The following is a 72089-nucleotide window of genomic DNA, read 5'->3' on the forward strand; positions in this document are numbered from 1 at the left end:
CTAGTAAAATTGAAAACAAAATAAAAGGTGTGTTTAATTTGTTTTTAAGAGCTGAATAAAATAAAGAGGACTCAGAATAATCTCTTAAATGGAAATGATAAATAGTTACTCTATTGTAATTCATTTCAAGTACCTAATTTTCAACCACAAATTCTCCTGAGTTTTGGATATGACTGATTTGATATAAAGATTTACACCAAACTTGAAACTCGTGGGTAGGGAATGCTTGATCTAAGTCTAGGTAATTGATGGATATGATATGAGAAGGTCTGAGCTGCTGTTTATCTTGTTCCAAGTGACACTAAAGTTCTGGAGATTTATCTTTTGAAAAACATAAAAATGCTACATGATGAGTTCCTGTATGACAAAGCTTGAATTCCTACCAGAGTCATACATGTTATTTAGGCTAGAAAAACCTCCACATATATGTTGCTTGCTTTTGCATTGAGTTTTGTCAAGCTTTGTTGACCCTTATGAGACGGTTTGTCATGCTCTTAAAATCAAGATCATGTACACACCATATATATGTGCTGCTCCTACACTAGGAGTACGCAAAACATGCCTTCTATCTAGATTCAACAAAAAAATATTTTACTCCTACACTGGGAGTGAACACAAAACATGCTTGATAGGTTTTTCATCCACCAAATAAATGCTCTAAGTTCTTGTTGCTATCTGTCAAGGTTTTGTTGTAGAAAAGAGATATGAGGCTATGCAAAAGTTATTCATAAAAAAGAGAAGAAAAAAAGAGATGAGAAAAAATGGACAAGTGTCTGAGATATTTAAAACAATGGATACTCAGGTGCCCGCCTGAAAAATAAGAAAAGATGAATAAGATAGCCCCTGTTCTCTAGTAAATGTTTTCAAGTTTCAAAGGAGAGATATGTTTTCAAGGAGCAAAGTAGAATTAGGTTAGCCACCATATATATCCACCAAATATTCCACACACATGCACATCTTGATTTGATTGTATGATTCAACTCACTTTGGATCCGTTGTTTGACTTTACAATATATGCATTGCAAGTATGCTCTACCTTTCTCCCTACCTATGAACTCCACATAAGCCTTAGTGGTAGGAAGAAAAAGGCATAACATCTTTATTGCCATAGTGAGGATCCACAAATACCACATATATTGAGAGACTTGAGAGGAGTATCATACAATGGAATCTCTGAGTTTTATTTTGAAAACTTATAAAAACTCCGTAACAATGGTGAAACAAAGAACTTGAGACATAGTGTTTGACTTGATCATTCTGTCTTTCAATTGCTCAAACCCAAGTGAAGGTTAAGAAGCCCCATGGTTGAAGGTAATATGGGTAAGTTTGAAAGTCAGATCAGTTTATTCTAATCTAGATGAGAATTTTTTATTAAACGCATGTGTACTTTTAAGGCGTGAAAACATTGTAGCAACTCCTGATCCATTGCTAAGTTTAGCTTTGGTCAGTGACTGGCAAAGGTTAAGCTCGGGGAAAATTGTTGACGGTCACTAACATCAATTATAAGCCATCAACATAACCTGTATTTATAATTAATTCCTTCACCAAACATAGGTATAGGGGTTTAAACTAATAAATTCTATGAGTTTTGTTGAATCTATGTTTTCAGCAGGGTTTATCCAGAAAATCGTCAAGGGGGGACCTATTCATCAAAGGAAATTACAGAATTCTGCCATGAAATCACCGAAGCAGAGCCCGTGTCTCTGACATGTGGGTCCGGCCGGCCCCACATAGAGGCCGCCCGACCTATGGGCCCCCATGTCACCTCCCATTTCTATATTGGTTCCCCATGGCCACCTAGGTTGCATCTATGGCATCCTTTAAGTCAGTTTGATCCAAGTGCTCACGTTGGACGCTCTGGCCTATATATACTAGCCCCTGCCACCCTCTCTGGAGCCATCCTAAAACCCTAATTCATATTCTCCTCCTCAGGATCAGAGCTAGCTATCAAGAGAAGATTAGTCCTCTATAGGATCGTGTCTTATGAATAGAAATAGTGAGATAGAGAGTGAGAGAAGAGTTTGGAGGAGGTGACGGCCTATCGGTGCTCTCTCTATGGCTTGTACCTTGTCAGATTCAAGTTCTACTTGAGCTTGCCTTTGAGATATCTTTGGTAATCAACTTCTAATTTAAGTAAGCATCTTGTTTATATTGTTCTTTCAGTTCATGACTCTCTTGAGTGCTTTATTCCTGTTTTAGAGGGAGTAGAGTATTAATTGTAAGTGTAAGCATGGTGCTTAGACTTGGGTTAATCATGGATGCACCCTACATTCCAGAAGGTGGTAGATCGCGTGAGTGACATAAGTTCTATATAGCCTGTACTATATAGCTCCGTTGATACTTTGTAGTCCACCTCCTGTTTGTAGGCGCACATAGGACGTGGTTGCAAAGAAAAGCATCCTATGCAAGTGTCTTTCCCTAGTAATGTCCCCAGTTGAACAGTAGAAGACATAGCTTACCCAAGTTAGAATTAGAGAACCTTAGTTATACTCTCTACACTCCTGTTTATCCTAACCTTTTTGCTAACCCTTGTTAAGTTAGACCGTAGTTAGTCTCACACGTTTTCCTATGTATACGATACTTGGAATATTTCTAGGTGAAAGCTACAGCACTATCCGTGTGCTTGTAGATCTTTTTTGTGTGCATTAATATATACCAACAGTCAGTCAGGTAGAATGACCCGAGTCATCCGATGGCCTTCGCCATGTATGGGCCTTCCCATTTTGGTTGAAGCTTTCCAGCATTTTCAGCATTAAGTTTCCTTCTCAGGACTAGGTCTCCATCTTGTATGAGTTTTCTAATCACTTGGCTGTCTCTCCATGTTTTGGTTTGGTCTTGGTATTTTGTAATGTTTTCTACTATTCCCAATCTTGTGCTTTCGATTGTTTCCTTGGAGTAGCCTTCATCTTTTTGCAGTGCTTGTTTTATGACGCGAAGGCTCTGTTGCCGGGCTTCTTCGGGCAGCATTGCTTCTTTGCCGTACAAGAGTTTGAACGGTGTAAAGCCTGTTGTTCTGGAGGCTGTAGTGTTATGGGACCACACTACCCTCAGTAGTTCCTCAACCCCCTTGCTCTTGCGAAGGTTGAATCGAGTCTTTGCTATTGTGGAGAATATAACTCTACTAGCTCTTTCCACCGCTCTACCTTGGTACCTATACTCTTGCAAAATTCTTTGAAGTCGTCCGAGTTGAATTGCTTTCCATTGTCAACTGTTAGGGTTCTTAGCACTCCGAATCTGCAAATTATGTTCTGCCAGAAGAACTTTTTTTACTATCTCTGATGTGATTGTTGCAAGTGGTTTGGCCTCAATCCATCTTGTGAAATATTCAATGGCTACTACTGCGAACTTGTTCCCCCTTGTGATGGTGGTAGCGGCCCAACCATGTCCATGCCCCATCTTTGTAGGGCCAAGTGGGTGGGATCAGTTGTATAATAGCCAAAGGTTTTGATTGGTGTGGGGAGGTGCTCTGGCATGCTTGGCATGTCTTGACAATCTCTTCTACATCTTTGATGTGAGTAGGCCAATAGAATCCTTGCCTGATGGCCTTCGTAGATAGTGCCGTTGGACCAATGTGTGAGCCGCATAAACCTGAGTGGATTTTCTGTAGAAGATTTTTGCCTTCGCTCTAAGGTATGCACTTGAGCAGCGGTTGGACAACCCATTTCTTGTATAGTATTACATCTATCAGTGTATAGCTTCTTGCTCTTGCTATTATTCTTGCTGGGCTCGCTTCATTCTCTATGTGATGCACATTGTTCAAGCAATCTAAGATCAGCTGCCTCCAGTCCTCAGAATCGGTAACTAAGACTGTTTTGAATGCCTTCGAGTGACCTGCGTTGCCGGTGCTTGCAGCACTTGGTAAAAGGCTCCATTTGGTATGGGCAAGTTGTTTGCTGCTGCCTTTGCCAGCTCGTCCGCTTCTGCATTTTCTGCTCTTGGTATGTACTATAGGGTGAATCCCTAGAACCTTCGCTCAAGAGCCCTTACTGTGGCCAGGTATTTGACCAGTTCTGGTTCTTGTGCCATATATTTTTTTGTCTACTCCTGCTATGACTTGGGAGTTTGTTTTTGCAAGTAATGTTTTTGCTCTGAGTGCCTTTGCCTTGTTAAGACCTAGTATGAGGCCTTCGTTTTCTGCTCTATTGTTTGTTTCCTTGAATTCTATCCTTGCTGCATACTTTGTGTGGGGGCCAGATGGTGCTATCAAGACGGTAGAGGCCCTAGTGCCTAAATGTCCCCAAGCCCCATCTATGTAGAGTGTCTAGATTTGGGGCTAAGGCTGTGGGGCTTGGTGTACCGAAGTTGTCCAATCTGCCATAAAATATGCTAGCACTTGTGATTTGATTGTTGTTCTTGATACATAGTTGAGTTCGAACTGGAATATCTTTGTTGCCCATTTCCCTATTCTTTCGGAGGCTTCTTTGTTGCTAAGTATGTCCCCGAGTGGTTGCAAAGAGGGTACTATGATTTCATGAGCCTAGAAATAGTGCTTCAATTTCCTGGAAGAGATCAACATTGTATAGTTCAACTTTGCTCTTGACAGGGCTTCTGAAATGTAGTAGACTGACTGTTGAACAACCTTTGGCTCTTCTTTTTTCTCTTGGACAAGCACCCCACGGACTGCATGGTCGGAGGCTACAACATATAATAGCAATGGATCCTCCGGATCCGACAATGTCACCACGAGTCTGGTAGCCAAATAATTTTTGAGTTGTTGGAAGGCCTTCGACTGTTCTAACCCCCATTCCACCTTATCTCCGCCTCTCAAAGCTTTGAAGAATGGGAGGCTACGTTCTGCTAACTTTGAGATGAATCTATTCAATGCTACTATTCCTCCAGTGAGTTTTTGGACTTCCTTTTTGGTTGATGGTTCCACCATTGAGATTATGGCCTTTGCTTTGTCTGGGTTGGCTCTTATGCCTTCAGGTCCTATGATGTACCCGAGCATTTTACCTCTACTCACGCCGAATACACACTTTTCTGGATTGAGTTTTAGCCCGGCTTCTCTTAGATTGGAGAAGGTTTCCTTTAAATCTTCTTTGTTGAGCCAGATCTGGTGGTATCCTAAAAAGCAATATAAGAGAGAGAAGCATTTTCATCCTGCTGCCTTGTCGACAGAGGTGTCTATTGTTGGCAGTGGGAATGAGTCTTTCTTGCATGCTTTGTTCAGATCTATGAAGTCTATGCATATTCTTATCTTTCCATTTTTCTTCGGCACTAGTACTACATTTGCCTGCCATTCTGAGTACTTGACTTCTCTGAGGACGTTTGCGTTTAACAACCTCTGAACTTTGGCTTTTGCTACTAAGATGCTCTCCTCTGACATTTTCCTTTGGCTTTATTCTAGGGTTGATGTCAAGGGAGTGTTGTATGATATCCTAGCTGACCCCTTTCAGGTCGAAGGCTGACCAAGCGATAACATCTTTGTTCTTGGCTAAGGTTTCCTGAGTTCTGCTTCTTCTTCTTTCGACAAGTTGCCTCCAATCGTGACCTTTCTGTCTAGGACTGCATCTTCCAATAGGACTGTCTTTGTTTCTTTTTTATTCTTGAGATCTGTTTTTCCCTTCGGCATGTCCAAAGGCTCCAGTGAGTTGGTTTTGGCTGCTTCGACAGAGTTGATATTGCGCTGTGATTTATAGATGGCTCTTTCTATGTTTCTTGCCTCCTTCTGACTACCATGGACTGTAATGGTTCCGTGCAAGGCTGGCATTTTCATACATAGGTAGACCATATGGATGGCTGCATTGAACTTGTTTACGAACCCTCTTTCGAAGATGCCATTGTAGGGGTAGTAGAGATCTACTACGTTGAAGGTCACATATTTTGTTCTTGCATTTTCTTGACCTCTGAAGGAGACTGGCAGGGACATTTTTCCAAATGCATTGATCCTCTTTCCTCCAAAACCAATTAATAGTGAGTCTAAAGGCTACAACTGACTCTTGCTTAGCTTCATCTGGTCGAAGGCATTGACAAAGATAATATCTACAGAGCTTTCGGAGTCTATGAGAACCCTATTGATTTCCCATCCTACAATGTTAGCCTTGATTACCATGGCGTCGATATGAGGGTAGCTTTCTAGCTGCATATCTTGTTATGAGAAGGTGATTGGCGTCTTCGACCAATCTGTGTAGCGCACTAGGCCTTGAACTGCTATGTTCTTGATCAACCTAAGGTGATCTTTTTTCTATTTCTTTATCTAGAACTCCATCGAAGAGCCTCTGGCTATAGGCAGTATCATGCCGATGGTGGGTAGGGGTGTGTGAGGGTTGAGTTGGTTGTTTGGTTGGGTTCGTTTTTGGCTGTTGCTAGCTGTGTTGGTGGAGGCGGAGGCAATGCCTCTAGATGCTATTGTTTACTTGGGATGGCTGGTTGGCCTCAATGAAAGTTATGTGCGGAGGCCTCGGGTTTATGTAGGTGATGTTGGCTTCTGCCCATTGGTTGCTAGTCATGCCCTACTGCTGAGTACTTGGTCTCCATGTGGGTAGGAAGTTTGGGTAGTAGGCAACGGCTAAAGTGGATGGGTGAATTTGGGTGGGTTTAGGCTTGGGTAAATTGGGCAGTATTGCTGCTGAGATGTTGCGAAGGTATGGTTCACCTCTCTTGTGAGTTGTTGTGGTGGAGGTGGTAGACTTGCTCTACTTTTGATCCTTTCTTGGGTCTCCTTGGCATTTGGGCAATGCCTGGTGATGTGCCCTTTGTTTTCTCCATGGAAGAAACAATACAGCCTTTACTGCCTTTGATTTTGGTTTCTATTCTAGTCTCTGCCTTAGCTATTTTCCTTGCCTTTGGATTGTTTCTGAGGCGCATTGTTTGGGCCTGCCTTTGCCGGTTACTGCCCCTTCTGTCTATTTCCTTGATATTCTATGTTGAAGACTTGCTAGCTTTGCCCTTGCTATTGCTGCGGCTGGCCTTGGCTTTTGTTGCCCTTCTGGGTGTTTCTGCTACTGCCCTAGAACTGCTTGCTCTGGTTTTGTTCTTCTAGCCTTCTGTGGAGGTCATTGTCAGATCTACAATACTTCTCAAATTTGTTGTAAAGGTCTTCGATGGATCTTGGCTTTTCCCTAGCTAGATGAGTTGCGAAGGGTCCTATGCGAAGGCCTTTGATTGATGCTTCGATAGCATCGTCCTCCAGGACATTGGGTGCTTTTGCTTTCATTTGCATGAATTTCTAGAAGTAGTCTTTTAAGGCTTCTGCTTGGATTGAAATAGATCCATGGAAGTCAAGGATTCACTTGTGAATCCTTCGAAATTTGCTAAGATCTTGTCGCGAAGGTCTTTCCATGAATAGATAGGACTTGGCTTCAGCATCAAATACTAGGCTAGCACATCACCTTTAGCTGCGATGACGAAAGATTTGGCTAGCACCGCTTCATTTCCACCAGCAGAAGCTACTGCTGCCTCAAAGCTCATGATGAATCATCATGGGTCTGATCTTCCAATGAATTTGGGCATGGTGATGGGTTTGTAGGATGGAGGCCAGGGTGAGCTCTAGATGCCTTTGGATAGTGGTGATTTGGAATAGATGGTTCAAGTTTGTTTGCAGTGAAGTGTAGTGTGTGCCGAAGGTTGGTTGGGCTATGGTACGTGGTGGGGGGTTGGGTTGGCATTGATTTGCTGTGTGGAGCTGGTTGGACATGTTGAAGTTAGATTGAGAATGCTGCATACTATGTTATCTTGGCCTGTAGGATGGCTAGCTGCTGCCTGATCTCCACTGCCTAAGCTGATGTTTGGGGCTGCCCATTGATTTGCGGCGAAGGCTGCTAGCAACCCTATCTCTTTCTTGCTGCATGCTCTGCAACTGAGCCTGTAGTTGTAGAAGCTCTTGTTTCAGGAGTGGGATTTGGGGCTTGCTGCTCCTCGGATGTCCGGAGGCTAGTCTTCGACCGTGGGCTCTTCTTCAACTTGATCTTCAGGGGCGCTATGCCTAGGTTGTCCTCTCATTGAGGGCTCTGCTAGAATCCTAGAGGAGGGCTGCTCTCTTTCTTGCCATCGTGGGTCTTGCTTGGCCAACACGCGGTGGGTGCCAATGTTGGAAAGTTCAGGTTTCCAGCGATTGAGACGAAGAAGGACAACAAAGGCCTTCGCCCAACCTTGTTGCCTCGGGTGAAGGTATGAGTAATGAAAGGTGGGCCCTAGCCAGATTTGGGTTTCATAAATGTATATCCCCCACTTTTTGTATAGAGTTTGAGTCCCCCTTGTATAGGGCACTGTTTGCTAGAGCTACTCTTTACATTTCCTACCCCTTGTCGGTTACAATACATTCCTAAAATATTACTATGCTAATACAAGCCCCCTGGGGGCAGTTCGAACATCTTCTTCCTCTACCTCCTTTGTCCTGTTGGGCCATCGTCGACGACCCATCAGTCAGCCCACGGCCTAGTAATACCGCCGAGCGGGGACTTTCCCTGGTTCTAGGACCTCCGCCCATGGAAGCCTTCGCCAGGAGCTTCCCGACCTTCGCTTCTAATGCCCGAGCCATGGCCTTCGCTCGTACCACGAGAGCCTCCACCCCCAACCACGTACTGGTACCTTTGCCGTAGCTTCCCGGCCTTCGCCTCACACGATCGCCCGAGCGGTAGTCCTCTGCTTCCTTTCCCTGCGGACTATTCATAAACTCGTTAGCCGTTAGTTATTATTGCTATTGCGAACTTTGTTCTTTGTGACTCATAACCATGTCCCAACAGTTGTCCATTGATAAAAAACAATCAATAAATAACAACTCTTAAGAACTTTGAAGTACAAATCTATTCAAACAAGTTTCATGCCATAAAGTTGATATAATTTGACTATTGTGTATCAAAATTTATGACTTTTTCCATGTTAAAATGCACTTACCATTGTTGGACCAGCGGGAGCATATTTTTTTCCTTATGTATCTGTTGTTCTCTCCCTCTCTATAGCACTCGTGTAGGAACGTTTCATCTATTTCGAATCTTAGATTAAATTATATTAGTTTTGTTGCTTCCTACATCATACTTGTTGTCAATGTGCTTGAACCAGTCAAGATGCATGGGTGGCATATGTGAATGTTGTTAAGTGGAGGTGCATCTCAATGTCTAACAAGACCTCGGCAGACGTTGGGGGGGACAACCCTCGACACACCACCCCATCATAGTCTTGGCCTGGGCTGGGACCCTCGACCACTCCTTCCCCTCAGTCCCAAGGAAACAACCATTATGCTTTATCAGATGTGGTCGTTTGTTTACCCTCGTTAGGACCTTTGCTACTGTCCTCACCGCCTCCCTTGGTGAAGGGTGCTTCGTCTCCTTGCCTTTGCAGGTTGAATTATGCCCCGCAGATCGACGAGCCTGATGGGTCCCGATCAACCTTCCTAGAAGCCCGGTCTCCGGAGGATGGAGGATGATGGTCCCCCCTGTAGAGCACCGATGGCATTAGCTGGGTGGTTGGGAGCCTAGGGAGCATGACGGCAGTGCCCCCGTACTGTTGTAAAAGGGCCCTGAGCTGGCCTAGGGCCAGATGTAATTGTACCGGCCCCTGAGTAAGGATGAAAACGGACGGACTCGAACGGAGAACTCCTCAACCGTTTTCTACTTTTACATTTGAATACGAAAACGAAAACGAAAGCGAATAAACCGAACACGAAAACGAACACGAACTTACGGAATATCGAGAATTTCGAAAACGAAACAATTCGAGCGGAATTATATCGAACACGGTCCGGTATACGAAAACTCAATACGAAATACCGACCCGTAGACCAAGTGCATGACTAAGTGCATACATGATCAAGTCAAGTGCATATAATAATTAACAGTGCATATTATAGAAACATGAACTCGAACTGAGTCAGAATAATTTTATTAATCTTTTTAGAATAGATGTAGTATTTTATTTTAAAGATTTATTCAGATTTTCTTTTGAGTAACAAGATTTATTCGGCTGATGCAAAAACTATCAAATGATTGACTTTGCAGGTGGGGGTTAAACCGATGAGCTTGATGGCTATGGGCCCAGGTGGGCTTTCATGTAGATGCTGCCGGTTTCCTGACATTTAGCACCATCTCATGAGGTGAAGAGAGACGAGGCTGAGCGCCATCTATAAGAGAGGGCAGCTGGCCACCAGTAGAAAGAACATAGCTGCGTGGTGAACAACCTGTAATTGGGCTGTATGACCTGTGCAGTTGGCCAAATTCGGTTTAAAAATTTTCAATTCGGAATATTTCAAATTAAATAGAAAAGTAGAAAACGGTCGGAAAAATGTCTAAACCGTTTTCTACTTTTACATTTGAAATACGAAACATCTGAAATGCGAAAGCGAAAACGGTAAAGTCGGACAAGAAAATGCGGATTCGATCGGATTAAATATAAAAAAACGATGCGGTTCGGTTCGGGATATTTCCGTTCCGTTTTCATCCTTACCCCTGAGTATAAGCTATAAATACCTGCCGGGCACTACATCGATATAAATGATGAATGAATGGCCATTCACTCCTAAATTAATTCCAGATCTATTTCTGTTCTATTTTGAGTGAAATTTCTCGCATTTCTCTCACATGTGGGACACCCTTGGCCTCCTTCGCGCTATATCGTAGCGAGGGTAGGAGGCAGAGCGGAGCCACCATAGTTGAGTACAAGGGCCACTTTCTAACCCTTCTGCAAGCATTTCACTGAGAAGCAGCAGATCAACATCATCACCGCGAGCCTCTGGAATATGCTCCCGACTGACGTTCAACTTGAGGCCTCCGAGAGGCACTACTGGAAACAGAGACTTTGCCGAGTGCAAAATTCTTTGCCGAGTGTCAAAAATCGGGCACTCGGCAAAGATCTTCTTTGCCGAGTGCTGCACTCGGCAAAGATTTCTTTGCCGAGTGCCGGAAACTCGGCAAACACGGGCACTCGGCAAAGGACTTCTTTGCCGAGTGCCAGACTCTCGGCAAAATCTCTACACTCGGCATAGGCTGCCCGAGAAACGGCGCCCCGCCACGGCCTTCTTTGCCGAGCGCCTGCGGTTAGGCACTCGGCAAAGATTTGTTTTTTTTTGTTTAATTTCTTTGCCGAGTGCCCTAGATCTGCCACTCGGCAAAGATTTAAATTTTTTGTTTTAATTCTTTGCCGAGCGTCTCAGATCTGGCGCCCGGCAAAGAAAATTTTTTATTTTTAAAATACTTTGCCGAGTGCCCCCTGGACGGCACTCGGCAAAGATTTTAATTTTTTTTTATTATTTCTTTGCCGAGTGCTCCTGTGGATGCACTCGGCAAAGAGAGAATTTAAAAAAAAAATTAAAACATTCTTTGCCGAGTGCCTGGTTTTTAAGCATCGTACGTGACAACGTGCACGAAACCTTCTGAAATTTTTATCATAGCCTCCACATATGATATCACGACATCTCAACAAGTTTCATGATTTTCGGACTTCGTTTGCTTTTTATAGAATTTATAAACACTTCACACGCAATTTCGCGGACATGTTTCGTGAACAAGATGTCCGAAATTTCGGGTCCGTTCCTGGATACGGCCTCTCACAACACTCACTAACATGACCATCAATTTTCGATTCATTAAACTCCATTATTCGTACCACGTGCAGTTCAAATTTCTAATTTCTGGAAAAATTCAAGTAAACGAAATAAAGTAACTAAATATAACAAAAGCCACAAAAAATCCCTAAATTGTAACTAGGAGTTCCTGGTGCTTTAAAAAGGCTGCACAAAAAATTGGAGGCTAAAAACAAAAAAAACAAAAAAACTTTGCCGAGTGCCGGGGCATGTCAGATAGGAAGAAGAATACCCGCTATCCATTGGCTTCAGTGATGACTCCAATGAGGCCTCTAATTCAAGGGATCCTAGGTCCGGGGACTAATGAGGGTTGCGAAGCCTATGATAAGGCTTTTGCTCTAGCCTGACGGTACTCTGGAGGCCATGATTTGGTTGAGGAGATGGTGGCGGCTAACTGCTGGCCCCTTGGTAGGAACATGCCTGCCATGACCATTGAGATGTTGGGGTTCCATTTCACCGCTTTGGTTTTGAGAAGGAGGGTCAGGCTGCTGAGAAATTGGTGAAGTCCACCGAGGTGGGGGCGCATGAGATACTGGGCAAAATGTCTAACAGGGAGTATCTGGAGCGCTGAGCCATCTCCGATACAATGATGTGGCTTCGTGAAGGTGCCACAAGTCCATAGAGGACAAGGCAAGGAAGGCCACCACCAAGAATGTGACTGCTGTGGTGGAGGCGAAGAAAAGAAAAGGGATTGCTGCACCCAAGGTCATCACCAAAAGGCGGAAGACTGTGGATGCTTCTGCTGCCACCTCCGCCGATGCATCCATGGCCACCTCAGCCATGATGATCAGGAGGTTGCTGAAAATGTTGGCAGAGGTTCTGGCTCCATTGCTGCCGACATGGGGGCGAGCGCTTTGCTGCCTCTTTGGATCTTGGTGGTGATGACTTAGTGGACACCGCCCTCCATGGAATGGGCGGTGGCCTTACTGCTGAACCCTTCGCTATGGCACCTATGCCTGGCATTTTGGGTGACGAGTCTTCTGGCGCCTATACCTTCGCCGTCCTATGGCCGGTCTCGTAGAGGTGTCCGAGGATGAGGCAGAGGTGAGTTCTCTAGTTGCTCCACTCCAAAGCGTGTGGTTTCATGTGATAGGTCTTCACGCCTAGGATGCTAGTGGCTCGAATACTGCCCTAAGCCCTTTGCATCTGGGTAAGTTGCCTCTTAGCTTTGTTTTTCCTTGTTGTTTGTGTTTTTCTATTTTATCATTACATATTTTGATTTTTCCAGGGGGTTTGACAAAATCCCTTAGGAACACTGATGAGAACAATAACGATCCTTTGGGTGTGGATCTCGCCCGGATTGGCTTGGGAGCACCTCCGAGGCCTCTGCTTGGGGGCACAACTCCTCACCCATCTGATCCGGGCCTGGATGGACGCGAATGTTGCTCTTTGCTTCTTGTTTTCTGTTTCTAGACTATATTTTATTTTAGACTTGCTGATTTTTATTTGCTATTCCAGGTGCCTCCGACACACAATAAGTGGGTGGGTGGATGTCCTTGAAGCTGTTTACAATGATATAGGAGGTTGTCTTTCCTATATCTTTTGTTTTCTTGATTTTTGTCTTTCGTTTCTTAGGCTTGATTTGTTGTTAGGCCGCCGTCGCCACCACTTGAAGAATGTTGACTACTTCAAGTTGCTGCATATGAACTTGGAGCAGCAATGCGTGGTATGCTTCTTTTTCATTTTCATCTTTATTACTCTACTGCGCTTGTGGCTGACGTTTGTCTTGATAGAGCCACTATCTTTCAGAGGCCATCAAGGAATGTGGCACGTGGGAGGTGGTTGACCACAACCTAGCCATCGAGGCCTTGAAGGAAGAAGTGGAAACTCTTGAGGTCGAGAAAACTTGGCTTGTAGGGGAGGTTGGTGGCCTCCGCTCCGCCCATGTTGAGCTAGAGGAGCTGCAGAAAGAAGATTGATTTACTAAATAAGGAGGCTGATAGCGCGAAGGCTGTCGAGCAATTGGCTGCTGAGCGCGCCCTAAAAGGCTATTGAGACAGTCGATAACCTTCACAAGGAGGTGGATGCCGAGAGGGAGTCTGGTGCTACCTTGAAGGCGCAAGTGGACATGCTGTCTAAGCGTCTTGAAGAAGCCAAATCTATTGGACTAGCAATAGCTGAGCTTTATGTGGGTGCCCTTGAGCAATTCGAAGGCTCTACATTGCCACTGCCCTCTGAGCCTTCGGAGTTCAACATCTTCTCTTGGATGAAGGCCAACTTCTTGAAGCTCCATGACTTTGTTGGTGGTGCTATCGACTTTGGAGCCTTGGCCTCCGCTACCAACCTTTTTGAAGATGCAGGTGCAGGACAGCTGCCTGCATGCCAAAGAGGGAAGGAAAGAGATCTTGAGGGCCTAGCCGATCTTGGAGCAACTTCGCGTGATATCACAAGGTCGGTGCGAGACTTTATGAAGTCATTCTGGGTGAAGTTTGGCCAGGTGGAGGATCGCTCGATGGTGGAGGTGCACCGAGATGAGGTTAGTTTTTCCCTCATATATTATTTATTTTCGCTTAAGTTTTTTGATGGTGACAAGCCTTTTCCCGATGCCTACGGCGAATGTAGGTCTTTGTCGGGGTTGTTTTGGCCCTTTTTAGCCGTTTTGATAAATCATTGATGCCTAAATGTGGACAGGGCTTTCTCAAGGTTAAAGGCTAATTTAGCCATGGAGGTTGTTCCATGCTTCAGAGCCTTTGTCTAAAGGATTTGAAGGTCCTCTTTGTCGTAATGTTGTGGCTCCGTTGCTAGCCACTTTCGACCTTCGCTTTTCATGGTATTTTTGTGGGGATTCCTCTTTATATTTTTAGAGGTTTTACATGGAACCTGCCTTGTTAAAAGCCTCACCTCTGCTAGGAGCCCCCTTTGTGAGGAAAATAGTGCAGGCGCTTTTGCATGAAATGTAAAGAAAATGCGAAAACTCAGAGAAGCTTGGTGACCTTCGCTTATAGTTCCATGGAGGCCACCCTTTTTACATTTAGATGTAGAACCTACGCAAACTATCGATGTTGCAGGTGTGAGTTGTTGTTTTGCCTTAGCCGTCAGTGTTGACGGTCACTAACATCAATTATAAGACATCAACATAACCTCCATTTATACTTAATTCCATCACCAAACAAAGGTATAGGGGTTTAAACTAATAAATTCCATGAGTTTTGGTGAATCTGTGTTTTTAGCAGGGTTTATCTAGAAAACCATCAAGGAGGACCTATTCGCCAAAGGAAATTATAGAATTCCACCCCGTAATCGATGTGGGAAGACCCTAGAAGACTCCAGAAGGCGAATCGCCAAAGTGGAGCACGTGCCTCTGACATGTGGGGCTAGTCGGCCCCACCTAGAGGCTGCCCGACCTTTGGGCCCCCCATGTTAGCCTCCCATTGCCATGTCGGTTCCCCACTGCCTCCTAGGTTGCATCTATGCCATCCTTTAAGTCAGTTTGATCCAAGGGCTCATATTGGATGCTCCGGCAAATATATACCAGCCCCTGCCACCCTCCCTAGAGCCATCCTAAAACCCTAATTTATATTCTCCTCATTAGGATCAGAGTCAACTATGAAGAGAAGATTAGTTCTCTATAGGATCCAGTCTTATGAATAGAAATAGTGAATAGAGAGTGAGTGAAGAGTTTGGAGGAGGTGCCGGCCTGTCGGTGCTCTCTCTATGGTTGTATCATGTCGGATTCAAGTTCTACTTGAGCTTGCCTTCGAGATATCTCTGGTAATCAACTTCTAATTCAAGTAAGCATCTTGTTTATATAGTTCTTCAGGTTCACGACTCTCTTGAGTGCTTTATTCCTATTCTAAAGGGAGTAGAGTATTAATCGTAAGTGTAAGCATGGTGCTTAGACTTGGGTTAATCGTGGATGCACCCTGCATTCTAGAAGGTGGTAGATCGCATGAGTGACATAAGTTCTATATAGCCTATACTATATAGCTTCGTTGATCCTTTGTAGTCCACCTCATGTTTGTAGGCGCACATAAGACACGGTTGCGAAGAAAAGCATCATGTGCTAGTGTCTTTCCCTAGTAATGTCCCCAGTTGAACAATAGAAGACATAGCTTACCCATGTTAGAATTAGAGAACCTCAGTTATCCTCTCTACGCTCCTGTTTATCCTAACCTTATTGCTACCCCTTGTTAAGTTAGACCATAGTTAGTCTCACATGTTTCCCTATGGATATGATACTTGGAATACTTCTGGATGAAAGCTATAGCGGTATCCATACGCTAATTGCGGATCTTTTCTGTGTGCATGAATATATACCAACAAGCTTTTTAGCGCCGTTGCTGGGAAAACGATTGCTGAATTAACTTCGAGCCTAGCTTAACATTTTATTTTACTTTTTCTTTTAGCATGGATTCCACTCCTATATATCAATATGCTAAACCCATGAGCGCAAGCCTAGAGCGACCAAAATCTTCAGAGCCCATCCTAACATCTGGCTTTGAGCTGCGGCTGTGTTTTATAAAATTGATTCGGGATAAATCCTTCTCGGGAGAAGGCCATGAAAACCCATACTCACACCAACAAGAGTTTGAATAGACCTATGCATGCTTGTGTATCACTAGCATGTCTAACAAAACCTGAAGATGGAAGTTGTTTCGGTTCTCTTTGATGGGAATAGCTAAACATTGGTACAGTCAAACCGTAGGTAGTATGCAAGGAGATTGGAAAATGTTATGCTCTAAATTTTGTTTATGTTTCTTTCCCATCTCTAAAGTGGTTAGCCTTTGGAAAGAGGTTCTAAATTTTAGACAACTAGAAGAAGAATCTCTTGGTACATCGTGGGATCATTTTAATGAACTCGACATCATTGGCCCAGACATTGCCATTCAAGACCCTGTACTTCTTCAATATTTTTACATGGGTCTTAGCAAGGATTCTATACAGTCCCTTGATGCAGCCTCTAGAGGAGGTTTCCTTCATTTGTCTACTAGTGAAACAAGAGCTATGCTTGATAGAATTAGTGGAAAGACTCCCTGCACTATCATTCGTAATGAACTCCCCGAGAAAGAGAACAAATCATCTCTTGATTAAGAAGAGAGTTCTGATAGCCAAATCACAACCACTTCAATCCCAAGATTTAGCTATCAATCCTGAACCACCCAAAATCCCCCAAGAGAAGAAGGAATTCCACCTTTGGAAATCTCTGTTGAAATTAAGGATGACCTCTTTGGTGCTGATTTTGGGAGAACATTAAATTCTCATCTTCATAAGAGACCTTCAAGCGAATATAATCCAAATCCTCCCAAGAAGGGATCTCTTAGAAAGTGTCCTTATTCCCATATAGGACATTGGGAAGAATTCAAGGATGACAATTCAAGTAATGCCATAGAAGGAGAGCTGAGCCATCTAGAAGCCATTCCTATCCTCTACCCTTCTATGTCCACATTAGATGTCTCATCTGAACCCATCTTTCAACCCATACTTGACCCCGATGATCCCTCTTATGCTCTCTCTCCTAAGTGTCATGATGACCCTAGAAATCCACTAAGACAACCAAAGCATAGGAATCATGAAGGCCACAAGGATGACCAAAAAGAGCAGCAACAATGGCTAGAATGTATTAAGAACTTGTATGCCATTGCTAAAGAATTGATGGACAAGGACAAAGCCTTATGGGTAGAATCCAAACTTGGCTTAGATCCAAACGGTGAGCTTAAATCAATCGCTTTAATAAACATGACTCATCCAAGTTTGGAGGAGGCCTTAGACAAGATCAACCCAAGAGCCACCAATCCATGGGAAATCTTGGACAATAAAACATTCAATGAATGTCATAGGCATGGAATGATGGAGACAATGTTTCCGCCTATAGACATTTATGAAGAAACACCCTTAGAGCTTGAAAAGGAAGATAACATCAACGAGCATGGAAGTTATTTCATGAACACCTCATCAAATCCATGCTCGAATGAGAAATCTCCTGAATTAATTGGTCTCTCCAACATTGCCACACACGAGATCTTCAACACCTCATTCTCCTTGTTCAGAAAGACTTTGAAAGGGTGGTTGTAGATGCATATGTTTATCATAAATATTGTAGATTTCGTTGTGTGAATCTTGAGATAGGTACACAAAGGTTGATGTTAGAGGGGAAACCACTTCACCAACTTGAGTGCAATTAGAAGGTTTCCTAAGGACGAGCTCCTATCCTAAAACAAGCCTTTTCAGGAAATAATATGAGTTTTTACCTTCTGCTGTGATACCCTTGTGAAATAAGCCTAGAAATATAATTGTGAAAATATTTCTTTGGATATTTTTGTCACTAACCATTCCAGGTTTGAAGCAAAAAGAATGAACGATGACAACGCCATGTATGTCCAACCAACCATTATGCAACATTGAATCACATCCATCCAAACTTGATTTTGCCTTGCAAAATTCAAGTGTGGGGGATGAACTTCTTTGAAAAATCTTATGCTATGTTGCTAATTCATCTTGGTTGTCTCTACCTTTAAGCCATGCTCAATTTGCTAAAAAACAATCATGCTCTTTCATCTGTATTTGAATAAATCTCTATAATGCTTTCATGCTACCTTTGTTTGCTATAGTACGCTTAAGGTTTGGAGTATGTTCATACATCTTTTAAATTAAACATGGAGCTTAGTTTAGGGGTGCTGATCGTAGTTCCAAAGGCTTTTAAAATAAGCATAGTGCTTTGGTTAAAATGTCTTCCTGAATCAAATTAGACGTGGTGTCTAGAGTGATTTTTGAACCAAGAATATGCTATAGTAGATAGTGGTCATTTTGTTGGACTAACCCTATGTAGGAAATTTTTAATTCAATATTGGTAAGTCACGAGATGAATTCAAATTGGAGATGAAGCAAGACACAACTCATTCATTGTAGATGTAAGAACTACATACCTCATTCAATATCGATGAAAGAACTGTAAGTACCAAAGTTCATTCACTTTGTCTTTTGCTGCAAATTACCTTTACCTTGAGCCATGCTTGTATAAAACATGATCTCTATACTAAAGTAATCTCAAAACCATCTTTTCATTAGCATAGAGGGAAATTACAAAATTTTGGACAAACAACCCGTGTTTCAAAATTGTATATTCCTTTGGGTATGTGTTGTCCACTAATCCTTTGCAGGCATAAAACAATGAGTGAGGCAAAAGGTCTAACAAGGTGTCAAAAGATCGAAGAGTAGAAAGATGGCATGACAAAAGGAAGAGAAAGAAAAAATGCAATCTAGGGGACAAGAAGCTCATGAATAGCTCCAGTTGCAAGACTAGCCAAACAAGGAAAACTTTAAGTAAAAGGGAGGGACCATCATGAGTCATCTACCCTTCGTCAAATGGTGTCATCATGCTCCAATGACAAAGGTAACATCGTAAGGTAAATGGTCATCATTTTAAAAGTTTTTTTTCCTGATTTTGGTGTGCACATAATAAAAATAAGAAACAAACATGTTTGAGTTACAAATTTACTTGATCCAACCTGATTAACTCAACATGTTTTCTAGCTTGTTCCTAGCACTACTTTCTTAATCTCATAGTTTTAACCAAATGAGCTCAAATATTGCACATCTTATCTCTGGAAGATGATAGTCATAATCATGTAAAGTTTGATACATTATGTAAAGATAGACAATCCTTCCATAGGTTAAGCAATTCAACCCTTTCTACCAAATGAACTTAAATGCTACATTCATACTCCATCTTTTGATCTTATCACCCATGTTGTAATTGAACAAAACACATAACATCAACCTCATCTTGTTCAATGTGCCTAAGGATAGAGAGGAATAAGTAAAGTTTTGGTTCTATTGGTGTTCTCCCACCAACAGAGCCTATGCACTTGATCTCTACCTTATTTTATGAGCAGGACACGCTTCAAGCAAAGTGTGGGGGAAGACATTCGATTCCCCAAATTTCTATGAGTGAAGGTCCTGAATCTATTAAACCAAAATCAAAACTCGAAACCAAGGTGGATTTGGCGGAAAAAGGTGACATCACCAATAAAGGCGTCATCACAAGAATCCTCATCTTCAGAGCAAACCGAGGTACTCGATTAATAAACTTTATAGGGAGAAGTCCAGTTCGAAGAACTTACAACACCGAATCCTCACCGAAAGAGCTAGCTTAGGGGAGAAGCACTCCCGTATATCCAGGTAAGTATTCTTTGCCCTTTTTTGTCTTAATTTTAGTTTCTTTTCAATAGTTAAAAAATTTAATAAATGAAACAAAATAAAAAGTTATCTTTATAATAAATATATTTAGCTGTAGTAATAATGTATGATCTAGTAAAATTGAAAACAAAATAAAAGGTGTGTTTAATTTGTTTTTAAGAGCTGAATAAAATAAAGAGGACTCAGAATAATCTCTTAAATGGAAATGATAAATAGTTACTCTATTGTAATTCATTTCAAGTACCTAATTTTCAACCACAAATTCTCCTGAGTTTTGGATATGACTGATTTGATATAAAGATTTACACCAAACTTGAAACTCGTGGGTAGGGAATGCTTGATCTAAGTCTAGGTAATTGATGGATATGATATGAGAAGGTCTGAGCTGCTGTTTATCTTGTTCCAAGTGACACTAAAGTTCTGGAGATTTATCTTTTGAAAAACATAAAAATGCTACATGATGAGTTCCTGTATGACAAAGCTTGAATTCCTACCAGAGTCATACATGTTATTTAGGCTAGAAAAACCTCCATATATATGTTGCTTGCTTTTGCATTGAGTTTTGTCAAGCTTTGTTGACCCTTATGAGACGTTTGTCATGCTCTTAAAATCAAGATCATGTACACACCATATATATGTGCTGCTCCTACACTAGGAGTACGCAAAACATGCCTTCTATCTAGATTCAACAAAAAAAATATTTTACTCCTACACTGGGAGTGAACACAAAACATGCTTGATAGGTTTTTCATCCACCAAATAAATGCTCTAAGTTCTTGTTGCTATCTGTCAAGGTTTTGTTGTAGAAAAGAGATATGAGGCTATGCAAAAGTTATTCATAAAAAAGAGAAGAAAAAAAGAGATGAGAAAAAATGGACAAGTGTCTGAGATATTTAAAACAATGGATACTCAGGTGCCCGCCTGAAAAATAAGAAAAGATGAATAAGATAGCCCCTGTTCTCTAGTAAATGTTTTCAAGTTTCAAAGGAGAGATATGTTTTCAAGGAGCAAAGTAGAATTAGGTTAGCCACCATATATATCCACCAAATATTCCACACACATGCACATCTTGATTTGATTGTATGATTCAACTCACTTTGGATCCGTTGTTTGACTTTACAATATATGCATTGCAAGTATGCTCTACCTTTCTCCCTACCTATGAACTCCACATAAGCCTTAGTGGTAGGAAGAAAAAGGCATAACATCTTTATTGCCATAGTGAGGATCCACAAATACCACATATATTGAGAGACTTGAGAGGAGTATCATACAATGGAATCTCTGAGTTTTATTTTGAAAACTTATAAAAACTCCGTAACAATGGTGAAACAAAGAACTTGAGACATAGTGTTTGACTTGATCATTCTGTCTTTCAATTGCTCAAACCCAAGTGAAGGTTAAGAAGCCCCATGGTTGAAGGTAATATGGGTAAGTTTGAAAGTCAGATCAGTTTATTCTAATCTAGATGAGAATTTTTTATTAAACGCATGTGTACTTTTAAGGCGTGAAAACATTGTAGCAACTCCTGATCCATTGCTAAGTTTAGCTTTGGTCAGTGACTGGCAAAGGTTAAGCTCGGGGAAAATTGTTGACGGTCACTAACATCAATTATAAGCCATCAACATAACCTGTATTTATAATTAATTCCTTCACCAAACATAGGTATAGGGGTTTAAACTAATAAATTCTATGAGTTTTGTTGAATCTATGTTTTCAGCAGGGTTTATCCAGAAAATCGTCAAGGGGGGACCTATTCATCAAAGGAAATTACAGAATTCTGCCATGAAATCACCGAAGCAGAGCCCGTGTCTCTGACATGTGGGTCCGGCCGGCCCCACATAGAGGCCGCCCGACCTATGGGCCCCCATGTCACCTCCCATTTCTATATTGGTTCCCCATGGCCACCTAGGTTGCATCTATGGCATCCTTTAAGTCAGTTTGATCCAAGTGCTCACGTTGGACGCTCTGGCCTATATATACTAGCCCCTGCCACCCTCTCTGGAGCCATCCTAAAACCCTAATTCATATTCTCCTCCTCAGGATCAGAGCTAGCTATCAAGAGAAGATTAGTCCTCTATAGGATCGTGTCTTATGAATAGAAATAGTGAGATAGAGAGTGAGAGAAGAGTTTGGAGGAGGTGACGGCCTATCGGTGCTCTCTCTATGGCTTGTACCTTGTCAGATTCAAGTTCTACTTGAGCTTGCCTTTGAGATATCTTTGGTAATCAACTTCTAATTTAAGTAAGCATCTTGTTTATATTGTTCTTTCAGTTCATGACTCTCTTGAGTGCTTTATTCCTGTTTTAGAGGGAGTAGAGTATTAATTGTAAGTGTAAGCATGGTGCTTAGACTTGGGTTAATCATGGATGCACCCTACATTCCAGAAGGTGGTAGATCGCGTGAGTGACATAAGTTCTATATAGCCTGTACTATATAGCTCCGTTGATACTTTGTAGTCCACCTCCTGTTTGTAGGCGCACATAGGACGTGGTTGCAAAGAAAAGCATCCTATGCAAGTGTCTTTCCCTAGTAATGTCCCCAGTTGAACAGTAGAAGACATAGCTTACCCAAGTTAGAATTAGAGAACCTTAGTTATACTCTCTACACTCCTGTTTATCCTAACCTTTTTGCTAACCCTTGTTAAGTTAGACCGTAGTTAGTCTCACACGTTTTCCTATGTATACGATACTTGGAATATTTCTAGGTGAAAGCTACAGCACTATCCGTGTGCTTGTAGATCTTTTTTGTGTGCATTAATATATACCAACAGTCAGTCAGGTAGAATGACCCGAGTCATCCGATGGCCTTCGCCATGTATGGGCCTTCCCATTTTGGTTGAAGCTTTCCAGCATTTTCAGCATTAAGTTTCCTTCTCAGGACTAGGTCTCCATCTTGTATGAGTTTTCTAATCACTTGGCTGTCTCTCCATGTTTTGGTTTGGTCTTGGTATTTTGTAATGTTTTCTACTATTCCCAATCTTGTGCTTTCGATTGTTTCCTTGGAGTAGCCTTCATCTTTTTGCAGTGCTTGTTTTATGACGCGAAGGCTCTGTTGCCGGGCTTCTTCGGGCAGCATTGCTTCTTTGCCGTACAAGAGTTTGAACGGTGTAAAGCCTGTTGTTCTGGAGGCTGTAGTGTTATGGGACCACACTACCCTCAGTAGTTCCTCAACCCCCTTGCTCTTGCGAAGGTTGAATCGAGTCTTTGCTATTGTGGAGAATATAACTCTACTAGCTCTTTCCACCGCTCTACCTTGGTACCTATACTCTTGCAAAATTCTTTGAAGTCGTCCGAGTTGAATTGCTTTCCATTGTCAACTGTTAGGGTTCTTAGCACTCCGAATCTGCAAATTATGTTCTGCCAGAAGAACTTTTTTTACTATCTCTGATGTGATTGTTGCAAGTGGTTTGGCCTCAATCCATCTTGTGAAATATTCAATGGCTACTACTGCGAACTTGTTCCCCCTTGTGATGGTGGTAGCGGCCCAACCATGTCCATGCCCCATCTTTGTAGGGCCAAGTGGGTGGGATCAGTTGTATAATAGCCAAAGGTTTTGATTGGTGTGGGGAGGTGCTCTGGCATGCTTGGCATGTCTTGACAATCTCTTCTACATCTTTGATGTGAGTAGGCCAATAGAATCCTTGCCTGATGGCCTTCGTAGATAGTGCCGTTGGACCAATGTGTGAGCCGCATAAACCTGAGTGGATTTTCTGTAGAAGATTTTTGCCTTCGCTCTAAGGTATGCACTTGAGCAGCGGTTGGACAACCCATTTCTTGTATAGTATTACATCTATCAGTGTATAGCTTCTTGCTCTTGCTATTATTCTTGCTGGGCTCGCTTCATTCTCTATGTGATGCACATTGTTCAAGCAATCTAAGATCAGCTGCCTCCAGTCCTCAGAATCGGTAACTAAGACTGTTTTGAATGCCTTCGAGTGACCTGCGTTGCCGGTGCTTGCAGCACTTGGTAAAAGGCTCCATTTGGTATGGGCAAGTTGTTTGCTGCTGCCTTTGCCAGCTCGTCCGCTTCTGCATTTTCTGCTCTTGGTATGTACTATAGGGTGAATCCCTAGAACCTTCGCTCAAGAGCCCTTACTGTGGCCAGGTATTTGACCAGTTCTGGTTCTTGTGCCATATATTTTTTTGTCTACTCCTGCTATGACTTGGGAGTTTGTTTTTGCAAGTAATGTTTTTGCTCTGAGTGCCTTTGCCTTGTTAAGACCTAGTATGAGGCCTTCGTTTTCTGCTCTATTGTTTGTTTCCTTGAATTCTATCCTTGCTGCATACTTTGTGTGGGGGCCAGATGGTGCTATCAAGACGGTAGAGGCCCTAGTGCCTAAATGTCCCCAAGCCCCATCTATGTAGAGTGTCTAGATTTGGGGCTAAGGCTGTGGGGCTTGGTGTACCGAAGTTGTCCAATCTGCCATAAAATATGCTAGCACTTGTGATTTGATTGTTGTTCTTGATACATAGTTGAGTTCGAACTGGAATATCTTTGTTGCCCATTTCCCTATTCTTTCGGAGGCTTCTTTGTTGCTAAGTATGTCCCCGAGTGGTTGCAAAGAGGGTACTATGATTTCATGAGCCTAGAAATAGTGCTTCAATTTCCTGGAAGAGATCAACATTGTATAGTTCAACTTTGCTCTTGACAGGGCTTCTGAAATGTAGTAGACTGACTGTTGAACAACCTTTGGCTCTTCTTTTTTCTCTTGGACAAGCACCCCACGGACTGCATGGTCGGAGGCTACAACATATAATAGCAATGGATCCTCCGGATCCGACAATGTCACCACGAGTCTGGTAGCCAAATAATTTTTGAGTTGTTGGAAGGCCTTCGACTGTTCTAACCCCCATTCCACCTTATCTCCGCCTCTCAAAGCTTTGAAGAATGGGAGGCTACGTTCTGCTAACTTTGAGATGAATCTATTCAATGCTACTATTCCTCCAGTGAGTTTTTGGACTTCCTTTTTGGTTGATGGTTCCACCATTGAGATTATGGCCTTTGCTTTGTCTGGGTTGGCTCTTATGCCTTCAGGTCCTATGATGTACCCGAGCATTTTACCTCTACTCACGCCGAATACACACTTTTCTGGATTGAGTTTTAGCCCGGCTTCTCTTAGATTGGAGAAGGTTTCCTTTAAATCTTCTTTGTTGAGCCAGATCTGGTGGTATCCTAAAAAGCAATATAAGAGAGAGAAGCATTTTCATCCTGCTGCCTTGTCGACAGAGGTGTCTATTGTTGGCAGTGGGAATGAGTCTTTCTTGCATGCTTTGTTCAGATCTATGAAGTCTATGCATATTCTTATCTTTCCATTTTTCTTCGGCACTAGTACTACATTTGCCTGCCATTCTGAGTACTTGACTTCTCTGAGGACGTTTGCGTTTAACAACCTCTGAACTTTGGCTTTTGCTACTAAGATGCTCTCCTCTGACATTTTCCTTTGGCTTTATTCTAGGGTTGATGTCAAGGGAGTGTTGTATGATATCCTAGCTGACCCCTTTCAGGTCGAAGGCTGACCAAGCGATAACATCTTTGTTCTTGGCTAAGGTTTCCTGAGTTCTGCTTCTTCTTCTTTCGACAAGTTGCCTCCAATCGTGACCTTTCTGTCTAGGACTGCATCTTCCAATAGGACTGTCTTTGTTTCTTTTTTATTCTTGAGATCTGTTTTTCCCTTCGGCATGTCCAAAGGCTCCAGTGAGTTGGTTTTGGCTGCTTCGACAGAGTTGATATTGCGCTGTGATTTATAGATGGCTCTTTCTATGTTTCTTGCCTCCTTCTGACTACCATGGACTGTAATGGTTCCGTGCAAGGCTGGCATTTTCATACATAGGTAGACCATATGGATGGCTGCATTGAACTTGTTTACGAACCCTCTTTCGAAGATGCCATTGTAGGGGTAGTAGAGATCTACTACGTTGAAGGTCACATATTTTGTTCTTGCATTTTCTTGACCTCTGAAGGAGACTGGCAGGGACATTTTTCCAAATGCATTGATCCTCTTTCCTCCAAAACCAATTAATAGTGAGTCTAAAGGCTACAACTGACTCTTGCTTAGCTTCATCTGGTCGAAGGCATTGACAAAGATAATATCTACAGAGCTTTCGGAGTCTATGAGAACCCTATTGATTTCCCATCCTACAATGTTAGCCTTGATTACCATGGCGTCGATATGAGGGTAGCTTTCTAGCTGCATATCTTGTTATGAGAAGGTGATTGGCGTCTTCGACCAATCTGTGTAGCGCACTAGGCCTTGAACTGCTATGTTCTTGATCAACCTAAGGTGATCTTTTTTCTATTTCTTTATCTAGAACTCCATCGAAGAGCCTCTGGCTATAGGCAGTATCATGCCGATGGTGGGTAGGGGTGTGTGAGGGTTGAGTTGGTTGTTTGGTTGGGTTCGTTTTTGGCTGTTGCTAGCTGTGTTGGTGGAGGCGGAGGCAATGCCTCTAGATGCTATTGTTTACTTGGGATGGCTGGTTGGCCTCAATGAAAGTTATGTGCGGAGGCCTCGGGTTTATGTAGGTGATGTTGGCTTCTGCCCATTGGTTGCTAGTCATGCCCTACTGCTGAGTACTTGGTCTCCATGTGGGTAGGAAGTTTGGGTAGTAGGCAACGGCTAAAGTGGATGGGTGAATTTGGGTGGGTTTAGGCTTGGGTAAATTGGGCAGTATTGCTGCTGAGATGTTGCGAAGGTATGGTTCACCTCTCTTGTGAGTTGTTGTGGTGGAGGTGGTAGACTTGCTCTACTTTTGATCCTTTCTTGGGTCTCCTTGGCATTTGGGCAATGCCTGGTGATGTGCCCTTTGTTTTCTCCATGGAAGAAACAATACAGCCTTTACTGCCTTTGATTTTGGTTTCTATTCTAGTCTCTGCCTTAGCTATTTTCCTTGCCTTTGGATTGTTTCTGAGGCGCATTGTTTGGGCCTGCCTTTGCCGGTTACTGCCCCTTCTGTCTATTTCCTTGATATTCTATGTTGAAGACTTGCTAGCTTTGCCCTTGCTATTGCTGCGGCTGGCCTTGGCTTTTGTTGCCCTTCTGGGTGTTTCTGCTACTGCCCTAGAACTGCTTGCTCTGGTTTTGTTCTTCTAGCCTTCTGTGGAGGTCATTGTCAGATCTACAATACTTCTCAAATTTGTTGTAAAGGTCTTCGATGGATCTTGGCTTTTCCCTAGCTAGATGAGTTGCGAAGGGTCCTATGCGAAGGCCTTTGATTGATGCTTCGATAGCATCGTCCTCCAGGACATTGGGTGCTTTTGCTTTCATTTGCATGAATTTCTAGAAGTAGTCTTTTAAGGCTTCTGCTTGGATTGAAATAGATCCATGGAAGTCAAGGATTCACTTGTGAATCCTTCGAAATTTGCTAAGATCTTGTCGCGAAGGTCTTTCCATGAATAGATAGGACTTGGCTTCAGCATCAAATACTAGGCTAGCACATCACCTTTAGCTGCGATGACGAAAGATTTGGCTAGCACCGCTTCATTTCCACCAGCAGAAGCTACTGCTGCCTCAAAGCTCATGATGAATCATCATGGGTCTGATCTTCCAATGAATTTGGGCATGGTGATGGGTTTGTAGGATGGAGGCCAGGGTGAGCTCTAGATGCCTTTGGATAGTGGTGATTTGGAATAGATGGTTCAGTTTGTTTGCAGTGAAGTGTAGTGTGTGCCGAAGGTTGGTTGGGCTATGGTACGTGGTGGGGGGTTGGGTTGGCATTGATTTGCTGTGTGGAGCTGGTTGGACATGTTGAAGTTAGATTGAGAATGCTGCATACTATGTATCTTGGCCTGTAGGACGGCTAGCTGCTGCCTGATCTCCACTGCCTAAGCTGATGTTTGGGCTGCCCATTGATTTGCGGCGAAGGCTGCTGCAACCCTATCTCTTTCTTGCTGCATGCTCTGCAACTGAGCCTGTAGTTGTAGAAGCTCTTGTTTCGGAGTGGGATTTGGGGCTTGCTGCTCCTCGGATGCCGGAGGCTAGTCTTCGACCGTGGGCTCTTCTTCAACTTGATCTTCAGGGGCGCTATGCCTAGGTTGTCCTCTCATTGAGGGCTCTGCTAGAATCCTAGAGGAGGCTGCTCTCTTTCTTGCCATCGTGGGTCTTGCTTGGCCAACACGCGGTGGGTGCCAATGTTGGAAAGTTCAGTTTCCAGCGATTGAGACGAAGAAGGACAACAAAGGCCTTCGCCCAACCTTGTGCCCTGGGTGAAGGTATGAGTAATGAAAGGTGGGCCCTAGCCAGATTTGGGTTTCATAAATGTATATCCCCACTTTTTGTATAGAGTTTGAGTCCCCCTTGTATAGGGCACTGTTTGCTAGAGCTACTCTTTACATTTCCTACCCCTTGTCGGTTACAATACATTCCTAAAATATTCCTATGCTAATACAAGCCCCCTGGGGCAGTTCGAACATCTTCTTCCTCTACCGCCTTTGTCTGTTGGGCCATCGTCGACGACCCATCAGTGACCCACGGCCTAGTAATACCGCCGAGCGGGGACTTTCCCTGGTTCTAGGACCTCCGCCCTGGAAGCCTTCGCCGGAGCTTCCCGACCTTCGCTTCTAATGCCCGAGCCATGGCCTTCGCTCGTACCACGAGAGCCTCCACCCCCGACCACGTCCTGGTACCTTTGCCGTAGCTTCCCGGCCTTTGCCTCACACGATCGCCCGAGCGGTATCCTCTGCTTCCTTTCCCCGCGGACTATTCATAAAACTCGTTAGCCGTTAGTTCTTATTGCTATTGCGAACTTTGTTCTTTGTGACTCATAACCATGTCCCAACAGTTGTCCATTGATAAAAACAATCAATAAATAACAACTCTTAAGTACTTTGAATACAAATCTATTCAAACAAGTTTCATGCCATAAAGTTGATATAATTTGACTATTGTGTATCAAAATTTATGACTTTTCCATGGTTAAAATGCACTTACCATTGTTGGACAGCGGGAGCATATTTTTTTCCTTATGTATCTGTTGTTCTCTCCCTCTCTATAGCACTCGTGTAGGAAACGTTCATCTATTTCGAATCTTAGATTAAATTATATTAGTTTTTGTTGCTTCCTACATCATACTTGTTGTCAATGTGCTTGAACCAGTCGAGATGCATGGTGGCATATGTGAATGTTTGTTAAGTGGAGGTGCATCTCAATGTCTAACAAGACTCGGCAGACGTTGGGGGGACACCCTCGACACACCACCCCATCATAGTCTTGGCCTGGGCTGGACCCTCGACCACTCCTTCCCCTCAGTCCCAAGGAAACAACCATTATGCTTTATCAGATGTGGTCGTTTGTTTACCCTCGTTAGGACCTTTGCTACTGTCCTCACCGCCTCCCTTGGTGAAGGGTGCTTCGTCTCCTTGCCTTTGCAGGTTGAATTATGCCCCGCAGATCGACGAGCCTGATGGGTCCCGAGCAACCTTCCTAGAAGCCCCTGTCTCCGGATGACGGAGGATGATGGTCCCCCCATGTAGAGCACCGATGGCATTAGCTGGGTGGTTGGGAGCCTGAGGGAGCAATGACTGCAGTGCCCCCGTACTGTTGTAAAAGGGCCCCTAGCTGGCCTAGGGCCAGATGTAATTGTACCGTGCCCCTGAGTAAGGATGAAAACGGACGGAATCGAACGGAGAACTCCTCAACCGTTTTCTACTTTTACATTTGAATACGAAAACGAAAACGAAAGCGGATAAACCGAACACGAAAACGAACACGAACTTACGGAATATCGAGAATTTCGAAAACGAAACAATTCGAGCGGAATTATATCGAACACGGTCGGTATACGAAAACTCAATACGAAATACCGACCCGTAGACCAAGTGCATGACTAAGTGCATACATGATCAAGTTCAAGTGCATATAATAATTAACAAGTGCATATTATAGAAACATGAACTCGAACTGAGTCAGAATAATTTTATTAATCTTTTTAGAATAGATGTAGTATTTTATTTTAAAGATTTATTCAGATTTTTCTTTTGAGTAACAAAGATTTATTCGGCTGATGCAAAAACTATCAAATGATTGACTTTGCAGGTGGGGGTTAAACCGATGAGCTTGATGGGCTATGGCCCAGGTGGGCTTTCATGTAGATGCTGCCGGTTTCCTGACATTTAGCACCATCTCATGAGGTGAAGAGAGACGAGGCTGAGCGCCATCTATAAGAGAGGGCAGCTGGCCACCAGTAGAAAGAACATAGCTGCGTGGTGAACAACCTGTAATTGGGCTGTATGACCTGTGCAGTTGGCCAAATTCGGTTTAAACCAAATTTTCAATTCGGAATATTTCAAATTAAAAGTAGAAAAGTAGAAAACGGTCGGAAAAATGTCTAAACCGTTTTCTACTTTTACATTTGAAATACGAAACATCTGAAATGCGAAAGCGAAAACGGTAAAGTCGGACAAGAAAATGCGGATTCGATCGGATTAAATATAAAAAAACGATGCGGTTCGGTTCGGGATATTTCCGTTCCGTTTTCATCCTTACCCCTGAGTATAAGCTATAAATACCTGCCGGGCACTACATCGATATAAATGATGAATGAATGGCCATTCACTCCTAAATTAATTCCAGATCTATTTCTGTTCTATTTTGAGTGAAATTTCTCGCATTTCTCTCACATGTGGGACACCCTTGGCCTCCTTCGCGCTATATCGTAGCGAGGGTAGGAGGCAGAGCGGAGCCACCATAGTTGAGTACAAGGGCCACTTTCTAACCCTTCTGCAAGCATTTCACTGAGAAGCAGCAGATCAACATCATCACCGCGAGCCTCTGGAATATGCTCCCGACTGACGTTCAACTTGAGGCCTCCGAGAGGCACTACTGGAAACAGAGACTTTGCCGAGTGCAAAATTCTTTGCCGAGTGTCAAAAATCGGGCACTCGGCAAAGATCTTCTTTGCCGAGTGCTGCACTCGGCAAAGATTTCTTTGCCGAGTGCCGGAAACTCGGCAAACACGGGCACTCGGCAAAGGACTTCTTTGCCGAGTGCCAGACTCTCGGCAAAATCTCTACACTCGGCATAGGCTGCCCGAGAAACGGCGCCCCGCCACGGCCTTCTTTGCCGAGCGCCTGCGGTTAGGCACTCGGCAAAGATTTGTTTTTTTTTGTTTTTAATTTCTTTGCCGAGTGCCCTAGATCTGCCACTCGGCAAAGATTTAAATTTTTTGTTTTAATTCTTTGCCGAGCGTCTCAGATCTGGCGCCCGGCAAAGAAAATTTTTTTATTTTTAAAATACTTTGCCGAGTGCCCCCTGGACGGCACTCGGCAAAGATTTTAATTTTTTTTTATTATTTCTTTGCCGAGTGCTCCTGTGGATGCACTCGGCAAAGAGAGAATTTAAAAAAAAAATTAAAACATTCTTTGCCGAGTGCCTGGTTTTTAAGCATCGTACGTGACAACGTGCACGAAACCTTCTGAAATTTTTATCATAGCCTCCACATATGATATCACGACATCTCAACAAGTTTCATGATTTTCGGACTTCGTTTGCTTTTTATAGAATTTATAAACACTTCACACGCAATTTCGCGGACATGTTTCGTGAACAAGATGTCCGAAATTTCGGGTCCGTTCCTGGATACGGCCTCTCACAACACTCACTAACATGACCATCAATTTTCGATTCATTAAACTCCATTATTCGTACCACGTGCAGTTCAAATTTCTAATTTCTGGAAAAATTCAAGTAAACGAAATAAAGTAACTAAATATAACAAAAAGCCACAAAAAATCCCTAAATTGTAACTAGGAGTTCCTGGTGCTTTAAAAAGGCTGCACAAAAAAATTGGAGGCTAAAAACAAAAAAAAACAAAAAAACTTTGCCGAGTGCCGGGGCATGGCACTCGGCAAAGGGTGTCTTTGCCGAGTACCAGCCATCAGGCACTCGGCAAAGAATGTTTTAAATTTTTTTTTTTAAATTCCCTCTTTGCCGAGTGCATCCACAGGAGCACTCGACAAAGAAATAATAAAAAAAATCTTTGCCGAGTGTCGTCCAGGGGGCACTCGGCAAAGTATTTTAAAAATAAAAAATTTTTCTTTGCCGAGCGCCAGATCTGAGACGCACGGCAAAGAATTAAAAAAAAATTTAATCTTTGTCGAGTGCCAGATCTGGGGCACTCGGCAAAGAAATTAAAAACAAAAAAACAAATCTTTGCCGAGTGCCTCCCTGATCCGGCACTCGGCAAAGCTGCGGACTTAGCGGTTTTTGACCGGCCGGGCAGTCACTGCCAGCCATCCCGCGCCCACGCTAGCCCGCCCACGCCTGCCCGCCCCGCTCGCCCGTGCCGCCACCGGCCGCCCGCGCGCCCGCGCCGCCGGCCCGCGCCGTGCCCCCGGCCGGCCCTTCCCCAGCTGCGCCGCCCGCTGCCCGCGCGCCAGGGCACGCCGTGCCCCCGGCTGGCCCTTCCCGGCCGCGCCGCCCTGACCACGGCCGGCCCTGCGCCCCGGCCGCGCCTTTTTTCCGGCCTTGCCCTGCCCCCGGCAGCGCCCCGTGGACCACCCGCCCCGACGCCATCCGTGCTCGACCCCGTCCCCGACTCCGCCCGATCCCGACGCCGCCCGCCCCTACCCCGTCACCCGTCAGGTATGCCTTCTCACTTATTATTGTCGAGGTAGTGGTAGTTGTAGTAGTATTAGTTGTACTAGTGGTAGTATTAGTACAACTAGTGGTAGTATTAGTAGTAGAATTAGTGGTAGTAGTAGTAGAAGTAGTGGTAGTAGTAGTAGTACAACTAATGGTAGTAGTTGTAGCAATAGTGGTAGTAGTAGAAGAACCAATGGTAGTAGTAGTAGCAATAGTGAAAGTAGTAGTACAAGTAGTGGTACTACTTGGATATATTCTTCTGCATGGATTGATATCCAAACTACATGGCTTCTGTTGAGCCATATGTGCTTGTCGGCAATCGTGCCGTTGTTTTTTGCAGGTTTTGGAAACCTCACCATACAGGGGAGGTCCTGCCGATTTTTTTTATAAATAACAGTATTTTGTTCCATTTTTGTAGAGAAGAGCCCGTCAGAGTTGAGTCGGAGTTCTCGCCACCGTGTCGGTCTGCCTGCACCGCGTCGTCTCGCCACTGCACCGACCCGCCACGGCCCTGCTAGCCTGACTCCGTCGCCACCCTAGGTATAACCCCTCTTTTCGTATCATTGTCGTAGATCGCGTAACCCAGTTAGGCGTCTCCGGTTCGAAAGAGATACGGTTGGAGGTATGCAGATCTTTGCATATCTATAACCGTATCTATTTCGGATTGTCCACGCTTTTTGGACAGCCCGCGGATGCGTAGATGGGTTAGTTTCCATGTTCTGCTCTAGTCCGAGACAGAGTTTCGGCATCACCTCCCTGTTGTTCTCCGGATACACACTCTTCTTTGGCAGGACGTGTATCTGGAGAACAGCGGGGAGGTGCTGCCGAAATTCTATCTCGGATAGGAGTAGTGCATGGAAACTAACCTCATCTACACATCTGCGGGTGGGATTAGGACCTATCCTCACCTATTAGATAGTAGGAACACCATGTAGATGCAATTGATGGTTACATTACTCACCGATACATATGTTAGAGGATGGATGCCCGTCAGTGGATGTACACGGGCTAGAGAAGTCAGAGTGATTACACCACGAAATAGATGAACAAGACCGATGCTTTCTTGAACAGTGCATTTGGCAACGCTGCTAAAGGACATTGCCTAGTTTTGTGTCCCTGCAGCAAATGTGGAAACAGGAGAAGGGTAAACAAGGTGGAAATGGGTAAACATCTTGTGAAGAATGGATTTACGTCGGACTACACCCGGTGGGTCCACCATGGTGAAGCCCATCATATGAGAGAGGAGGTGGTGAGACCATGGGTGGAGGCTTTTGATGCTGATGCCGGGGTTGCAGACATGTTAGATGACTTTCACCAAGGACAGTTCGATGAGGGACGTGAGAAGGAGGAGATGGAAGCAGCCGCACAGGCGTTCTACGATATGATGGACTCGGCACAGAAACCCCTTCACGATCGGTCAACGGTGTCTCAACTGGATGCCATTGGACGCTTAATGGGGTTGAAGTCCGAGTTAAACTTAAGTCGACCTGGCTTCGATAAGATGTTGGCCGTGATTGGCACCTTGCTTCCGGAGGGCCACATTCTGCCGAAGAGCATGTACGAGTCACAGAAACTCCTTCGAGCACTTAAGATGCCGTATGAGCAGATACATGCTTGTCCAAAAGGGTGCCTCCTATTTAGGAAAGAACACGAGCATGCAAAGTTCTATCCAAAGTGTAAATCCTCTAGGTACCTGGAGGTAGACTCTGATGATGGCCAGAAGAGGCAACTTACGATCCCCATGAAAATCCTACGGTACCTTCCGTTCCTACCGAGGATCCAATGGCTATACATGACCGAGGAATCCGCGAAACAGATGACATGGCACAAAAATGGCAAACAGTACAATCCTGACAAGATGGTACATTCATCCGATGGTGAAGCTTGGATCCGCTTTAATGACAAACATCGTGACAAAGCAGATGAGGCTCGTAATGTATGTGTCGCATTGGCAACAGATGGGTTCAATCCTTATGGAATGATGGCTGCCCCATACACATGTCGGCCCATCTTTGTTATCCCCTTAATCTCCCCCCGGTGTCTCCTTTTAACGACATAACGTATTCTTGTCGTTGATAATTCCTGGACACCCAGGGAGTAATATGGGTGTGTTCATGGAGCCCGTGTTTGATGAATTGGTCCGTGCTTGGGACGAAGGGGTATGGACATACGATCGAGCTACAAAGACAACCTTCAAAATGCACATTTGGTACCACTACTCCCTGCATGACTTCCTGGCGTATGGGATATTCTACGCCTGGTGTGTTCACGGGAAGTTCCCATGTCCAATATGCAAGGAAGGTGTGAGGTTTATTTGGTTGCAGAAGGGTGGCAAGTATTTGTCGTTTGATAGACATCGTCAATTCCTACCTCTTGACCATCCATTCAGACAAGACATCAAGAACTTTACGAAAGGCGTCAAAGTGACAAACCCTGCACCGCGGATGATGAATGGTGCCGAGGTTCATGCTCAGATAGGTGCTCTCGTGCCCAATGAAGAAGGTGGTTTTGTGGGATATGGTGAGCAGCATATGTGGACTCATATCTCGAGCATGATGAGGCTCCCCTATTTCGATGACCTTCTTCTACCACATAACATTGATGTAATGCACACTGAAAAGAATGTCGCCAAGGCACTTTGGGCAACACTCATGGACACTGAAAAGTCTAAGGACAACCCAAAGGCTAGAGTAGACCTGGCAACGTTGTGCGATAGACCAAATCAAGAGATGCAACCTCCTAGTCGTGGCAAGACCTGGAGAAGGCCTACGGCTGATTTCGTCTTGAAAAAGGACCAAAGGAGGGAAGTACTTGAATGGATCAAGAAGCTAATGTTCCCTGATGGGTATGCAGCGAATCTAAAGAGGGGAGTTAACTTAGGCACTCTGCGAGTCAACGGGATGAAGAGTCATGACTACCACATATGGATCGAGCAGGTTCTTCCGGCGATGGTTCGAGGCTATGTCCCGGAGCATGTCTGGCAAGTGCTGGCAGAGTTGAGCTACTTATTCCGCCAGCTTTGTGCCAAGGAGCTCTCTCGGACCGTCATTGATGACTTGGAAAAAGTGGCACCCGTGTTGCTCTGTAAGTTAGAGAAGATCTTTCCACCCGCCTGCTTCTTGTCGATGCAGCATTTGATTGTGCACCTCCTGTATGAGGCATGGATGGGGGGCCCATGCAGAACCGTTGGTGCTATCCAATCGAGAGATGTCTGAAGACTCTTCGCAAAAAATGTAGAAATAAAGCCAGAATTGAGGCTTTCATTGCAGAGGCATACATTCTAGAGGAGGTGTCGAACTTCATAGAGAAATACTACACTGAAAAACTTCCTAACGTTCATAATCCACCCCCTCGTTACAATGCTGGCGAAAATGAATCGAACCTCAGCCTTTTCCAAGGGCAACTTGGAAGCGCAAGTGCATCGACCACTAAGCAATTGAAAAATGAAGAGTGGCGCAGTATCATGCTATATGTGTTGACCAACCTTGTCGAGGTGCAACCGTTCATTCGGTAAGTTCTAAACGAACTTGTTTCATTTCGTCGTATGTCCTTGTTTCGTCGTCCAACCCCCTTGTTTCTCGTTGGTACAGGGAATTTCTTCGTCAATCCTGGCATGGATCAAGGCAACCTACCCCGCAAGAAAATGATACCCTTCTTTCACGGGGTGCGGGACCAGGGAGCCCCGATTTCATTTGTTGGTTCAAACAGAAAGCCCAAACTGATGCGCCTATAAGTGATGAGTTAAGACAGGTTGCAAATGGCTGTGCCGTTAGGGTCAAGTCATTTACCGGTTATGACGTGAATGGATATCGTTTTCACACAGCAAGCTACGAGCAGAGTCGGCCCAATCGACAAACCACAAACAGTGGAGTTGTTACGCCCGGCACTGATGGACTCGACTATTATGGAAGAATTGAAGAAATCTACGAACTATCATTTTATAGTTCCAAACCTCTTACTCCTGTCATATTCAAATGCCACTGGTTTCATCCTGGTGTAACGAGACGGACCCCTAAGCTTGGGCTAGTCGAGATTCGACAGGATTCCGTCTATCCAGGAAAAGATGTCTACATTGTGGCTCAACAGGCCGTCCAGGTTTATTATACGTCATACGCGTGCAAAGACGCCGAGCATCTTAAGGGTTGGTCTATTGTGCACAAGGTATCGCCACACGGTAAACTACCTGTCCCAAACGATGAAGATTATAACTTCAACCCAAACACATATGATGGAGAGTTCTATCAAGAAGAGGGGCTACAAGGGAGGTTTGACATAGACTTAACCAAAGAGATAGGAATGGAAGTAGATAATGAAAGGGATGATGACGAGGACGCTGGAGACGAGGTGCGAAATCTGAAGGACATACAAATGCTTGAGCGGTTACATTTCAGCAATGACAATGAAGACAACATTCCTCCTTCGGATAGTGTTGATGAGTTGGACAATGTTGATAGTGATGACGAGACCTATGATCCAGCTAATTTCAATCATGAAGATTATTTCTAATACATGTAATATTATGTTTTTTGTAATTATGTTTTGTTCATTTTTGCATATATTTCTAATACATGTAATACTATGTTTTTTGTAATTATGTTTTGTTTATTTTTGCACCTATTTCTAATTATGTCTTGTTTTTCTTTTTTGTTGCAGGTGATTGAACAAAGATGGCGGGCGACCGTCATAGGTCTGTGAACTTGATTTACCAAAGACCACGCCGGTCGCAGGAGGGGGCGGAGGGGGCGGCAGAGGGATCGAACAGGAGGAGGAGGACCGCTAGCCGCAGGAGGGGGCCGTCTCATCCCACACCACGTGAGGAGGACCACCAGCCGCAGGAGGAGGTGGCGCCCGTGGACGAGTCAGACAAGGAGTTGGTTTGGCAGACGGAGGAGGAGGAGGAAGAGGAGGAGGAGGAGGAGGAGGAGGAGGAGGGGGGAGGCGGCAGGCACGGGTTCCGCTTCCTCCAACTCCTCTTCGAGTGTCTACTTGCGAGGTCCCGCGAGCCTCCCACAGGTTCCGCTTCCTCACCAACGCCCAGTGATTCGCCCCGAAGGACAAAAGTAAGTAACTGTATATGTTATCACCACTACTTCATATGATATGATGAAAAAAACTAATAATTTTTCTTAATTACTTGTGCAGGAACTGGGTGGTTGTGTCGGGTGGTAGCGCACGGCTAGTCAACGGCATCCTGGGTCTTCTGTGCAGGCAGCACTTCCCCGGCATTGTCACGTACGCATCGAAGACGGAGCCGGCCTACTCGTTTGACCACTACGTTGTCGCCTCCGATGCGGAGTACCCCAACAAGGCGGCACGGGTGAAGGCAGAGTTTTGGGTAAGTCTCCCTTGCACAACATTGCTCAATACGTCGCATTCATTAGACTTTTCTTGAAATAATGAATCGATACATCGCTTTTGTATGCAGACTTATTACAGATGCGAGGAGGGATTTGAGGCCAGGGCGGAGCAGGCGACTACCAAAGCCTGTAAAAAACTCGTCACCGACATGCATCACGAGGCACGCATCCAGGCCATCGTAACCTACTACGGGTCGAAGCTTGGAGAGAGGAAAACCAAGAAAGACGCAAGAGAGATGCAGCTGACCCGGGAGCAGTACCTTGAGGTAAATGAAGAACATCAATATTGATTTGATTTGAGATTAAGTTGGTTTAATTTGATCTTCTTATATGTCCAATACTTGATGACGTGTAGGTGATTCTCTGGTGGTGCCAAGCGTATCCCGAGTGCTGGGCGATGATGGTGGACAGGTGGTTTACGGAGGAGTATCTCAAGATGCACAGGGATGCCCGGGACCGTCGTTTACTGATGCAAGGTCCAGCACACCATCAAGGTAGCCTCAACCTCGCCGGATACAAACAAGCATGGGTACGCGAATTGATTTACCTATTGTCACGCTCAGTTCTGTCTGATTTCTAATCATCGTGCTGTCTTTCTCGCAGTCGGCGTCACATAGTGGCCAGGCTTGCTTGGACTTCCAGGCATGGTGTATGGCCCACAAGGGTAAGGCGACGTCCGACGTCTCCTTCAACCTGGAGGACCCGCCCGAGGCATACACGAACTCGAGCGTCCACTCCCGCATCAGTGAGTACACTGAGGTGGCGAGGTCGCTCCATGGGGCAGACCACGATCCGAGCACCCAGGACTTCGATGGAGAGGTCGTCATGAGGGCGGGGCAAGGCAAGAAGCATGGACGGTTCTGGCTTGGCGACAGCGTCATCGACACGGCCTCTACTCCCTCTCTCTCCCAGATCTGAGCATGGAGCACGAGCGAGAGCCCGGCCATTCGCACATGGCCGACCGCTGCACAGCACCGGGTCGACGCACTCGAGGTTATTCCTGTTTTACTCATCATACATTGATCTTTACACACCTTAATTAGCTTTGCATTACTGAAACATTGGAGTGAAATATTGCAGGCCCGGCTGGAACAAGAAATGAAGGAACGTCAGGAGCTGGGGCCCAGTTGGAGGCCGAGCGGGCCGAGCGGCAGGCCCAGGCGCAGAGGCTGATGGACATTACGGATTTCCTACAAGGGCTTGGGCAACGTATGGGCTTGTCTCTGCCACCTGGGCTGTTGGTTCCACCTCCGCCTCCGCGTCCTGCAGCTGCAGCTACTCCTGTGAGTATCAAAGTTTTTTACTTTCACTTGTGCTTTGCTTGTATGGCCTCTATCGTCCTAGATTAGCTATCAAAATAATCTTGTCTCACATGCAATCTATTCTCCTTTGTGCAGTCTCCATCTGACGGTGGTTCGAATAATCCACCTCATGCACCTACGAATGATGCATCTGGGCCTTCACCACAGTCGCAGTGGCCGAGATGAGTGCATGTTGTATTTTTTACATTTGTTGTTCACTTGGTGATGGACTTGTGATGCACTTGTGGACTTTGATGGACTTGTAAACTTATTTGGATAGACTTGAGCACTTATTATTATATATTGTGATGGATGTGATATGGGCGGATGGATGAGATATATATGTGATGGATGAGATATATATGTGATGGATGAGATATATATGTGATATATGTTTGTATGAATGTATTTGTCATGATGGAATGCAAAAAAAAATTGCCGTTTTGGGTCATTTTGCCGAGTGTTGCACTCGGCAAAGGACCCCTTTGCCGAGCGCAATGGTCACAACGCTCGGCAAAGCTGGCAAAATGGGCGACCAGAAAACAGATTTTCCAGCTTTGCCGAGTGCTGTGACTATAACACTCGGCAAAGAAATTAAAAAAAATTAAACTTTGCCGAGTGCCTGTCGTGTTGGCACTCGGCAAAGAGTTTTTTAAAAAAAAATAAAAAATCTTTGCCGAGTGCCTAGAGTGGCGGCACTCGGCAAAGAAAATTTTCAAAAAAAAAATAAAAGCTCTTTGCCGAGTGCCTTCCGGGTTGGCGCTCGGCAAAGAATTTTTTTAAAAAAAATAAAAAATCTTTGCCGAGTGCCTGGAGGTTTGGCACTCGGCAAAGAAAATTTTCAAAAAAAAAATAAAAGTTCTTTGCCGAGTGCCTTCCGGGTTGGCGCTCGGCAAAGAATTTTTTAAAAAAAATAAAAAATCTTTGCCGAGTGCGTGGAGGGTTGGCACTCGGCAAATAAAATTTTCAAAAAAAAATAAAAGCTCTTTGCCGAGTGCCTCACGGGTTGGCACTCGGCAAAGAAATTTAAAAAAAAAATTAAAAAATTCTTTGCCGAGTGCCTGCAGGGTTGACACTCGGCAAAGTGACCGTCAACGGGACCGGCGCCGTGACGGTCGCTTTTCTTTGCCGAGTGTTTCCGGGGCACTCGGCAAAGCCTTTGCCGAGTGCCCGATAAAATACACTCGGCAAAGAGTGCTTTGCCGATCAATTTTTTGCCGTGTGTGCTTTGCCGAGTGCCGCACTCGGCAAAGGCTTTGCCGAGTGCAATATAGCATTTGCCGAGTGCCTCAGGTACTCGGCAAAGAACCTGAATCCAGTAGTGAGGGACGGCAACGCCACGGACTTGGCGTGGGCCTTAGAGCACCACCTCCAGTTGGATGACGACTATGTAGAACTGAGCACAATTTGGTTCCCCCGTGCATGGGCTCCATAGTCCATGCGGTGCTGCATCTCGGTTCCCCTGCGTTTGTGCTCGACAGTGTGTGTTATGCTTGCTGTGGCTTTTGCCAAGCCGTGCACGCCATTCATAGAGAATGACCCAAAACAGCCACTAGTGATGCCATATGCCCGACTATAGGTGCCTTGCCGCGTGGGACACGCTTCAAGAGGCTGATGCCCTAGGAGATGGCCAGGTGGTTCATCGTTGGCCTCTGCTTCAACTGTCTAGAGAAGTTCTCCAATGATCATCCACAGCACTATACAATGAAGGGCATGTACTTGATGGAATTGACCAATGCCGCCCCCCCCCCCCCCCCCCCCCCCCCCCCCAATTGACAGCATGATCCAAGAGGACATGGCCTCCGACAATGATGCCAAGATCTCCCTCCACACACTCACCGGGATTAAGATGACCGACACCATGTACCTCGCCACCGTCATCACCAGCACTTCGCTCCGAGCCCTGGTGGATTCCGGATCAAGATGTGGCTGGTTCAAGGCATACGTGATGCATGAACAGATCCTTCTCATTCAAAATCAGATGCACGCAAGGAGCAGAACAAAGATAAGAGTATTATGGGAAATAAAAAAATTGTTTTGAAAGAAATTCTTCGCTCTTTAATATTACATAAATATAACTACTCTAGATAAATAGACAGAAAAAAAACTGGGACCAAGAAACTCTCAGAGGTTTAATATTAGAGTAGATAAATTCAATGATGCTAGCTAGATCCAAGCAAAGTAGGTTCTGTTTAATTTTTAGCATCTACTTAGAAATTTACAATATGTTTTGAGGTCTTTAGATATTGTGTTTGTTGGCAATTCACAGGCCCATAGGTGGGCAGTCGGTGTAAAACCAACATCTAGATCTGCAATTATTTATTAAAATAATATTATTTAAAAAAGTTCTAAATTGCCATCCAACATAAGCATAGAACTTAATGCTTTGGACTATAATGTTTTACATGCCAGAAGAAGTTCCTCCTATAATGTAGCAATCCAACCTTGGACAGACATGCTAGCAGCACTGACATCTGCCGCCATTGCCCGTTGTCCACTCCCTCCATTTTATGCAGGAGCCTTGATCACCTCTAGCAACATTGTGGCAGGGAAGATGAACACGTTGCCACTGCCATAGTCAAGCAAGTGCCGGAAGCGTACTAGTCAAGGAAGCCCCATGTGCTCCGGACGTTGGGCCTCAGCCAAGCAAGCTACATGTCATCGTGCACCTGGATCCCTTCATTATCTTCTTGTTTTTCGTCCAGTCAGACGAGTACACTGCTGTGCAACTGGCACATAGAGTACAACGGCTTCCATCATGTGGTGGAGGTCGATGCAGACACTGGCAACAATTGGTAAATAGAAATTGCAGAGTGAGAGGATTTGAGTGATGCCCATGCCAGTCATCTGTATCCATCTATGGCCTGGACGACCCTGTGCACATCGGCGCTGGGTTGTTGGCCTCTAACATTCTTTGGTTTGAATTGTTGTATTTCTGATGTGTTCCATTCCTAGAGAGTACTTGAATTTTGATCATGCCTCTCTTGGTGGCTTGTTGCGCATTTGTGCAGTTACATATAGGGTGGCACGCTTTGTAACTGCTTGGAGTGGCAATATCATGGCTAGGCTATATATACACGCATGAGTATATGGTGCTATCGCTTTGCTCGGCCAATATATACTTTATTTGGTAGCCAAGGAAGCCTCTCATCCACTTGGTACTGTGGAAAGAGTCCAAAAACGTGAGTGGACCTATTCTTTTGTTGCCTGGACCGTTTTGTGATGTTGTCTGTTGACCCTATGACCAAATACACTAATAATTAGACCAACTTAGTGAAACTAAAAACCTTGGGAAGCACATCATTTTCTAGCGGAGAATATATAGACTGCAAGCCCCGTCGATCACTCCTAAACTACATATGGCCTAACTTAAAAGACAAGAATCTAAATTATCCACCCATATTATTATGAAACATAATCTAATATAAACCCCCAAATTTATTTGTAAATTATTACCTATCATGGTTAACTAAAACTTTAAAATTATACCTATTTTCGTTTCTAACCTATCCATTATTATTCTTACTACTACTGCTGCTGCTGCCACAACTAGTATTATTATTATTATTATTATTATTATTATTATTATTATTATTATTATTATTATTATTATTATTATTATTATTATTATTATTATTATTATTATTATTATTATTATTATTATTATTATTATTATTATTATTATTATTATCATCATCATCATCATCATCATTATCATCATCATCATCATTATTATTATTATTATTATTATTATTATTATTATTATTATTATTATTATTATTATTATTATTATTATTATTATTATTATTATTACTATTACTATTATTATTGTCTATATTGCTCTACATACATTTTATCAAAAAAATATTATAATATGTCTATATTGATAATACATTGTATGCACTATATTTCTTAAAAAAAACTACCATAGGCAGATACAAGTAGCCTCTGGTTGGCCACAACCAGCGACAGGAAGCCAGAGCTAACTATGCCTTCTTCTTTCCCGAGCTGGCCGTAGCATTCCTACAATGAATCTAATTTTCCGTTGCCTCTGGACCATTGGCCTCAATTGTAACCCTCACTTATTCTGATGCAATTCTTCTCCAGCTATAGGCTCTCTTTCTCTGGCTCATATGACTGCTTGTATCTCTCTTCCATCTTAAGTTCTTTGTCTTCGTGAAGCAATTTTATGTTTTGTGCATATATGGTCCAAATCCTCCATGCATGCATCGCCTCCACCTCTCGCCCCAATGTTTGACGACCTTTTTCTTTCCCATTGATCTTGGTTTTCATTATTACAATGGGCACTACGTGCCTATATAGCTGAGCCATTGGGAACTACATGGTGCATGATCCCTAACATAATAGCTTCTGCCACCAGTCTGACAGCCCTTTGGTTCACACAGGTGCCATAATGTGACCTGCATATGTGGTATATGGGCTGTGCCCAAATAAATAAAATGATGGTGGTTGGTGAGGCTGCGCTCATTCAACAAGTGACTACTCTCTTTATATCTTCAATAAAATCAAGCCAATATCTCTGAGTTCAAGTTTTTTTATTCTCATCATCCACAACATACATAAGTTCGTCTGCACACCAGGAATCCTAGCATAATGAGTGTCAATTGAAGGGCCTAATGTTTTCTCAGCTCCATGCATGCATCCAAAAGATAGATTTCATACAAGAGAACTTCTAATAAGAAAAGTGGTGGACTGATAGATTTAGTACAAGAGAACTTCTAATAAGAAAATTGGTGGATTGTCTTCTTTGCAATGAAAATACACGGTATAACTGTCGTCTTTGCGATGAAAAAACAGAGGTATAACTGTCTTCTTTGCAATGAAAATAAAGAGGTAACAGTAGGGTATCTCTTTCCCGCTGACAGTTCAGTAAAAATGTCAAAAAAAATTTGTAAAGGTACAGGTCAACTTAACACCTTTTAACATTTTGGAAAGCTTCAGAACAAGCTTACATTTTCACTTCATGGGAGATAATAATTTTGGCGTCATGGAGTATCTGCAATCAATGGAATAGTCTCATCTTTATGTTGTTATTGAGGCATCATTCATATGTGAGCCTGCACTGGTTATTCAGCATTCCATTTTCATGCATGAGCTTGCACCAATGTGGAGATGCGTCTGGAGCTACACTGACCATTCCGAATTCCGAATGCCTCCCATTCTCACGCTGTCTTTGCTTTTGTGCCTAATTTCTGGGTCTGTGTCCAGTGAGTGTTCAATGATGCCCCTGCTAACCCCTTGGAGATCGTTGGCTGACCAAGCAAAGATGTCTTTGTTTTTCGCTAGTAGTCTTATGAGCTGCTCTTCCTCCTCCTTGTGAGTTCTGTGCTATGATTAGGTGTACGCATTTGCTGTTAATAAACTAGACTATTTGCTTGGTTGGTAAGGTTGCTGGATGGCTTATTCTGAAACTAATAAGGTCTCTACCTTGGGGAAGTGTGCAAAAGCTAGGCAAGGAACCAATTAGATATTCAACTTCAGAATTTTTAGTGTCCTTGTTCTAACCAATGGATAAACTACTATACACATCTAGGGCAATGCTGTCACTTAGCATGTTTGGTTTCATGAATGGACTCATCCGGCATGGATCAGTCTCACATGCAGATCAGACGGGTCGTCCCATACTTTTCTGCGGAATGAGTCTGTTCCACAAAATTAGTTCGATGACGGATGGGTTCATCTCCTGATGTGAACCAAACACTGCTGTCAGGTTCAGATATAGCATTGGATCGTTCCGCGCCTACTGTTCCGGGAAACCAAACACGTTGCAACGTGCTTTTTATAGAGTTTCAGGGCCATGCCCCGTCCATTGCGTTATAGCAAGGACCAACAGTTTGTTTGGGTGCTAACCCAAGGTCTGTTTGTTTGGGTGCTAAACTGCTAACCCAATTGTCCGTTGCGTTATAACCCATGCGCCTGACAACGTTTTGATGGATTGCGCACTTCAATCAGATTATCAAGATGCCATCCTTCTCTTTTTTGTTTTTCGGGTGCGTTAACATCTTGTTCTGCTGGCCACTCGCCGTCGGGCAAAGTCGTTGCTGTACTCTTTTCTAATTTCTCTTAATGAAATACACGCCTAAGCACATTCTCTCAAAAAAAAAGGTCTGTTGGTTTGGCTGGCTTTAAGCTACTGCTGCTCTTTGGTTTCTAGTGAAGGAATACTGTAACTGAATGGGTGGTGAACACAGCAGCAGCTAGCTGGCTGCTGCAGCACAGCAAACAGGCCAAAAAAAATCTTTCACCACCGTCTCTCCAACAGCATACGTGGTAGCAGACTAGCAGTGGCGCTCAACTCCGATGATTTCGCTGTCAAGGAGTACCAGACTGAATGACTGATCAGGCACGTCTGCACAGGAACGCGTAAATGGCCCAGCCAATCTTGCCGTTCAATTTCAGAATTTATTAGGCTTGTCCTGCCGTGGTCCAGTCTCCGGGACTAGTCTCGCTGGAAACTGCCTGCCGAGTGCCGCCAAGCTTCTCCATTATTGCAGCAGCCTAGAACACACTGTCGGTGAAAGTTCACAACCATATACTAAACCGTTCCCTTGCAATTTACATCCCAATCCCAGCTTCTCAATTTGCAGAGACGTCACAGATCCGGAAAGCAACAACACAGAAAGCAGTTCTTTTGCAAGGAGCCTCAAGCAGTTCTCCAACTCGATCCGGTGGCCGTAGCAGCCAGGGTGAGATCCATCCCTGCTGAGTGCTGACTGCCTCACGGCGGACAAGTGCCGGAGCAAGCCAAGAATTGTTCGTCGTTTGGAAGATGGATGGGGCACTAGCGAGTGCTTCAACAGGGGTGATGAACTCCCTGCTCGCCAAGCTCTCTGCAATGGTTGAGGGGGAGTATGAGCTCCTTGGAGTCACCAAGTCCGACATTGCTTTTCTGAGGAACGAGCTCAGCAGTATGAACGCCTTGCTTCAGAAGCTGGCAGCAGCGGAGAAACTTGACGTGCAGGTACAGGTTTGGAGGGACAACATACGGGAACTAACCTATGATATCGAAGATTGCATTGACATGTTTATGCAGAAGCTCAACCATGGCGACGCCGCCAGGGCAGGTAATTTTGTTGAGAAGATAATTGGTAAGGTTAAAAAGCTATGGTCAGGCTTCCAGATGGCTAACCAGATTCACGAGCTCAAGGCTCGTGTGGTTGAGGAGAGTGAGCGTCGCTTGAGATACAAGTACGACGAATCGATCTCCACCGCGGGCAAAGTGGAGATTGATCCACGATTGCCAGCGCTGTATGTGGAAGCGGAGAAACTTGTTGGTATCGACGGTCCTATGCAGAATCTCATGGATTGGTTGATGAAAGACGACTCGACACAACAGCTTAGAGTGGTGTCTATTGTGGGTTTTGGAGGCCTCGGCAAAACAACTCTCGCGAACCAAGTGTATCGCAAAATCAAGAGTCAATTTGATTGTACAGCTTTTGTACCAGTTTCGCAAAGTCCCATCATAAAGAAGATACTCCGTGATCTGCTTACAGAACTGGGTAGTAGTAAGACTCGTGCATCAGAAGACGATGAGAGGCAACTCATAAATAATGTCAGAGCATATCTACAAGATAAAAGGTAAGCATAAAAATACCCATGTCTACTTCCATAGAAATATCCAATATTATGATATGAACAGAAAAAAAGGGTGTGTGGGGGAGGGGGGGGGGGGGGGGGGGGGGGGGGGGAGTGTATATATTATCGGATTACGTAAGGACCTCATCAGTCTGCTGCTCTCTTTACCTACCACAACCAAGTCTATACAAAAGACAGTACAATTGTTTGTGCTTGTAGGAAGCTATACTGCAAATAATGTATTTCAGAAACACTAACTTTATAAAATTTATTTAATAATTTATGATCGATGTTTACAATAAGTAGGTAGTGGTATATCTATTAAAATTCTGTTGTGGATCTGCACTAACTAAGTGTCTATACAATCATATATACTAGCAATGGAAATTTGTTACTTGATCTTGTGAAACTAATGCCATTGCCATTCAAATAGGTACTTAATCATTGTTGATGATATCTGGAGCACAATCGCCTGGGAATTTGTGAAGTCTGCTTTACCTGAGAATAAATTACGCAGTAGAATAATTACTACTACAAGACATTCTGATGTAGCCAGATCATGCTGCTCAAGTTATGAAGGATATATTCACAACATTCAGCCTCTGAGTAACCAGGACTCCTCAATGCTGTTTTATAACAGAGTTTTTCAAAGGCAGACCTCCTGCCCGCCTCATCTAGAAGAAGTCTCTCTGTCAATAATAAAAAGATGCCATGGTCTGCCACTAGCTATAAACACAGTAGCTGGTTTGTTAGCTAACAGATCAAATGATATAGACCAATGGGAGCAAGTTCGAGATTCTATGGTTTCTGGACTTCATTCACAACTAGTTCGAGATATACTCCTGCTTAGCTACTATGATCTTCCACATCATCTGAAGTCCTGCTTCTTGTATCTTTGTATATTTCCTGAGGACTGTAATATTGCAAGAGAAAAGCTAATATGGAGATGGATAGCTGAGGGGTTCATCACAAATGAAATTGGACAAACATTGGATCAAACAGGAGAGAACTACTTTAATGATCTTATCAACAGAAGCTTGATTCAACCTATTGATATAATGTATGATGGGATGGCTAGATCCTGCCGACTCCATGATACCGTGCTTGATCTTATCATTTCACTTTCCACAGAGCAGAACTTTGTCACAGTGGTAGAGGGGGAGGTGTTTAAATGTTCCGCTGACAAGATTCGCCGGCTCTCTCTCCTATCCAGCTTTTTGGAAAATGATGTACTGCAGGAGATTATGAACAAGTGCTCACAGGTTCGCTCGCTGATTAGGTTCCACGTGGCAAATAAAGAAGCCCCTCATCTGCCAATATTTCATTCTTTAAGAGTATTGGTTCTACGATGTACTTGTGCCAACCTTGGTATCAGTAACCACCACATTAAAAGTATTGGGAGCTCTTTGCAATTGAAGTACCTGGAAATAGGTTGTCATAGTATTACTGAACTTCCAGAGACCATTGGAGGCCTGCAGTATTTACAGACACTGGACATACATGGCAGCAAAATTGACAAATTACCCCCAACCATAGGCAATTTGAAAAATCTGGTGCGTCTACTAGTTGATTTTAACATAGAACTGCCAGATCAGATTGGCAACCTGCAATCGTTACGCATGCTGTCACATGCTTATTCGTCTGGCTCTGTGAAATTTCTGGAGCAGCTCAGGCGTTTGACTAATTTAAGGGTCCTTCACATAAGACTGCACGGCAGCAGTGAACTTGGTGATCATGGCATGTGGAAGTATCAAGAAGCTTTGGAATCATCTCTCACTGTGTTGGGTAAACACGGTCTTCAGTCACTTGAGATTGACACTAATGATTACTCGACAAGTAGACTGATGGATCTATTGTGCTGCAATGCTACATTTCTGCGAAAGCTGTGCAACCAGAGTTATCTTAGTAGGATTCCACAGGGAATGCAGTGTCTAGTGAATCTTGCCCATCTTGATATCCGTGTTACCTGCATCAAACAGGAAGATCTCTGCATCCTTGGCGCCATTCCAAATCTGCTCTATGCCATACTGACCTCACTTGAAGCACCTACTGAAAGGCTTAGTATCGGCAGCCAGCAGTTCTGTTACCTTAAGGAGTTTATCTTCAGGTCCTATGGGGAAGATGGGCTGAGGATGGTGGCTGAACAGGAAGCTATGCCAAGGCTTCGAAGTTTAGGGCTTAATTTTAGAGCAAAGGAAACAGAATCCAAGACAGGTTTTGAGTTCAACTTTGTACACCTTGCAAACCTGGAGCATATCACCGCCACAATTGACTGTTACATGGCCACTAGAAGCAGAGTAGAGGCTGCAGAAGCTGCCATCAGGAACACAGCCAACATCCATCCGGGACATCCTACACTACAAATCGAGAGATTTAGGGAGTACAGTACAGTGGAGGATGAGGACAGGAGGGAAATGGTTCTGGCGGTGGAAGACAGTACAACATGCGACAAAGAGGTTCAGCAAAAGCACTCAAGAAAACGCAAGTGTTGCGAGGGCCTACTGCCATACTAGTGGGGTTGGGAAATAAGGAACCTATCAGTGTTTCATCACCATCGTGTTCCATTCTATCATCAAGTAGGATGATTAGCTACTATCTATCATCAATCACGATGGCGCATATTGAAGACACTGTTGTATTACGCGAATCTCTAGTCGTAGCGAATGCAAGCATGCTTATTAAATTCTAATGACTATACCAACGAATACTATAATTGCAGTTCTATTTATGTATGAGTGTGAGAAGGTAGCTAGCAGCATCATTGGTGTAATTCCGCGACAAATAACTTCCAGTTTTTGAAATACAATTTCATATATAAATTATGAAATGGCACCACATGCAATTTTCTTCTAAAAGAAGGTGATGAGGCTAGAAGTGTAGAACTGGGAATGCCACAAGTGGCTAAAAATTTGTAGCAAACATGTTATTTATTTAAATTTACTTATTGTACATAAGTGGTCATAAACATCAATAAACTCGTACACATCAAGTAGGGAGTGGCCGTTGACACCAAAATTTGGGTCCGTGTAGCGCCCTTGGAGTTCATCATTTGTTAGGGAACTGTAGTGTCTTCAGGATTTGCTAGCCAAAAGGGCATCAGGATCGGCGGAATTCCATGATGTCGCCGTTTCAACAATGGGCTGTGCCAATAGAAGATGACAAGCATGGTGGACTCTGTAGAAGAGAAAGATTGGAGTCCAAATTATCTTAATTTAGAATGTTCATCCTTTTTTATAAATTTTGAAACCAGTCTTGTTCGACTAGGTCTCGTAGTCAAGCCTCGGGTATAAATATTAGACCCTGGCTATTGTAATAGACATCTCTCATCGATCAATCACACCAGTACCTTTACTTTTCGGCTTACGCCACCCCTTAGAAATAGGAGTAGAGTAGATCTCAGCGAGTTCTTTGGGCAAGCAGGGCTGCATCGGTTAGGTCCAACCTCTTGTTTGTTTGTGAGTATACGTCACGACTTATACTTTGTTTATAAGGTTGCATCGGTCTAGCTTGACCTCTTATAAGCTTTATATAAGTTAGTTATCATCAGTTATTGTAAGATTGCATCGGTCCCGCTCGAATCTCTTACAATCTCTGATATAAGTTACCCCTTGATTCTTATCAAAATTTGTAAGGTTGCATCGGTTCGGCTTGATCTCATACAAATTTTGTTATGGATTAGTTATCGGTTAAATCTATTAAGATTGGTAGGGTTTCCTTGCTGTTTTTAATAGATTTGCTAGTTATCGATCTTATTATAATTAGTATTCTTCCTATTTGTAACAATATCACCCTTTACCTGATTAAGATTGAAACAGATCGGCTTTATATCTCTTTAAATCATCGTCTTGTTGCCTTTTCCTGCTTAGATCTCACTTTGACGATGGTTTCGGCTAGATCAGCCGTTTTGTCTCAATCTTGATCGAAGATGGCATGTGGTCAGGGTGTGTTTGATCTTAAGTAAGCTTGCTAGTTGATGAGATCTGGTCTAGAACTGCTATTATGGCTGCCATTGATCCGGTCGACCCCCACTGTTAGCACTATAGATTGAAAATTATCAAGTAGTAAGGCTTGCTTATGGTCAAACAAGCCTCTGGCTACATACTATGTTCACATCGGCTATTTAGCCGATCGCTCGTGCTTTCACGATCGTAACATGCTTTCATGATTCTGTTAAATATGAATAGACTCATATTGTTTGAAGGTTTAATTTGTTATCTTTATTATAGCTGTCATCGATCCGGTCGAACCCCACTGTTAGAGATAATAGGTTAGATCTAATAGGTTTATGGATCTATCCATGTTTAATGATTGAGTGTTTGCATGTTATGAGCTTACTTCCACCGGAATCGACTGTTTTAGCCGATGGCCTGCTTATTGAGAATACACTGGCTATAAATGTAGTTGTACTCGTTTTTATCCTGGTCAAAAGCTAGTATGTTTCTCCATTAATAAAGATGCTTTCACGTTTATCCATCACACCTTTACATGCTCTCATGATCATCGGCTCTTAAGATCTATACAATTGAATAGCTGATAATTGTCGATATACTTATTTTACTTATCATGTATCATGAACATGATCGATATCGACTCACTAGTCGATAGCCTTATCTCATCGGCTATCTAGCCGCACATTTAGAACTGTCTGGAATAACCACTAGTATGTTCCACCTTAAATTACTGATCAATTTTCTCCCCTTGTCAATTGCAGGGTTAAATTGACTGACATGCCCTAGGTCACGACCATCCAGTCCTGTGTTTCTCTAAGTCCGGGAGAGCTCGGGATCTACTCTACGCGGTTTCTCTCGGCTTCTTGCGTGTGCACCCGACGGCGAGGCAACCAACCATTTTCACCGTCCACAAAACTTTTTATTTAGGGTTGGCTTCATTCATAGGTGACGACATGTCAATATTTATATACCATTTCAGTAGGGGCCTCGGCCTCTCCGGTTTCCTCAAAATATATTTATATACCATTTTGTTGCAGCATGGCTTCAAAAGCTGGGAGCACCTATGTTTTTCTTAAAAAAAACACATGGACGGGTCAATACTGGCTCTGGTCGGCTGTCTGTTTGTGTTTGTGGCTGCCGATGTGGTTGCAATTTTTCCCTATTCAGTACTGTAGCTACTCAAGACATCCCTCCTGCTGCAGCAGCGGCAGCGCTATAATAAGCGCACCCAGTGCTGGTGCATGCCTCGCTTATAAGCTAAGCACGGTTATCTAATATGCCACGATATGGAGAATTAGCTGTCTTAATAAGCGGGACGTTTCGTTGTCCTAAGTATTTTTGATAGATTATCCGTCCTAGATGTATGTAAAAGGACCTATGTACCATGATACCTCTTTTGGTTTGTTACCATGATGGTTCTTACGATGATCTGAAGGCAATGATGGCAATATTTTTAAAGTTTGAGATAGAAATATGGTTCTATTAAGATACAATGTATAATAGTCTAAAATAACACCGATTTATGCATATAAAAAGAAAAAGATTAACAGAAAAAGAAAGGACACTGGGAACCTGGACTTTTCTCAAAATGCGTAGCACTGTTTGTGAGTCTATAGCCTTGGAACTGAACCCAGATAAAAGTTTTTATTTCCATCCCAGTCCTTCAAAATCGATGCAGGGGGCGGCAGGGCTAAGCCGATTCCGACCATGGTGGAGGCGGGCCAGGGTCCAGAGGGAGGAGTGCTTTAGGCCTTAGCAGCTATGTTCCTATTTCCAGAACGGGAACTTCAGATATCATTATATAACGTGGGAACGGGAACATTCGCATTCCCGGAACGTAGACGTTCCCAGAACGTAGAACATGGGAACGGAAATGTGAGCCATGTTCCTGTTCCCAAGCTGCTAAGCTCCAGGCGGCCGCGCATGAGCTTAGAGGGCGTGGAGATCCGGCGTCCTAGAGCTCTGAAGCCTTCGCTGGGAGAGGGAGAGCCAACGGTGGGAAGGGGTGTGGTCATGGAGGCCGTCAGCGGGTGGGCGCCAGATCCGGCAGGGACCTATCCGTCGTTGTTGGATCTAGGCCAGGTGAGGCGGCAGTCGAGACGAAGGGAGGCGCTTAGGGTGGAGGGAGACGGTGGGCATGGAGCGGCGGTGCGACGCCCACACATGAGGAGGGGTGAGCGCACGGGGTAGGAGGAAGAGGCAGATAGGGAACACGAGTGGGCGTTTTCCAAATCGCGGGCCTCAACTCGCGTACTGGAGGACGTCGCGATTGGTGGGATTAACGGCTTCTACGGGTAGTAGACGTGTCGGAAACAAAAGGGGCTTCAGTAAATTCCCTCCTTGGCACACATCTAATGAACACCACACGACTAACTAGTAACTATTGTTGAAACTGAAAAGCCCGATGCAAATGCTCTACGTCAGCACACAATCATGGTCTAGTCATATCGGACAATTGATGAGAAAGCTTTATTTGTTGTACACTAGTACACCGGTGCTTTCTCTTGGCGTCACCTTTTTTTCCACTGCCAGTTCGGAAAGAGTAGGCGCCACTAGAAACAAAACTATGGGTCCAGATCATGAACCGCGAGTGTAAATTCATTTTTACTGGCTAAGCAAATAACCAGTAAAAATATATTTATAGTGGCGGTTTTCATAACCTAGCGTCACTATAAATAGACGCCGAATATTAAAAATTAAGTACAAAATTTGAATTTTTCAAACTTCGGATGGAGAAATGACTAAAATAAAAGAAGTAGATCTTGAAAAGTTATAGAACTTTGTTGTTTGCAACATTTCCATTTGAAATCATTTGATGTTTTAAAATGCTATTTGAAATTCAATTTTTAAATGGTTGAAGAACTCTAATCTCTCTTTTTAATCTCTAGCTAAAACTTGTAACTAGTCTTTCTCCCTCATACTATCTTCTTGTCCTTGCAGGGCTTCCATATGGGCGATCCAGGCTGGGCGGTTCTTCTCTCGGGGCGAAAAGAATCTCATGGGTGTACGGGAAATGAACTCTTCATAGATCCGTCATCGGTGAAGCGAAATCCGGCTATAGTCATGCTCCAGGCTTCGGCGATGTCGGGGAAGTCTTCACTCTTCGCGATGTAGACGGTGACTTCCCAGCGCTCGGTGCCATGTTTTTCATACACACGGCCTTCATACTCAGGGTGTTCTTGGATACTAAGTCTCTGCATGGTGGCATATAGAAGCTTGGGAAAACCTTCGATGTGGAGGCAGTAGCTGCTGATCCAAACTCCTTCTGTCATTCTATGGGAGTGGGAGGAGTCGGCGGAGGTGGTTTCATAGGTGAAAAGCTGATGAGTGTGGCTGCTTTTGCTCAAAGGAGGAGAAGGCTGGCAGTGGGATGCTTCAGAGGGTGTGGGGTGGTGCTGAAAAGTGGAGGGGTTCCTTCTCTTATAAGGTGATAGGGGTGAGGCTTCCTTGAGACGATTTGACCGGTCTTGACTGGGGCTTGAGGTGTGCGGAGGAAGGAAGGGGAGTGGGTCTCAATATATAGTGGGATACTACGGCGGGGTGTAGTCTTAACGACCATGTGGGTGGCAGTGTAGTCTTGACGACCGTGTTGGCGGTGGTCTTTGTTGGGTGGTGGTGTAAATCCCGGAGTAAATTGGGTGACTTGAGGGGCTTCTTGGCTTCTTATCTCTTGATAGTGGTATTTTCTCTTTCTTCTTTTCATTTTTTGATGATTTGAGCCTGAAATTTTCAAAAAATACTTTTGGCACCAACATAATTTCTAGGATTTGTTTTCATTCTTCTTATTTCAATAATTATCTCAGGTCTTTTCATAGGGTAGCGGGTGCATTACAATGATATACAAGATTATGATGATGAGTTTTTCTTCGACAAGGAACATCTTGAGGGCTTGAACTTCTTGCTTCCAATGTCATACTCCTTCTTGATATTTTCTTTGGAAATCTTCAACTGGCAGCGCTTACTTCTAGATTTTTCTTGGATTTCTGGAATAAGTTGGCACTTGAATAAGGGATTTAGGTGGGTGATCAGTGTTGAGAGTGGGTGTCTTGCTTCTGAAGGGGCAACTAGCGGGGCATTTTATAGGTGATCGACAGTGGGGTTTATGGGGTGGGTGCGCGCCATTATTGGCGGCATCGAGCAGCATAGGGCGCTGAGGGAATCAGCGTTGTGGGGGACAGTAGCAGCACCTTTTGGCATCGAGGTGATAGCACGAGCGGTGTTGTGGGGCGGTGGTGCACGGTGTTGTAACACCATAGTGTTAAACATTACATTTGGCACCTGCATTTCATGAGCACAACCATCATCCAAGCATTCATGAGCATGAGCATATGAAGCTTCATTTGATTCACATTATCTTTATCACATGTGATGTTGATTATATGCATGCATATGGTTGTGATCATGTGTGGCCAATGCAAGAGATGGTTGTGAGATCAAGAAAACACCTTAGACATATCTAGGATGGAAAATGGAACAATGTTTGTATTCATGGCATGAGCCAATTTTGCTTATGTCCTAGTTTTCTCAAAACTTTATTTTTCATGTTACGACTTTGACTAGGGTTGAACTATAGCATAGATTGTTTGCATGGCAGTGCACCCTTAATAAAAGTTGTAGCTCTTGACATGGGTAAAAAACTTTATTTAAGGGTCATGAGCTAATTCATTACCTAACATAGTTAAAAACAGCTCCAAAGTAGCAACCAAATGTTGTTTAGGGACTTAGAAATTTTTTTCTAAGTCCGGGAGCTAATTTCGGTTTCAAAGTACCCCACTTTGGAGCTCCGTAAATTAAAAATCATGGCGAATTTGACAAAACTATCTAAAGTAAAGTTGTAGATCTCTTGTAGCTCTACATTTTGTATTAATGAAGTTTCCACAAAATCACCATGGATTAGGAGTACTAATGACCTAAAGTTGCTCTGTCAGTCGGCTCCTTCACCGTGTGAACCGACATCACGCGCGCATCATGGCCGATCGGCCATAGGCCGTGACCGCCGTGTGGAGGTCGTAGGTCGAGGCTGAGCTGCGTTGTGGCCGAGCACGCACTGAAGTGCACCACGCGTCCATGCTTCCCCATTCTCGTGCTCACTCGCTCCCCCTCTTGTCTCTCTCGCTAGCACACGCCAGAGCTAAGCCACGCTGTCGTCGCCATCACCGTGAGCCTCCACCGTGCTCGCATGCCATCCATGCCGCACCACCAACCAATCCATCATGCCATAGCTCCGCCACCATCTCCTCTACCTCCCTGACCCACCATTGTAACCATTCGAGCCTAGGTGAGGCCACATTGCGTGTTGTTGTCGCCACCATGCCCACGGTGCACCGTCGGGCACGAGCTTGCCCATGGCCCACCATCACCACTGCTCCTCCTACCTTCCTCTCTTTTGGTCCGTCATCGCCATAGGGTCAAGATGCTAAGGCCATAGCCCGCTTAACCGCTACCGCCACATCAGTATAGGAATGCGCATCCACGCCGTGCACTTCCGCCATAGCAGCGAGCATGAGCTTGCCACGGCCGTCCCTAACCAGTCCCCATCATCCCCCACTAGCGCGCGCTTCAGCATCGCCGTGAACCCTAGCAACTTATCCCATGATGGAGACCCATCATTGGCCGCAATTTTGTTGGAACGATGACCTCACTGTCACCATGCTTGCGCTGCCGTGCCCCTCTGACGCTGCTACTAACCCTAATACGCGCCCGCTAGGTCCGCTAGGTCACTGTGAAGCCATAGCCGAGCTTGCCCTAGCCCATCATGGCTAGAGTCGGCCGGTGCGCCGCCGTGCATCACCGTCATGCTACTGTGGCCACCGTCGAGCTTGCTTTGGCATGCTTGTGAGTCAATCACGGGTACCATTCGATGCAGGGTGTCAAGGGGAGCATGTCGGTGGAGACCTCATCGTCGTTGACCTCACCGTCGGCGAGCTCTCCACGGTCAACCGTCGTGCCCTGCTTCTGTGCCGATGACATGTGGGGCCCATTGACTATGAGGCCCAGTAGTCAGTCGCATTGGGTGTAGTGAGCTGGGTGCACGTAGCAATTTCAGTTTTAAATGTTTCTCTTTATTCTTTTTCAAAAATTGATTCAAATTTCAAAAATTCATATCTGGAGCTAGGAATGTCCAAATTGAGTGAACCAAATTTTGTTGGATTCATCATGAAGTGTACTATTTGATAAAAATATGAAACCTACTGTTTGGAGTATTTTTCTAGGGGAATTAAATTAAGCTATATAAGTGCTTTTAAATTAGTTTCTATCTTGTAAAATGCATAACTTGAGCTAGGGAAGTGATAAAAATGAGATTCCAATTTTGTTGGTCTTGTGTTTATGTGGTATAGCTCGAAAAAATACTAAAACTATAGTAGGCATAATTGGAATTTGATTTTACTATTTAACCTTGATTTATTGCTAGTTTCTGGTGAAATTAATTGGGGTAAAAAATACATAACTTATGATCATGAAAATTTTTACACAGGATTCTTATGCTAGGATGAAATTAAGAAAAATATGAAATCTTTTGTTTGACACTTTTCACTAGGCTAAACTATTTTTGCTAAAATAAGCCTATGCAAATTGTTATTTTTGTAGAGGTTGCTATACTTGTCCATATGGCATGGAATTTGTACAATAGACTATTGGAGTTATATGTAGGCTACTGTAATTTTCTCAGGATTTATGGTGAGCTAGAAATATTTATCCTTTAAATCACCTTAGTATATAAGGAAATTAATAAATGCATGTAAATAAGTTTTTGAGGCTTAACCAGGATATTTTCTATGGTGCTTGTGATGCATATGATCTGTTGATAGTAGTAGTTGTGCTTAAAATTATTTTGTTATAGGCAGCTAGTTAATTATCGCTCTATAATTCAACTAGATGGCTGCATGTGTAGTTTCTATTGTTGTGACAATCTCGTGATGAGAATGATCTTTTCTAAAAAACTTGTCAATAACACAGTTGTAGACAATTTTATAAGCTTTCTAGAAAGTCCTAGATCAGGTTAATTGGATGTGTAAAACTCTAGTTATGGTCAAAACAAGTGACTGCTATTGCAGTCCACTAAATACCTAAGTGAGTGTTTGATTAAGTACAAGAGAAGAGATACGCACCTACTCATGATATCACCCTAATGCCTTGCTGTTAAAGATATTTAAGATTATGGATTTCATCATATCATATCATCCATCTCATTACCTATACATCCATAGTATCTTATTTCATGCTCATGCAGGAATCACCATCTTGGAGTTCGAGGGTGAAGAGGAGGAGAATCTAGAGGCACCACCACAGGTTGCTCCTAAAAGTGAGGAGCAGGCTCCAGAAGAACTACCAGAGTGCCCTGATCATAGGCCTACATCTTTTCTAAAAGGTAAGCACCGGAGCATTCTAAGCCTCCTATGTTTTATAAAATATCACTCGAGTCATTTATGTTTGATGCATTAGGTTGTAAGAGTTGAATAGAAACACTTGATGCATATAACTTCCTTATCTAGAAATATACCTTGAACCCTATGTAGGTCCAAGATCGAATATATGCTTAGCCATGCTTAGACCGGTAGAAGTCGGGTGATTTCCTGTCACCTACGAGATATAGGTGGATACCAGAGCACGGTTGGCTATATTTGCTATCGTCGAAAAGAACAATGGGAGAATATTACTGGAGGATGGGTGGAGTCTATGTGTAGGTTGACTCATGTGATTCCGTCTGTGCCGATTAAGGACCGTACCGTTGCTGGCACTTCTACCGAGATTGAACGCATGCCTCTCACTTAGCTGGCCGGATAACTCGTTCCGACCACAAAGCCAAGTAGCTCAACTCAGACTGGGCCTCATTCTGTTAGAGTGCACACACTAGAGGTAGTAAGGATGTGCGGGGAGCTAGTGTGAGGCCAAGGGTAGGTTAGAGTCATGATCGACCTGGCATCCGGTAGTGTCCCTAAGGGTGCGGCGCTGATCGAACCCGCAAAATATATACCTGAGTTGTACCAAAGGAGACCTAAGACTACCTTGGCGTAGTTATGTCTGGGTTTGTGTTAGGAATAACTGTATAGCTGGTTGTAACTGATTCAAATCGCCGTCTCTCCTGGATAGTGACAAACTCGACAAGCTCCAGCATCATAGTAATGGAACTATGGAATGTGCTAGTTATGATGAACATGGAAATGATACACATTTTAGATGCTAATCTAGAAATGAATAGCTATAATTAACTTGGAACCAAATTATAAAATGAGTAGGTCAACTAGTGCCTTTTTGCAAAAATGTTGTCAAGATAGCTCTACTTATAAAGCCTTGCATAATCCTTGGAGTCACTTTATTTTTGGTTTAAGATGGGTAAGTCTAGCTAAGTACCTTCTTGTACTAAGGGTTTATTTCCCACTTGTTGTGGATAACACTGTCTATCATGGATATTGTAACAACAGCTTCTGTCCTACCATGGACGGGGAGTAGGCCATGGGCAAGGCGCTTCTATATATCTAATCTATGATGCTTTTGGGGGATGTGATCAGAAACTGGCAAGTATTTGAACAATGGTGTGAGATGTTAGTTTAAAAACTATCTTTGCTTCCGCTGCTACTTTATTTGCTTTGTATTGTAATAACTATTTTCTTACTCGATGTATGTTTAACTATGATGAACTTATGTGATATGTGGCTTGTATGTTGAATCATGTATGATCTTGGTTGTGTGATTGGATTATTCAAGATCCTTCAAGATACTCGACGGACTATCGAGTTTATATGGGCTCAAGTATAATAGTGCGATCATTGTTGGGTGGTTGCCATTCTACTTGTGCTCCTATAAATTGGTCGGTTCTGCCACAGCTGGTATCAGAGCAAGATTTGACATTACTTGCCACATGCGTATTTAAAACAAAGGTTTTTATTTTCCAAAAGTAGTTTTTAGCAACTTATAGCTATATATATAGATAGGCATTCAAATCTAAAACTTAAATCTATAGTGTGCCAGTGATCACTTACTTTATGCCCAGTTAAGGATCTCAGGTGGCTAACTAAGTACTAACAGGAGGGGTTTTATTTTCATCATCCATATGGCGTGCTATTGTATGGATGCCATTCACTTGAGTGGTAATGCATGGATCAAATACCTCTATGGCCAAGGTAAGATGATGAGTGGCATGACCGCAAGATGTGAGCATGCGGTCTTAGTTGAGAGGTAGCTTTGATACTAAAGTATATATATGTTCCGTATATACACTGAGGTATTTAATTGTGGGTTAGCTTTGATACGACTAGATATGCATATTTATGTGTATATATAGGACATATTTACTTTCGGGTAGCTTTGATATGGAAGTATATATATAGTGGGTATATATATATGGAAGTATTTAGCTTGCAACTTAGAGACTAGATTTTCATTTTTGCATATATAAATGGGGGTTGGGCTGAAATGAAATTCTTGTGTAGGTGCACTAACAACGAAACGTGTAGCCCGACTAGTTATGCTAGAAGTTTCAATTTTTCCTAAGTTTGTGAGGACGTATGGAATGTGCATGCATCAGGATAATTCATTCATTTGCATACTTGCATTGTTCCTCCCCATATAAGTTTCTTATTCTATTAAGTAACTCTTTCCTGATGTGAGGTTATTCTCACAAAAGTTGCACCATATTTTGTTGGTACAGATGGCAGCAATGACAGGGAATGATACTTTCTTGGAGGTGTTCGGCACCCCTGCCCTACTCTAGAGGGTGTTGCACTTTGTGGGGTACACGGAACCACCCCACTATTTCTAGACTGAGGAGTACCTAAAAGGGCAACCATGGTTTGAAGTACAGCTGACTATCCCTGTTCGTACACAAGCACCCCTATGGCAGGAGTGGAAAGCAGAATCTGAGGAAAGAACTCCTTGAGAAGGTGCCTAAGTGGTTGCTTTCGAGGTGCTGAGCAAGATTTGTCAGCAGCACGGGGATGAGCTTACCGGTAGTGCCATTAGTACTTTTCCTCAGGTGGATCTATCTACAACACTTTGGACACAGTGCAACCGCAATGCGTTGATCCAAGACTGAGATGAGCGGGCAGAGAGTTCTAATCCCGCTATGAGTGCTATGTTCGTCGTGATGAAGATGTTTTATGCTCGTTAGGACACCTAGGACTTCTAGCAGGAGTCCTACACCACTTGCATGGATAGGCTTATGAGGATCGAGGCTATGCAATGTCAGCTCAGAAAGCGTGCCCGTAGGCACAGGAAGGCGGCTAGAGCAGCTGCTAAAGGCAGGGATGTAGCCTAGGCATCAAGGCCTGATGATCAGGTTGTGCTAAAAGGACTACAAGAGCAGCTAGATGCCGCTCGTGCTGAGGCACTTACTACTAGGTGCCAATGGATCCTAGCTAAAAACCACGTTGCTCTGGTAGAAGTAGGATGAGACAGAGTCGAGGTTGAAGCAGCGCAGTAGGAATGAGTTGAATGGGATTTGCGTCATCAGCTTGCTCATGCCCAAAACATGGTGGTTGATCTTCAGCATGAGGTGCATTATCTTAACAACCGACTGCATCCGATTCTTGAAGAAGAAGAAGATCTAGAAATGTTTGTTGAAGATGATGGTTGGGAAGAGGAAGAACAAGTGGTTCCCATGGATGAGGACGATGCTATATCCAACCTCGATAGCGAGCACGCTTATGAGTAGAGCAGCTTAGTGACTAGTTCGATGAGCTAGATGTATCCCCTGCTATCCTTTGTAATGGACTTGTAGTTTAACTTTTGGTTTTTGAGATGTAGCTTCGATGTAATGTTGGAACCTTGCATGTTGGTCCAAGATGGTTTGAACTCTAATGAAATTCCAGTTTTGTTGTACTGGTAAAAATGTGATGTGCATGTGAATGTATTGTGAGTATAATGAGTAATGTGATTGGTGATGTATGTTGTGGAAATGAATTGTTATGCCTCTATGTTATTGCATGAATTTTTAAATTCTCTCCAGTAAATTCAGTTTGGCATGATTATGCAACTCCTCCACAATTTCTTGGCATCACCCCATAATTACTTATAGTTGCAATTTGCAGATTACTCGCACTCGCACTAGGGCTAGTACCAGTCAAGGTGGTAATGAGGATGACCTACCACCACCGCCACCCTCAGCAAATGAGTTCTTCACACAATTTCTAGGAAACCAGCAGGCCATGGAGGAAACCTTGTGCCTCATAGCGCAAAACATAGCCCATGCCCACCAGTAGAATCAGGGTCCAGAGCTAAATCAATATAGCACATTCAAGGACTTCTTAGACATGAAGCCTCCTATCTTCAAAGAGGCAGAGGAGCTGCTTCAGGCTGATGAATGGCTAAACACCATTGAACAGTAATTTTGTGTGTTAAGGGTCACCAATCTGATGAAGGCCAAGTATGCTTCCCATAAATTACAAGGACCTGCAGGTATTTGGTGGACTCACTATCTGTCTACCCTACCTACTAGCGCCAATGTTACTTAGGAGCAGTTCAAGACCGCCTTTAGGGGACACCATATACCCCTAGGGCTGATGAGGATGAAAGCAGCGGAGTTTATGAAGCTCACCCAGGGGACAAAGACTCTGACTGAGTATATGCATGCGTTCAACAACTTGTCAAGGTATGCGCCAGAATTTGTGAACACTAAGGAGAAAAAGATAGAGAGCTTCAAGCGTGGGCTTGGCACCAAACTGATGAAGACCATGGCAAATTCTAGATGTGTAACCTATAATGAATTTGTTAGTGATGCTCTAACCCAAGAAAATAAAAACAATTTGCACGCTACAGCAAAGGGCCGCAAGCGAGCTGCTGAAGCAGGTGCATCAGTTTTGTCTCAGTCAAAAGCTCCTATGACAGTGAGACCCCAATTTTGTCCCCCAGCGCCTAAGTGTAGACCTCCCTAGAATACAATGCAGTCTAGCCGACCTTAGAAGATGTATCACAAGGCTTTCACCATTGCCCTACCTAAGGGGAACCCCGGGCAAGGAAGCTCCAAAGGACCAAAAAGCAACCAACCATGCTTTAATTGCAACCACATAGGCCACTGGTCTAGGGAATGCCCTTATCCCAAGAAGGGTGGAAATCAAAATTAGTGCAATCAGAAATAGTCAAATGCTAAGGCATGCCTTGGGTATGTGCACTACATAGCTGTGGAGGAAATTCCCATGGTAGAAGTTCTTACCACTGGTATGTTTCTTGTCAACAAACACCCCGCAATTGTTTTATTTGATTCTGGAGCTTCGCATTTATTTATGAGTGAGACATTTGAATCTAAGCATAATCAGAAGATAGTGGAAGTAGACAAGGGTAGCTATAGTATAAGTTCAACTAGAGCTACTATATCTACAAACCAAATAGTTAGAGATGTGCTTATCTCCATACAAGCGAAGAAGTATACTATGGATCTTATAGTATTGCTAGGATTAGCCATAGATGTGATATTAGGCATGAGTTGGATGAGTGGTCATGGAGTTCTCATTGACACTACCACTAGAACAATCATGTTGAGGGAACCCAAGGGGAGTAGTGCTTTTCTGGTGCCACTTCCTAGGAGTTTTGATCTTCAAAACTTGTCATGTGCCATCCAAACCACTACAATCTATGATATTCCAGTAGTTTGTGAGTTCCCTGATGTATTCCTAGATAAATTGCTTGGTTTACTGCCAGATAGGGATGTGGAATTTAGAATTGAGATAGTGCCATGTCACTGCTATACAAACTTTACTAGAGGTGGGCGTTTTCGGTTTCCCACGGCGGGCAAAGCCGTCCGCCGTGGCCTAGAGGCCACGGTAAATCGTGGCCTTCCCATGGCGGGCCACTTTGCCCGCTACGGTTAATCGATTTCTCGCAGCGGGCACGTTAGGATGCACGCAGCGGTTAAACGTTTCAAAAAAAACAAAAAAACCTAGGAACCCGCTGGCGAGCCCATTCTCGAGCCCACCGACGAGCCCATTCACAACCCAATACTAGCGCCACCGCACCTCGCTGGATCCGCCGCCGGGGTCTCCACCTTGCCGGATCTACCGCCGGGGAGGTCATCCTCGTAGGATCTGCGCCATTGCCGCAGGTTGGGGCCGTCTCATCGTGGATCCATGTCATTGCCATGTGGATCCACGTCGTGGGAGCAAGGAGTATACGCAGTAGCCCTGGATCCGTCGCTGTGTGGATCCACGTCGCAGGGAGTCGACGCGGCCGCCTGGATCTGCCGCTATGTGGATCACCCATCCCTGCGCGCCACGCAGCTCCTCGCCTATGAGAGAGAGAGATGAGGGAGGTACTGAGAGGAGAGAGAGGGTGGGAGAGAGAGAGGGAGAGAGAGATACCAGGCACGGCGGCGCTCTCCTCGCCAGATCCGGTCACGGTCCTAGACCCGCGTGGTGGCGCGCACGACGGAGAGGTGGTGGCGCGCGCGACCTTGCTCAATGCTGCACCGTGGAGAGGCCTTCACACGCCGGCGGCGCGCGCGACGGAGAGGTGGTGGCGCGCGTGACCTCGCTTGTCCCTGTGCCGCAAAGAGGCCTTCACACACTGACGAGGGAGAGAGAGAGAGGGAGTGGGAGAGAGAGGGAGTGGGAGAGGGAGAGAGTGGGAGTGGGAGAGGCCTTCACGCTGGCGATGGAGGGAGTGCATGCGTCGTGAGGTGGGAGCGGCGCCTAGGGATGAGAGGTAAGAGGACTGAAACCCTAAGTGCTCATTTTATACCAGTACCCGCTACGGGCCTCGCCCTGGGCCTACTGGGCCTTGGCCTTACCCAAGGCGGGCTTTATAGGATTCTTGCCATAGTAAATCGATTTACCGTGGTGGACCTCTTAATATGCCCACCATGGAAAATAGGTATTTTCCGTGGCGGGCATATTAAGAGGTTCGCCACAGTAAATCGATTTACCGTGGCGGGCAAAAGTGCCCACGTCAGTAAATAAAAAATGCCCGCCGAGGTAAATCGTGGGATTTACCGCAGCGGGCAAAAATAGGAGCCCGCCACGGAGAGCATTATCGCAACGCTGCGCAAATTTGTTTTTGTAGTAGTGTGTACGGCACCTATCTCAAGAAGACCCATAGGATGCCACCAAATGAGTTTGCCGAACTTAAAATTCAGCTACAAGAGTTATTGGACAAGGGTCTCATCTGACCTAGTTCATCTCCATGGGGTTGTCCCGCCTTGTTTGTGAAGAAAAAGGACAAATCATTACGGATGTGTGTGGACTATGGGCCGCTCAATGCCGTAACCATAAAGAACAAGTATCATTTGCCTCGTATTGATAATTTGTTTGATCAATTGGCAAGAGCAAGGGTGTTCTCTAAGATTGACATGAGATTAGGCTATCACCAGATCAAGATTAGGCCTGAAGATGTACCTAAGCTAGCTTTCTCCACTAGGTACGGCTTGTACGAGTATTTGGTCATGTCTTTTGGACTGACGAATGCTCCTACCTATTTCATGTAGTTGATGAATTCGGTATTCATGCCCAAGCTTGACAAGTTCATGGTCGTGTTTATTAATGATATCCTAGTCTACTCTGAGATTGAGACAGATCATGTAGAGCATCTGAGGATTGTCTTGTCCAGGTTGAGAGAGCATAAGTTGTATGCAAAATTTAGCAAGTGTGAATTCTTGTTGAGGAAAGTACCTTTCCTAGGTCATATATTATCTAAAAATGGAATCTTTATAGACCCATCTAAAGTGCAAGAGGTCATGGATTGGAAGGCCCTGACTTCGGTTCATGAAGTACAGAGTTTTCTAGGGCTAGGAGGCTCTTATCGTCGTTTCATTCATGATTTTTCCAAGATAGCTAAGCCCATAACCAGATTACTTCAAAAAGATGAAAAGTTTAATTGGACTCTAGAGTGTGAGGTTGCTTTTCACACACTACGAACCTTACTGACTACAGCTCCTGTTTTGGCACAACTCGATATAGCAAAACCTTTTGATGTGTTTTATGATGCATCAAGTATAGATTTAGGGTGTGTGCTAATGCAAGAGGGTCGAGTTATTACATATGCTTCTCGGCAGCTAAGAAAGCATGAAGTCCACTATCCTACCCTTGATTTAGAGCTTGCAGCAGTTGTTCACGCATTGAAGATATGGAGACATTACTTGTTGGGAAACATATGTCACATATACACTGACTACAAAAGTCTCAAATATATCTTCACTCAACCTGAACTAAACATGAGACAGCGTAGATGGTTAGAGCTGATTAAGGATTATAATTTGGAAGTGCACTACCATCTAGGAAAAGCCAATGTTGTGGCAAATGCACTTAGTCAGAAACTGCATTGCAATATTATAGAACCGCAACTAGAAGATGGTTTCAACTTATTGCATCCTGTGGTGTTCCATAATATTATGGTCAGCTATTCTCTGGAGAGCTAAATTATAGAAGGCCAGAAAATAGATAAAGGGATCTTCTATCTCAAGCAAAGAATTCAGAATCAAGACATCAAGCACTTCAGGATAGATGAAAGGGGGATATTGTGGTTTATGGATCGACTAGTAGTACCGAAAGATCGTGAACTAAGAAATCAAATCCTAGAAGCTCACTCTTCCAAGTTATCTATCCACCCTGGTAGTAGCAAAATGTATCAAGACTTGAAAACCCATTTTTGGTGGACAAAGATGAAGAAAGAAATCACAGCCTACGTTGCTAGGTGTGATACCTATAGCAGGGTTAAGGCAGATCATCTAAAACCTATTGGACCGCTACAACTATTGTCCATTCTAGGCTAGAAATGGGAGAAAATAAGTATGGACTTCATTATAGGCCTTCCCCACACACAGCAAGGTCATGATTCTATATGGGTCATTGTGGATCGCATCACCAAATCAGCACATTTTGTACTAGTTAGCACAAAGTTTCACGCTAGGAAGTACATCGAGCTATATGTTGCTTAGATTGTGAGGTTACATGGGGTACCAAGGACCATAATTTTAGATCGAGGGCCATAGTTTGTAGCCCGCTTTTGGGAACACATGCATAAGGCTTTGGGAACTAAACTAATTAGAAGCTCAGCATATCACCCTCAGACCTCTAGACAGACTGAACGAGTAAATCAAATCTTAGAAAATATGTTGAGAGCAAGTGTGATCTCTTTCAATGGTTCATGGGAAAAATGGCTACCTTTAGCCAAGTTTTCCTACAACAACAGTTATCAAGAGAGCATTAGAATCGCTCCTTTTGAGGCCTTGTACGGTCAAAAATGTAGAACTCCTTTTAATTGGGTTGAGCCCGGAGAGAGGAGATACTATGGTATTGATTTTGTCAAAGAAACTAAAGAGTAAGTGCGTATTATCCAACAACATATTGAAGCCGCTCAGGCCAGGCAAAAGAGTTATGTTAATAAATGAAGAAGGACACTAACCTTTGAAGTGGGAGATTATGTGTACTTAAAAGTTTCACCCATGAAGGGTGTGCAGAGGTTTGGAGTAAATAGGAAGCTTGCACCTAGGTAAGTAGGACAGTATTAGATTATTGAATGGAAGGGAAATGTTGCCTATAAGTTATGACTTCCCCTAGAGATGAATGTGATTTTCAATGTCTTCCATGTTTCTCAGCTAAGAAAATGTCTTCGCATACCTGATGAAGCCATTGAACCCACCAATATTAAGCTCCAATCTGACTTGACTTATGAGGAGAAACCAATATGAGTTTTGGAAGAAATGGATAGAATAACTCGAAGCAAGGTGATTAAGTTCTATAAAGTGGTGTGGAATAACCATAGTGAACAAGATGCTACATGGGAACGAGAGGATTACCTACGTGAAGTTTTCCCCGCCTTTTATGAGGAATGGTATGTCATTCAAATGTCGGGGTGAGATTTCTATAAGGGGGAGGGGCCATAACACCCTAGTGTTATGAATTGCATTTGGCACCTACATTTCATGAGCACAAGCATCATCCAAGCATTCATGAGCATGAGCATATGAAGTTTCATTTCATTCACATTATCTTTATCACATGTGATGTTGATTACATGCATGCATATGCTTGTGATCATGTGTGACCAATGGAAGAGATGGTTGTGAGGTCACAAAAACACCTTAGACATATCTAGGATGGAAAATGGAACAATGTTTATATTCATGGCATGAGCCAATTTTGCTTCTGTCCTAGTTTACTCAAAACTTCAATTTTATGTTACTACTTTGACTAGGGTTGAACTATAGGATAGAGTGTTTGTATGGCAGTGCACCCTTAATAAAAGTTGTAGCTCTTGACATGGGTAAAAAACTTTATACAAGGATCATGAGCTAATTCATTACCTAACATAGTTAAAAATAGCTCCAAAGTAGCAATCAAATGCTATTTAGGGACTTAGAAATTTTTTGTGAGTTTGGGAGCTGATTTTGGTTTCAAAGTACCCCACTTTGGAGCTCTATAAATTGAAAACCATGGCGAATTTGACAAAACTATCTAAAGCAAAGTTGTAGATCTCTTGTAGCTCTACATTTTGTATTAATGAAGTTTCCACAAAATCACCAGGGATTAGGAGTACTAATGACCTGAAGTTGCTCTGTCAGTCGGCTCCTTCACCGTCTGAACCGGCACCGCGCGCGTCGTGGCCGATCGACCACAGGCTGTGACCACCACGTGGAGGCCATACATCAGGGCTGGGCCACGTTGTGGTCGGGCATGTGTTGCGCATCCATGGTCACCCAATCATGTGCTCACTCACTCCCCCTCTCGTCTCTCTCACTCATGCATGCTAGAGATGAGCCACGCCACCGTCGCCATCACCGCATGCCTTCGCCATGCTCGCATACTGCCACGCCACACCACCAACCAATCCATCACGCCCACAGCTTTGCCACCATCTCCTCTACCTCCCCAACCCGCCATTATAACCGTTCGAGCCCAGGTGAGGCCACATTGCATGTTGTCATCGCCGCCATGGCCATGGTGCGCCGCCAGGCATGAGCTCACCCATGGCCAGCCATCACCACTGCTCCTCCTACCTTCCTCTCTTTTGGTTCATTGTCGCCGTAGGGTCTAGATGCTAAGGTCATAGCCCGCTTAATAGCTACTACCACATGGGTATGGGAACACGTGTCCACCATAGCCACGAACACGAGCTCTCCACGGCTGTCCCTAACCAGTCCCCATCATCCCCCTCTAGCGCGTGTTTTAGCGTCGACGTGAACCCCAGCAACTTAGACCATGATGGAGACCCATCACCGACTGCCATTTCGTCAGAACGGTGACCTAACCATCACCACGCTCATGCCGCTGTGCTATCATGCACGCGGTCGTGCCCCTTCGACATCGCTACTAACCCTAATCTACGCCCACTAGGTCTGCTAGGTCACCGTGAAGCCATAGCAGAGCTCACCCTAGCCCATCATGGCAGGAGTCGGCTAGTGCGCCACCGCGCATCACCACTATGCCACCATGGCCGCTGTCGAGCTTGCTCCAGTGCGCCTCTGAGTCAATCATGGGTACCATTCGACGTGGGGTGTCAAGGGGAGCATGTCGGTGGTGACCTCGTCACCGGAGACCTCGCCGTCGGTGATCTCTCCATGGTCAACCGTCGTGCCCTGCTTTTGTGCCGATGACATGTGGGGCCCATTGACTATGGGGCCCAGCAGTCAGTCGCAGTGGGTGTAGTGAGCTGGGTGCAAGTAGCAATTTTAGTTTTAAATGCTTCTCTTTATTTTTTCAGAAATTGATTCAAACTTCAAAAATTCATATCTGGAGCTATGAATGTCCAAATAGAGTGAACCAAATTTTGTTGGATTCATCATAAAGTGTACTATGCGATAAAAATATGAAACCTACTGTTTGGAGTATTTTTCTAGTAGAATTAAATTCAGCTAGATAAGTGCTTTTAAATTAGTTTCTATCTTGTAAAATGCATAACATGAGCTAGGGAAGTGCTAAAAATGAGATTCTAATTTTGTTGGCCTTTTGTTGACATGGTATATCTAGGAAAAATACTAAACCTACAGTTGTCATACTTGGAATATGATTTTACTATTTAACCTTGATTTATTGCTAGTTTCTGGTGAAATTAATTGGAATAAAAAATACATAACTTATGATCATGAAAATTTTTACAAAGTATTCTTATGCTAGGATGAAAGGAAGAAAAATATGAAATCTGTTGTTTGACACTTTTCATTAGGCAAAACTATTTTTGCTAAAATAAGCATATGCAATTTGTCATTTTTATAGAGATTGCTATTCTTATCCAAATGGCATGGAATTCATACAGTAGACTATTGGAGTTATAATTAGGCTACTATAATTTTCTTAGGATTTATTGTGAATTGGAAATATTTATCCTTTAAATCACCTTAGTATATAAGGAAATTAATAAATGCATGTAAATAAGTTATTGAGGCTTAACCAGGATATTTTATATGGTGCTTGTGATGCATATGATCTGTTGATAGTAGTAGTTGTGCTTAAAATTATTTTGTTATAGGCAACTAGTTAATTATCGCTCTATAATTCAACTAGATGGTTGCATGTGTAGTTTCTGTTGTGGTGACAATCTCGTGATAAGAATGGTCTTTTCTGTGAAACTTGTCAATAACACTACTATAGACAATTTTATAATCTTTTCAGAAAGTCCTAGATCAGGTTAATTGGATGTGTAATACTCTAGTTATGGTCAAAACAAGTGACTGCTATTGCCGTCTAGTAAATACCTAAGTGAGTGTTCGATTAAGTACTAGAGAAGAGATACACACCTACACATGATATCACCCTAATGCCTTGCTGTTAAAGATATTTATGATTATGCATTTCATCATATCATATCATCCATGTCATTTCCTATACATCCATAGTATCTTATTTCATGCTCATGCAGGAATCACCATCTTGGAGTTTGAGGGTGAAGAGGAGGAGAATCTGGAGGCACCACCACAGGTTGCTCCTAAAAGTGAGGAGCAGGCTCCAGAACAACTATCGGAGTGTCCGAATCGTAGGACTACATCTTTTCTGAAAGGCAATCCCTAAAGCATTCTAAGCCTCCTATGTTTTATAAAATATAACTTGAGTCATTTATGTTTGATGCATTAGGTTATAAGAGTTGAATGGAAACACTTGTTGCATATAACTTCCTTGTCCAGAAATATACCTTGAATCTTGTGTAGGTCTAGGATGGAATATATGCTTAGCCATGCTTAGATCGGTAGAAGTCGAGTGATTTCCTATCACTTATGATATATAGGTGGATACCGGAGCATGGTTGAGTATATTGGCTATCATGGAAAAGAACAATAGGATAATATAACTGGAGACCTGGCAGAGTCTATGTGTAGATTGAGTCATGTGATTCCATTTGTGCCGATTAAGGACCGTACCATTGTTGGCACTTCTGTCAAGATTGAACGCATGCCTCTCACTTAGTTGGCCGGATAACTTGTTCTGACCACAAGCTAAGTAGCTCAACTTAGGCCAGGCCTCGGTCTGTGAGAGTGCGCACACTGGAGGCTGTAAGGATGTGCGGGAAGCCAGTGTAAGGCCAATGGTAGGTTAGAGTCCTGATCGACCTGGTATCTGGTAGTGTCCCTAAGGGTGCGGCGCTGATCGAACCCGTGGAATGTGTACCTGAGTTATACCAAAGGAGACCTAGGACTACCTTGGCGTAGGTATGTCTGGTTTGTGTTAGGAATAACTACCCAGCTGCTTGTAACTAATTCGAATCACCGTCTCTCCCGGATAGTGACAAACTTGACTAGCTCCAGTAACGTAGTAATGGAACTATGTAATGTGATGGTTATGATGAACATGGAAAGGATACACTGGCTATGGTTATTATTGATATTCTACCTAATCATACATCACATGTTTGGCATAGGTTAGATGCTAATCTAGAAATAAATACCTATAATTAACTTGGAACCAAATTATAAAATGAGTAGGTCAACTAGTGCCTTTTTGCAAAAATGTTGTCAAGCTAGTTCTACTTATAAAGCCTTGCATGATGCTTGGAGTCACTTTATTTTTGGTTTAAGATGGGTAAGTCTAGCTGAGTACCTTCTTGTACTCAGGGTTTATTTCCCACTTGTTGCAGATAACACCGTCTATCATGGATATTGTAACAACTGCTTATGTCTTGCCATGGACGAGGAGTAGGCCATGGGCAAGGCGCTTCTATATATCTAATCTATGATGCTTTTGGGGGATGTGATCAGAAACTGGCAAGTATTTGAACAATGGTGTGAGATGTTAGTTTAAAAACTATCTTTCCTTCCGCTACTACTGTATTTGAACTTGGTATTATAATAACTCTTTTCGTACTCCGATGTATGCTGAACTATGATGAACTTATGTGATATGTGGCTGGTATGTTGAATCATGTACGATCTAGGTTGTGTGATTGTATTATTCGAGATCCTTCGTAATACTCGATGGACTATCGGATTTATATGGGCTCAAGTATGACAGTGTGATCCACAGTTGGGTGGTTGCCATAGTGGAGAGGACAGCGACGGCATGCGTGACGTGCATGGCTTTTGTAGGTGGTCTTCGTGGGTTGTGTGGGTGTAGAACAGGTGTAGTTGATTTCCTTCTTGTCTTCATTCTCTGATGGTCTTCCTTTGTATTATTTCCTACTCGTCTACTCAAAGTAGAAAGAGGATGAGTGGGAAAAGCACAAGATGCAAAAAAAGATCTAAATCATAAGGGGAGAAGAGAATCTAAAAAGCTAGAGAGAGGAGAGAGCATAAGAAGAGAGGGG

General features: G+C 43.7%; 1 protein-coding gene across 1 annotated transcript; it reads left to right on the forward strand.

Annotated features, from left to right (window-relative positions):
* Positions 1 to 45414: 45414 nt before the first annotated feature.
* On the forward strand, positions 45415 to 49126 carry LOC136505319 (disease resistance protein RGA5-like). The gene is made up of 2 exons (XM_066500471.1): positions 45415 to 46488; positions 46919 to 49126. Exons 1-2 carry the CDS (start codon positions 45680 to 45682, stop codon positions 48996 to 48998), a joined length of 2889 nt encoding a protein of 962 aa, XP_066356568.1. The 5' UTR covers positions 45415 to 45679; the 3' UTR covers positions 48999 to 49126.
* The last annotated feature ends 22963 nt before the right edge of the window (positions 49127 to 72089 follow it).

Source organism: Miscanthus floridulus, chromosome 14 (assembly GCF_019320115.1).
Source record: "Miscanthus floridulus cultivar M001 chromosome 14, ASM1932011v1, whole genome shotgun sequence".
Classification (NCBI taxonomy): domain Eukaryota; kingdom Viridiplantae; phylum Streptophyta; class Magnoliopsida; order Poales; family Poaceae; genus Miscanthus; species Miscanthus floridulus.

What these genes read in the sequence shown, in the direction of transcription:
- LOC136505319 (XM_066500471.1), top strand. Translation starts at nt 45,680, where the DNA reads ATGGATGGGGCACTAGCGAGTGCTTCAACAGGGGTGATGAACTCCCTG. An exon ending in GCATATCTACAAGATAAAAG is followed by an intron (nt 46,489 to 46,918) that starts GTAAGCATAAAA and finishes CCATTCAAATAG; the next exon opens with GTACTTAATCATTGTTGATG.